Consider the following 72,089-nt stretch of genomic DNA (forward strand, 5'->3'; position numbering starts at 1 on the left):
CTATTCCCTCAAGTCAAGGTTAACCACGACACTTACCTCGCTTTGCAAATTTCAAATCAATTATTCAACCACAGCTTTTCCTTTTAAATTTGCCTCCAAAAGCTTCAAATCTATTCACAAACAATTCAATATATTCAATACTAATCATAGGAATTAATTCCATATGAATTTACAAATTTTCCGAATAAGAATATGAAATTCATTAAAATATTCGGCGTGGGACCCACATCTCAAATCCCGGAAAAACTCATCAAATCCGAATACCTGTTCCGATACGAGTTCAACCATACCAAATTTGTCCAATTCCGCTATCAAATGGACCTTCAAATCTTAAATTTTTATTTTTGGAAAATTTTATAAAAATATGATTTTTCTTTCATAAATTCACGGATTCATGATATAAATGAGTATAAAATCATGAAATATAATAAATATAGGATAAGGAACACTTACCCCAATGTTTTCCCGTAAAAATCGCCCAAAAATCGCCTTACCCGAGCTCAAAAATGGAAAAGAGTTGAAAATGGGTCGAAACCCCATTTCCAGAACTTAAGTTTTGTTTCTGGGATTTTTATCCTTCGTGAACGCGGTCAGTACCTCGCGTTCGCGAAGGACAATTATGTGCTGTCGAATTTTACTCTTCGCGAACGCGAGGGCTACTTCGCAAACTCGATGCATGCCTGGCTTGGCCTTCGCGAACGCGAGATGCCCTTCGCGAACGCGAAGGCTAATTTTCCTGGCCAGTCTCTTTCCCTTCGCGAATGCGAGGCTTCTATCGCGAAGGCGAAGCTTTGAACCTCAAGCCTTCGCGAACTCGGTCACTATGTCGCGAACACGAAGCACAAAATGTGCCAGCCCAATTTGCTCTTCGCGTTCGCGAACGCGAAGAAGAACACACCAGAAGCCTGAAGTTTGCAGAAAACCAGATTTCCTAAGTCCGAAATCATCCCGTAGCCTATCCGAAACTCACCCGAGCCCTCGGGGCTCTAAACCAAACATGCACACAAGTTCTAAAGCATCATACAGACTTGCTCGCGTGATCGAATCGCCAAAATAACACTTAGAACTACGAATCGGACACCAAATCAAAGGAAGTTTTCAAGAAAACTTTAAAACATATATTTTTACAACCGGACGTTCGAATCACGTCAAATCAACTCTGATTCTCACCAAATTCGGCAGACGAGTCATAAATATTATAGTGGACCTATACCGGGCTCTTGAACCAAAATACGGACCCGAGGTCAATAAATCCAACATCAGTAATTTCTTAGAAATCATTAAGCTTTCAAGCTTTTAATTTTTCATCAAAATTCCATAACTCAGGCTAGGGATCTCGGAATTCGATTCCGGGCATACGCCTAAGTCCCAAATTATGATACAGACCTACCGAAATTTTCAAAATACTGATCCGGGTCCATTTACTCAAAATGTTGACCAAAGTCAACTTAGTTGAGTTTTAAAGCTCTATTTCCCATTTTAATCCATTTTTCACATAAAAACTCTCCGGAACATTGTACGGACTGTGTACGCAAGTCGAGGAATGATAAATGGTGCTTTTTGAGGTCTTAGAACATAGAATTACTTATTAAATTTAAAGATGACATTTTGGGTCATCACACCGGGGGCCTCGGGTGAGTTTCGGATGGTTAGCGGATTAATTTTTAAATTTGGAAGACTGTTGGAACTGAAGCCTTCTTGTGTAATCACACCTGCGGAAAAGTAGTTGCAGGTGCGAGCAAGGGTGCGCTGAAGTGAGGTGCGCAGGTGTGGAAAGAACTTCGCAGGTGCGAAATCGCACCTACGCGAGAAGGAGCGCAGATGCGGGCAGAGGGCTGTGAGCCATTGGTCGCAGGTGCGAGGGAATATTCCGCACCTGCGTGAGCGCAGATGCGGGAGGATGCGCGCATAAGCGAAAACTGGACAGGCAAGTGAAGTTCGCAAATGCGACATTTTTCGCACAAGTGGAGACGCAGGTGCGCAAATATTGTCCGCAAATGCGGATTAACTGGACAGAACCCCTTAAGTTCGAGGGTTCGCAATTTTCCACCCATTTTTCGAATTTTGGATCTCGGTTTGGGCAATTTTGGAGAGGAAGTTTTCAAACACAACTTGGGGTAAGTGTTTTTAACTCCCTTGTGATTATATTTCATGAATTAATCTTCATTTTTGGTGTAAGATTATCGAATCTTCAAGAGAAATAGAAGGAAATTTCTATAATGTCACAAAACGAATTTTTCGAGTTTGAATACCGATTCGGAGTCGGAATAGAGTGAAATTAGTATGGTTGAGCTTGTAATTGAATGGGTTATCGTATTTTGTAAGTTTCGTCAGATTTTGATACATGGGACCCACGAGTAATTTTTGGGGCGTAATTTCGAATTTTGTGGAAAAGTATTAGTATTTTTATATGGAATTAATTCCTATAAATTGTGTGGACTGAATTAAATTAATTGTGACTAGATTCGAGCCGTTCGGAAGTTGATACGTGCATAATGGGATTTTTGGAGCATTGTTTAGCTTGCTCGGCATTGGATTTGGCTTGTTCGAGGTAAGTAACTCTTCTTATCTTGGAGCTGAGGGTATTAACCCTGAATATATGTATTATGTGAATTGTTAGGAGGTGATGCACATGCTAGGTGACGGGCGTGTTGGAGTGCACTATAGAAATTGTGACATAATTGGTTCTGTGAAATTTTGTAGTTAAATAATCTTGGTATTTTCCATGCGGTTTTATGTGTTAAAGAAATTGAGCTGAAAAGCATATTAAAAATCATGTTGAGGCTATGTGCCAGTATTATTGGGACCCACAGAGGTCATATTGCTGTGAATTATTTGTTTTAAATTGAAAATTCATACTCAGTCATATTCATTTCATTACATATCATATCCCAGTCTTTGTTGTTATTTATTGATACATCATATCATCATTTTTGGGCTATTTTATATTTTCATGACATTGTGAGGCCATGAGAGAGAGACTGGAGAGATTGATAACTGAGTGAGGCTGAGGGCCTGATTGTGAGATATGATGGATCGGGTTGCGCGCCGCAGTAAATATTGGATCAGGTTGCACGCCGCAACAAGCCTTCGGGCCATGATACTAGATCGGACTACACGCTGTAGTAATAGATGGATCGGGCTGCACGCCGTAACAGTATTAGGTCAGGCTGCACGTTGCAACAATATAAAGCTTGGGTTGTAGGTGCCCCTTCGGAGTCAGTATATACCCCTAGTGAGCGCAGGTACCTACTGAGTGCGAGTGCCGAGTGCTGAGTGACTGGGAGGCATGAGAGATGGTGAGGTATGCCCGAGGGGCTGTTTACGAGTGATTGTGAGGTAAGCCTGAGGGGCTGTATACGAGTGATTGTGAGTTTTGCCGGAGGGCTTGTTTATGATTTTATCACTGAGTTGCATCGCATTGGAATGCACACATGACATACAGGCATAGAGATATATTTTTCCTCATGCTGTACAGCATCACATCATTCATGATTTCTCACATATTTTGACAGATGGGCATAGTGATACATTTGTTTTACACGGGTTATCTGGAAAGAAAACAAAATATCTCATTTATTATTGAAAGGATTTTGGGAAAAATTATTGTTGTCAAACTTATTCATGTTTTTGGAAAAATTCGGTAAATGATTTGAGTTTTCACTGATGTACTTGAAAGGAGGAACTATTTTTAGAAATCATGATTTAGCTGAGCATTTTTTCTCTGAGTTACTTTTTGTATTATTTGCTTTACGTTGTTATGGACTGTTGTGGACTATTGGTTTTAGACCCGGCCTTGGTGGAAGTTCATCACTACTTTGAACCTAAGGCTAGGTTTGTTACTTACTCAGTACATGGGGTCGGTTGTACTGATAATACACTTATGCACATTGCATGCAGATATTGGCTATTATTGTTGTTGTGTTCGATGGTTGCCGGATTTGAAGATGTACCTGCGTTCCTGTTGTAGCTGCCTCTTGTTCATGGTAGCCTTAGATCTATAAAATTTCTGTTTATGTACTATTCAAACAGACTATGTATTTATTTCATTTCCGCTTTGTAAATTCTATTCTTAGAAGCTCATGATTTGTACTACCAGTTCTTGGGAAGTTTATAAGATTAAGACATTTATTTACTTAAATTGCTTTAATAATTATTATTGGAATGAGATATTTGGTAATTGGATTACCTAACGGGTTGGGTTAGGTGCCATCACGACTAGTTGGATTTTGCGTCGTGACAAGGTGGTATCAAAGCCCTAGGTTCATAGGTTCTACAAGTCATGAGTAAGTGTCTAGCAGAGTCTTGCGGATCGGTATGATGACGTCCATACTTATCTTCGAGAGGCTACATGACATTTAGGATATATACTTCCCATCTTTCTTTCCTTATCGTGCGGGATTGATTCAGTTTGAGACATAACTCTTTGAATTCCTTCCACGTATGAGCGCTCGATATCAGCTATGCATCGCCGACTTGTGATTCTATGAACGAGGTTCGAGGTGAGTATTCTGTGTTTTGGTGATGGGCAGTCTGGAGGACTTGAGGTCATGGTTAGACTGCAGCTTAAGCTCGGTAGCTTCAGTTGTAACTTGTACAACTAGACTCATATGTCCGGTGATGACCCTACAATGGAAAATTTGTGGCTCGATGAGCGGTGGAATGGCGGTATGATGGGTATGATGTGATCGCGGGGTGTATTAAGACGATTTGAACATAACAAGAAGTGTTTCCTTGAAATGTAAAGGGAAGGCCATTGGCTGCTTGATTTTTCTTTTTTGATTTGATGTGATGTACAGTCTTGAGTATGAATGTTTTAAAGGATCTTTCACATTGTTAAATTTTGGGGTAAATTAAATTTTCATGTCTGGTTAATGAGTTTGGACTCATATTAACTAAGTGATTGCATAGTAATTGTGACTGTGAAAAGATATAACAAGATGACAATTTGAGGCTAGGGAGGTGGATTATCTCCTAGGGAGTAAACTATGTAGGTGTGTTCCTTATATGTGAGTGGAGAGTTTCTTTTCCGCTAGCAGGGCGTATGTGTGGAGATTTGAATTTGAATTTGGCTGAGAAAGTTGACTTGAGTGTCAAGAGAATGATTGCGAGCTTAGCGGATGATTTAGGGTGTTTTTATGGTTGGCGTTGTATGAGCTTGAGAAAATTTTTTCGTTGAACTGACATAAGTATTAGGGCAGTAGTAGAGTATGGATATTGTGAGTTATTGAGTGTTTAAATTTATGGCTTTGAGCCAAGTGGGGGGAGCCTGCTGCAGACGGCTTAATTTCATGGTTATATATATATATTAAATTTTACTTTTGGTCTGAGGCATTCTCGTGGATTAGTTATGGCTTGAAGAGGTGGAGTTCAAGAATGACTTGAGTAAACGAATTCTTGGATACGGGTTTTATTGTACTTTATGAGTATGTGAAAATTGTGGGATGAGTGAGTTGTTATTTGTAAATGATGTAGTGCGCACGGAGTATGGATTTGATAGGTGGTATTAAAGTAGAGTTACTTCTTTGAGTGTTGTTGTGCTAATGGGGCATGTGTCTTTTGGCCCATTTGGGCGGTGTAATGTGGATTTGAACAAAGGGGGTGACTCTCGAGAAAGTTCTAATGGATTCGAGATTAATATGTAACAATTGAGAATTTTGGGTGGATTTGTTTATGGCTAAAATATGAGATTTAAGTTGGATAGTGTCGAGACTTGTAGCATTTTATTTTTGTATATCATTATGGATTTTATATTTCGGTATCAGGAAAGTGAATGAAATGGCCTTAGACTCAAATAAGGTATTTTCAGAGTGGGTGTTTCAGTTGTGGTATTTATGGAGGTGCTTAAGAATAATACAGTTGCTTAAGGGCCGTAGGGCATTGTGGTTCTATGCTAGGTTGTGGGGTGAGTTGTGGCTAAAGATCGTGGTGTTTTAGCAAGGAGAAGTATCAATTTAAAGGCAAATTCGGAAGGGACTCGAAGAAATAGGACAACTGGGTAGTAGACTGGACCAATATGGTAATGGTAGGATCGGTCCTTTGGGTAATTATGACGTGGTAAGACTTTATAGATGTTTTGGTGGAAATATTCTTGGGTTTGGTGACCTGCGTGGCTTGGTTGGGTTAGAGAGATTCGGTCCTGATGGCTTGGTTGTGCAAATGGATTCCAAAGTATTATTGATGGTTTCTACCGGTGTGGAGAACGTGTTATGTATTGTGATTTCCTCCTGGGAAAAAGCAAGAGAAACGTTTCTAACTAAAAGGGTATGTAAATTATTGGTGACTCAAAGTTGATAATAAGATTCTTGTTCTTTTCACATGATGGCAAGATAGATGTTATGTGTTGTGCGAAAGCTAGATTTTTAGGTACAAGGTAGAAGTACAGTCTTGAAGAGCAGGTAACAAATGTTGGACAACATGGGCGGTTCCAAATAACTAGATGAACACTATTACTACTTGGTGTTGTATGAGAGGGGGGCGGATTTCAGAAGGCGCATTGTATTTTGACTTACAGATGTATAATTAATATTGCGGTACTCACATGGTTGATAGACAACTGATATTCAAATTATTGCTATGTGGCACGGAAGAATTATGGGAGTATTTCTTGTGGAATGATCGTGCATGAAAGATGTATTAGTCATTCGAAGGCTAGAATTGGGATCAGTTATGATGATTCACGTGTCCTATAAATTTAGAATTTGGGAGTTTCAGGAGCAGATTGTTCATGGTTACGGACTGTGAAGTCATGACCGAAGCAAGTCAGATGATAGGATGTATTATGAATCAGTCGCGGTGAATTTTCGGAGGGTTATTCATCTATTGTGGTGACGAGAGTTGATTTGGTGTCCATAGGTAGGCCCAATTAAGATGTATATTCTACACCAAGCCAGAATGGTTGGCTCCATACTGCTATTGTTGAGGGATGTGTCATTCGGTTGATGTTGAACTTATTCGTGTTCGGAAATGATCTGTGAGTTACTCCTTTATGCTACGAGGTGTTGTGATTTATTAGTTATGTGCACAGACGATGCGGTTCTATTTGAGCCTTACAGCGGAATTTGAGCGTGATGAGTATTTGGGTATTGGATGGTCGATTGTGTAATGGTTATGTTCTTTCAGGTTTTGTATGGCATTTTTGTCATTTGCCTCTCTGTGGTTATTGATTTTGAGCAGGGTGACTCGAGGTATATATTATGGACCAACGTTTGGATGGGGTCACGCATTGTAGCGGAGTTATGTTAAGGTATGAACCTTGTGTTAGGATCGGGTGATGGTTCTACGGTGTATGATGAATTTTTAGCATTTCGTTCTGGCGGTACTTGTTAATTTGGAGGGGCAGTTCTCTCATTTGAGTCATTTTCCATGACTGAGTACATTTGAATTGTTGTGCATTAGTGCATGAATGGCACGGGTTGTGGCTCTGAGTTATATTGGTGCGGCATGTCGGTGGAATAGTTGTGTTTAGTAATATAAGGTCATTGGACCTAGAATGGGTACTATCACGTTTGGTTACGATTTGTTCAGAAGGATAATATTGAAAGTCGGCTCAGAAAGCGATTATGGTTCTGGTTGGGGCGAAGAGCTCCGTGACTTGTTGATCTGGTAAGTGGTCATAAAATTTCGCGTGTTTCTTTCATTATCAATAGTGTACGAAGGTTTTTGGGATGAGGTTTGGTTTGATATGGGTTTAATACTAGTATTTGGTTGGTTTTGGAATAGTCACTGTGATCAGGAATGGTGCTACGAGCATGCAAGTTGTGTAATATGTTGAATGATTATGTCCGTGGTTATGGTTATGGTTATGGCCTGATACAACTTGTTCAAACTCATACAGTGTGTAAATGTAAGATTTGTGTCTTGAAAGAAATTCTAAAGATTGGAAATTAAACTCCAAGGTTTATGGGCTAAGGTTAAATTAATGATTTTCAATTGTATTGTGTAGTCAAGCCTCTATGGAATAGGGTGACGTGGGTTCACCCCCGGGTACGTGTGTGGTAAGATGGAACAGTGATTTGATGGCTTGGAAATAACTCTTTGCACGTTCGAGGACGAACGCATGTTTAAGTGGGGGAGAATGTAACGACCCGACCGGTCGTTTTGAGTATTACAACCCCGTTTCCCCATTTACTGCTCAAATTGTACTATACAGTTGTGGTGTGAATTGTCGGGGTAAATGGTTCGGGTCCGGTGAGCTTTTGGAGTGAATTGGAACACTTAGTTCCACAGTTTAAAGCTTAAGTTAAAATAGTGACAGGATGTCGACTTATGTGTAAACGACCCCGGAATGGAGTTTTGATGATTTCAATAGCTCCGTATGGTGACTTTGGACTTAGGAGCGTGTCCGAAAAATTATTTGGAGGTCCGTAGTGGAATTTGTCTTGAAATGCCGAAAAGTGGAATTTTTAGAAGTTTGACTGGGGGTTGACTTTTTGATATCGAGGTCGGAATCCGATTCTGGAAATTTGAATAGGTTTGTAATGTGAAATGTAACTTGTGTGCAAAATTTGAAGTCATTCCGGATTAATTTGATGTGTTTCGGCACAAGATATTGAATTTGAATTGAGATGTAATTCGTCGTTTCGATGTTGTTAGGTGTGATGTGAGGCCTCGAGTAGGTCCGTGTTATGTTATGGGACTTGTTTATATAATTGGTTGAGGTCCCGGGAGCCTCGGGTGAGTTTCGGATGGTAAACAGATTGATTTTTGAAGTTGGAAGACTGTTAGAACTGAAGCCTTCTGGTGTAATCGCACCTGCGAAAAAGTAGTCATAGGTGCGAGCTCGCAAGTGCGAGAAGGGGTGCACTGAAACTAGGTGCGCAGGTGCGAAAGGAACTTCGCAGGTGCGGAATCGCATCTGCACGAGAAGGAGCGCAGATGCGGGCAGAGGGCTGTGAGCCATTGGTCGCAGGTGCGAGGGAATATTCCGCACCTGCGTGAGCGCAAATGCGGGAGGATGCGCGCATAAGCAAAAACTGGGCAGGCGAGTGAAGTCCGCAAATGCAACATTTTTCGCACAAACGGAAGCGCAGGTGTGCAAATATTGTCCGCAAATGCGGATTAACTGGACAGAACCCCTTAAGTTCGAGGGTTCGCAATTTTCCACCCATTTTTCGAATTTTGGATCTCGGTTTGGGCAATTTTGGAGAGGAAGGTTTCAAACACAACTTGGGGTAAGTGTTCTTAACTCCCTTGTGATTATATTTCATGAATTAATCTTCATTTTTGGTGTAAGATTATCGAATCTTCAAGAGAAATATAAGGAAATTTCTATAATGTCACAAAACAAATTTTTCGAGTTTGAATACCGATTCGGAGTCGGAATAGAGTGAAATTAGTATGGTTGAGTTTGTAATTGAATGGGTTATCGTATTTTGTGAGTTTCGTCAGATTTTGATACATGGGCCCCACGAGTAATTTTTGGGGCGTAATTTCGGATTTTGTGGAAAAGTATTAGTATTTTTATATGGAATTAATTCCTATGAATTGTGTGGACTGAATCAAATTAATTGTGACTAGATTCGAGCCGTCCGGAAGTTGATACGCGCATAATGGGATTTTTGGAGCATTGTTTAGCTTGCTCGGCATTGGATTTGGCTTGTTCGAGGTAAGTAACTCTTCTAATCTTGGAGCTGAGGGTATGAACCCTGAATATATGTATTATGTGAATTGTTAGGAGGTGATGCACATGCTAGGTGACGGGCGTGTTGGAGTGCACTATAGAAATTGTGACATAATTGGTTCTGTGAAATTTTGTAGTTAAATAATCTTGGTATTTTCCATGCGGTTTTATGTGTTAAAGAAATTGAGCTGAAAAGCATATTAAAAATCATGTTGAGGCTATGTGCCAGTATTATTGGGACCCACAGAGGTCATATTGCTGTGAATTATTTGTTTTAAATTGAAAATTCATACTCAGTCATATTCATTTCATTACATATCATATCCCAGTCTTTGTTGTTATTTATTGATACATCATATCATCATTTTTGGGCTATTTTATATTTTCATGACATTGTGAGGCCATGAGAGAGAGACTGGAGAGATTGATAACTGAGTGAGGCTGAGGGCCTGATTGTGAGATATGATGGATCGGGTTGCGCGCCGCAGTAAATATTGGATCAGGTTGCACGCCGCAACAAGCCTTCGGGCCATGATACTGGATCGGACTACACGCCGTAGTAATATAGGGATCGGGCTGCACGCCGCAACAATATAGCGCTTGGTTTGTAGGAGCCCCTTTGGAGTCTGTGCACACACCCAGTGAGTGCAGGTACCTACTGAGTGCGAGTGTGAGTGCGAGTGCCGAGTGCCGAGTGCCGAGTGCTGAGTGACTGGGAGGCATGAGAGATGGTGAGGTATGCCCGAGGGGTTGTTTACGAGTGATTGTAAGGTAAGCCTGATGGGTTGTATACGAGTGATTGTGAGTTTTGCCGGAGGGGTTGTTTATGATTTTATCACTGAGTTGCATCGCATTGGCATGCACATATGACATACAGGCATAGAGATGTATTTTTTCTCATGCTGTATAGCATCACATCATTCATGATTTCTCACACATTTTGACAGATGGGCATAGTGATACATTTGTTTTACACGGGTTATCTGGAAAGAAAACGAAATATCTCATTTATTATTGAAAGGATTTTGGGAAAAAGTATTGTTGTCAAACATATTCATGTTTTTGGAAAAATTCGGTAAACGATTTGGGTTTTCACTGATGTACTTGAAATGAGGAACTATTTTTAGAAATCATGATTTAGCTGAGCATTTTATCTCTGAGTTACTTCTTGTATTATTTGCTTTACGTTGTTATGGACTATTGTGGACTATTGGTTTTGGACCCGGCCTTGGTGGAAGCTCGTCACTACTTTCAACCTAAGGCTAGGTTTGTTAGTTACTCAGTACATGGGGTCGGTTATACTGATACTACACTTCTTCACATTGCGTGCAGATATTGGCTGTTATTGTTGCTGTGTTCGATGGTTGCCGGATTTGAAGATGTACATGTGTTCCTGTTGTAGCTGCCTCTTGTTCATGGTAGCCTTAGATCTATAAAAGCTCTGTTTATGTACTATTCAAACAGACTATGTATTTATTTCGTTTTCGCTTTGTAAAATCTATTCTTAGAAGCTCATAATTTGTACTACCAGTTCTTGTGAAGTGTATAAGATTAAGACATTTATTTACTTAAATTACTTTAATAATTATTATTGGAATGTGATAGTTGGTAATTGGCTTACCTAACGGGTTAGGTTAGGTGTCATCACGACTAGTTGGATTTTGGGTCGTGACAGTTACGACTCCAGAACATTACGCAAGCACGATGGTAGGGAAAGGCAGTAAAGGTTCCCGACCAGGATGTTATTGATAAATAAGTGTGAATGAATGCTTGATACATAAGGAGCAGGTAAGAGGGGTAACTTAAGACAAAGGTCATATTCCAAGTGACATTACGCAGAATATAAATATGAGAATGGACCAACGAGTAGTTAGTAATTGATTCAGGAAGAGCCTAGTTATAGCTAAACAAGAGAATACAGACAAATCAGCAGATTTTGCAAGATTAACGTAGTGAACTGCAACATAGTGAATTCAATCTCACAGATATGATGTCATAATCCTTGAGAAATATTTGTATAGGAGTTGGGGTTGTTAAAGGTACAATATATTACAAAAATAAAAGACGATGCCACTAGGAAGACAGTCAAAAATTTTAGTTCCGAAGAAACCCTACGAGCACAAGGGCGCGGAGGTAAGTAACTCAGGATAATTATAGGCAAGTAAGAAGATCAAAAATTCTTTTGGGTATACGATATGATAAGCTCGCAACTTTACAGGAGTCAAAGGGTCTCCCTTAAGTACTACAATGAAAGACTAGCTGAGAATATAAGGAAGAAGGCTTCAACCGAAGCGTAGTGACAATGTATTACATAAAATGTTTCAAGTTATCAATTGCAGATCATGGATCAATATTAAAGTGAATCAAAAATGGATGGATAAAAGTTATAAAGTATGAGATGAGATTAGGCCGTCATTATTAAGATTAACAGTAATGAGGAAGCAGTAAAGGGCTTAGATTTATACATATAGAATAAGCAACGAGAGAATAACCTGGAGTTCGGTAGCAGACCTCGATAATAATAAGTTGAAGTAAGTATTATGGTATAGCATGACCTACCTAGTTGTAGTAAATCCATAATCATAGATAACTGAGGCTAAGAAACAAGATATATCAATAGTTGTAAGTTCGACAAAGTACCGAGCGAAGAACTTCAGTACACTTATAGATACCCAGAGGGACAGCTTATCATAGTACTGCATATGTTCACAAAGTGAGGCTTAGTGATTGGCTAAAAGATGGGGGAAGGAGAGAAGATAGCATAGGCATAGATACAAATAGAATCGTTCAGGATGCATGACAGAAGGTAGCAACAGTTACGAGATATGAAGAATTCCGACAACAGGTCGTGGTGTAAGAAAGAGGACTAAAGGGGGGAATGCCCTGGTCTTTGGATTTATTCAGAGAACAGTTGCCTAAATAACAAGGGCAGTATTAAAGTATTCGCAGGGGCTATGGGTTATGAGAATGATAAATGCATCGTCAACATTCGAGGACGAATGATCCAAAGGGGGGAATGATGTTACACCCCGCAGTATTACATCGATGTTACACCCCACAGTATTACGTTGATGTTATATCCCGTAGTAAAATGAGGTTTTTGTTCTGATGTTAAAATAACATATGCTTGCATGTAAATATGGATAATACACATGATTAGCATAATATAGGTCCTATAATGGGTAAAGAAATATTGAAGTGCTTATGTGTATATATGTATTCTTTGTAAAAGATCTATTGGCAAGTAAAGACAAACATTGCCTCTTCCACCGTCCGAGGCACTTTAGCCATTACAAATTGATATATATCAAGTATAATTTTGGATAGTTACTATTATTACTATTTTCGGATATGCTTTAAATTATACACTTGATATGAGAGAAAGTTTATAAATGGGATTTTCTTTGTTATAAAGATAGAAATTATTTTCTCATAATAATAGTTATTTTTACCCATTTTGAAAATTTATAGTACAAAAATTTGGACTTTTGAGGTTAGATGGGAAATATTAAAATATGACATTTTTTTTTTTTACCATTGTCATAATCTTCACATCCCTATGAAATATTAATGTATGTTTTAACGTTATTAAATGCCATGATTTATTAGTAATTGAAATTTTCCAAAGTTCTATGTTATGATGAAGACAAAATAATTATTTTCTTTAACCTTTCTAGGTGAGTTCACGTGGACTTGCTCCCATAATAGATATATATATATATATATATCATAGTATATTATTAAAACTATATTTGAATAATTGGTGAGGGGATAATATCTCCACGTGTCACTACGAGGGAAAGTAACAAAGTGACTATACATTTAATGGGTAGTAAGTGGCATATTTGAAAGGATAAGAGCTTAGCTTGCTAGGTGGACCCTATATCATATGGAATCATTTGAGAGCTCACTTCTCTCTTATTTTGTAAATATATGCAGCAATTTCTTGAATTAATTAGACAAGAGTTCATATGAAAAGTTGGTTGCAACTATACGTAGAAAGCAATGAAGGATTTTTCTCCTCTTTCTCTTTTAGTAACCCTTGATGTGCAACATCTAAGTACTTAATAGCAACAATAATTCCTTCCATTTATAGCTGCAACATGTTATACAAATATAGCAGTAGTGTTGATTCTCCCTTTTGAGATCTAGTAACAATGTTTTCTTCTAATATGGACTACTTCAGCTAAACAATTGTGTTTCTCCAGAAAGGTAGCAGCAACATTTGTTTTCTTGAAGTGAATCGAAGGGTACTTCATTGCTAAGTAATGTTACGGATGGGTCGAAATAGGTAAACCTAGGTTAAGCATATAATGGATAGGATTGGTTGTTGATGTTGTTTGGTGCGGTTTCGAATTCGAAAAAGTGAGGAAATATATAGGGGAAGTACTGCCTAATTCTCTGTTGAAGTACCACGGGCAGTATATATTAAGTCATTATCAACAAAGGTATATTAAGGCTATCCCTTCTTTTCTTTTGGCATGATCCATATGATACAAACAAAACGAGCAAACGCACAACTTTCACAAATATCACTATTCTTAAAAGTACTAGGGGTTCCTATGTTCTTGATTCCCCGTGTGTCCTATTATTCTATCATCTGTTCATGGGTCTCAGAAAATACTAAGTTGATAAAGTTTATTTCATGATATTAATCGAAGGCATAATGATTTTATGACATTCCGTGAGATCTTATTGACTTACTTCTCATACATTGCATTCATTTATACATGTACATTGACTCATGACTAGATGGCATTATATACGCATAGATTATATGTATATGGGGTACGGGTAAAGGTTATGGCGTTATATACGCATTCCCACCTGATCAGCTGGTATACGTTGATGGTTTCGCCTATAGAGGTCGAGATGATATAATGGGATGCCCTCAGAGGCTTGATGATGTTATGTACTTATATACCTATGCATGGTATGACATTTACACGCATATACACGACATTATAAATTTTTCACGATTTAAAGATATATTCAGACTTACATGTTGAGTTCTTTATATCATGTTTCTTTTATGCCTTACATACTAGGTACTTTAATTGTACTGACGTACCTTTTGCCTGGGTACGCTGTGTTTCATGCCCGCAAGTCTCGATAGACATGTTAATAGTCCTCCTAGTAAGCTATCAGCTCAGCGGAAGGTGTTGGTGCACTCCACTTGCTCCGGAGTTACCTATTTGGTCAGTATGATTTAGATATATATTGGTTGGTATGACGGGGCCCTGTCCTGAACTTTATTACGTTTATGCACTCTTAGAGGCTTGTAGACAGATGACATATATATGGACACTTATATTATTTTATCAGCCTATGTTTTGAGTGTACAAATGGTCAGGTCCTCCTTATCCGTATGTCACATGTATAAGTTTCTATATCATGTTGGGTCGTCCTATGTCTAGTATTCCCTGATGTTTTATTCTAGTTATCTCATGATGGCCCTTCTGGCCCATTTACCTATGATTGTGTGATAAGAAAGATATCTTACATTGGTACTCGGTTGAGTAAGGCACCGAGTGCTTGTCGAGGCCCTCTGATTTGGGTCGTGATACATTCCCACCTTTTCCACTTCTTGTAGTAACGGTCATGACATGCCCCGTAGTGTTCGCACCCTTCGGGTTCACCACCGTATCACTTGGTAGTGCACCCTTAGGACGAGAATTTAAAGCTTGAGAGATTTGACCCATTTGCACTTTTAAGTTACGGATTGATGTGTTGTGTGAAGCAAGTTGGGCATTAGAATCGACATTCTTCTCTATCATTTGCTTGAACATGTGCTCAATACGACCCATTTCATTGTTGGAGGAACTAGGACCATGAGAAGGATAAGGAGGTGGGTTGCTCGGTTGTTGGTACATCGGGGGCCTTTGAAAACCCGACCCCAATTTGCATGATTGTTGTTGTTCCCCCAATAGCCTTGACTATTACCTCCCCAATTCCCTTGGTTGTTGTTGTTGTGCTAATTCCCTTGGTTGTTGGAACCCCAATTGCTTTGGGTATTTTGAGATTTCCATTGATTTTGATTGAAACCTGAAAAATTACCCCTTTGCCCTTGATAGTTGTTCACAAATTGAACCTCATCTTCTTTCTCTTGATAAGAGTCATCTTGGTCATAACCACCATCCTCTTGTGCATGTCATGACCCAAAACCTAACCCGTCATGATGGCACCTATCGTAGTACTAGGCAAGCCGGCCTTTCCAAGACTCTTTCAAAATTTTAACAGAAGTGAATTAAGACATTTAAAATATCCGCAGGTTTTCATAAATACAGGGTAAAACCCAAATTAAAACATAAGAGCGGAAATATAGTCCGACATTGGGGTGTCACTAAGTCATGAGCATCTAGATAACCAAACTAATACAACCAGTGTCTAAGTATCAATACAAGACAGAAAGAAATATATAGAAGGAGAGACAAGGTCCCCGCGGATGCCGGCAGCTACCTCGTAGTCTCTGGTATTCGATCCTCCCGAACTCAACGAACTCCTTGATCAAACACACCTGTATCTGCACATGAAGTGCAGGGTGTAGCATGAGTACAACCAACTCAGCAAGTAACAGAAATAAATAAGGAACTGAGAAGCAGTGACGAGCTATACAGTACAGTTCATTTTAAAAGTTTTCAGTAAAGAATGGACATGCTTTCAAATCTTGTGGTATAAGTCAAATCAGTTTGTGCTCATGTAAAACAGATATGAATCTTCCAGAAATTTCACAACAATAACAGATAACAACTAAGTGCAATAATAAATAAAAGCAAGTACAACCTCTCAAGGAAGCAGTCACTCAACCCATCTCAACAGTTCACACTCTCGGCTCTCAACCCTCAATACACACTCTTAATAGGTACCGACGCTCACTGGGGGTGTTCAGACTCATGAGAGGCTCCTATAGCCCAAGCGCTAATCCGCACGGACAACTCACGTGCTATAATATGATATCTGGATTCGCACGGACAACTCACGTGCCATAGTATAAACATAAGGATCCGCACGGACAACTCACGTGTCATATAACAATACCTCACAACCAGGCTCTAGGCCTTACTCAGTCATGAACCTCTCTAGTCTTACAGCTCTCAATAAAGAAAGGGAAAAACAGCCCAAATCAAAGTGTTACAGTATATCATCCGGGAAAACAAATAACAGAGACTGAGGTAAACATGTACAGAAATCACTATGACTGAGTATAACTACCATGAGAATGAATATAGCCTAAGCATGATTTCTAACATGAAAGCAGTCAAGTTCTAGTAGAGAGGAATGCATATAAACACAATTAAAGGCTATTAGACTTCGCAATCTCCCGGGACGGACCAAGTCTCAATCCCTCATGGCGTACACCCACATGCCCGTCACCTGGCATGGGTGCCACCTCCAAACAGTCATATCATACCAAACTCCGAGTTTTATACCCTCAACAACAGCGTAGAACTCCTATTCCAGAATGCTCTTTCCTTTCGAACCGGTGTCCAAATGACCCGAATCTAGCAACGAGCAATAAAATACGATCAATATGAGCTAAAGAAATGAATCCCACAAGAAAACTACCAATTTAGACCACAAACCCGAAATTGGCCCAAACCCGGCCCCCAGCCCACGTCTCGAAATCCGACAAAAGTTATAAAACTTAAAAGCACATTCACTCACGAGTGCCTCATACGAAATTTATCAAAATACTACATCATTTGGTCCCTCAAATCCTTAAATTAAACTCGCCAAAATCCCAAGCCATAACCCCTCATTTTCACCACTAATTTTCACTAATTAAATGATTAAACAACGGGAAATCACCGTAGATAGGAGTATTAGAGCTCAAGAAACTTACCTCAATGAAAACCCCCTAACTCTCTCTTCAAAATCACTCCAAAAGATCCAAAACCGACTTGAAAATGGTGGAAATGAGCAAAATTCGCGAAGTCTTCTATTTAAAGTTTTTGCCCAGGCTTTTCGCACATGCGGCTCAGAATGCGCTACTGCGGTGCCGCATTTGCGCAAAAACCTCCACACCTGCGAAAAATCACTTAAATCACCAACTCCGCACCTACGCTCCCCATCCGCATATGCGACCTCGCAGGTGCAGAAAGGACCTCGCACCTGCGGCCACTGCCTGACCTCCTCTCTTTTGCTTCTGCGGGCACCTACCCGCTTATGCGGGCTCGAAAATGCGCACACCCACTTGCACCTGTAGTTCTCCCCAGTCCAACACACTCTCACACCTGCGTCAGTCCCACCGCACCTGCGGCCCTACCCTCGCATGTGCGATTACACCAGCAACAACCAACTTAAGAAATTCTCCAAACTTCCAACTTGATCTGTTAACCACCCGAAATCACCCCGAGCCCCTCGGAACCTCAAACAAACATACCAACTAGTACTATAACCCCATACGAACTTAGTCGAACCTTCGAATCACTCAAAACAACATCAAAACACCAAATTATCCTCAGATTCAAGCATAAGAACTTCTAAACTTCCAAATTCCACAAACGATGCCGAGACCTACCAAACCACGTCCGACTGACCTCAAATTTTGCACACAAGTAATATTCAACATTACGGACCTACTCCAACTTTCGAAATTCCATTCCGACCCCGATATCAAATTTTCCACCGTTGACCAGAATCGTCAAATTTCTAACTTTCACCAACTCAAGCCTAATTCTATAACGCACATCCAAATCACATTTCGGACGCACTCCTAAGTCCAAAATCACCTAACGAAGCTAATGGAATCATCAGAATTCAAATCCGAGATAGTTTACACATAAGTCAATATCTAGTTGACTTTTCCAACTTAAGCTTCTACTTTAGAGACTAAGTGTCTCAATCCACTTCAAAACCACTTTGGACCCAAACCAACTAACCCGTATAATATAATATAGCTGAAAAGCACAAAAGGAAGTAGAAATGGGGGAAACAGGGCTATAACTATCGAAACAACCTGCCGGGTCGTTACATCATCCCCCTCAAAAATAATTGTTCGTCCTCGAATGGATATAGAAACGTACCTAGAGTCTCAAATAGGCGTGAATATCTGCTCCGCACCTCCCACTCGGTCTCCCAGGTGGCCTCTTCCACATGCTGACCTCTCCACTGCACTTTCATCGAAGCTATATCCTTTGACCTCAACTTCCGAACCTACCGATCCAAAATGGCCACCGGCTCCATATCATAAGTCATATCACCCTCCAACTGAACCGTGCTAAAGTCCAAAACATGGGATGGATCGCCAAAATACATCCGGAGCATGGAAACATGAAACACTGGATGCACACTCGACAAGCTGGGTGGCAAGGCAAGCTTATAAGCCACCTCTCCTATCCTCTGAAGCACCTCAAAAAGCCCAATGAACCGGGGGCTCAACTTGCCCCTCTTTCCAAACCTCATAACACCCTTCATGGGTGATACCTTCAGCAAAACCTTCCACAACCATAAAAGACACATCACAGACCTTCCTGTCTGCGTAGCTCTTCTGCCTAGATTGTGCCGTACGAAGCCGCTCCTAAATCAATTTCACCGTACTAATGCATCCTGGACCAAGTCTGTACCCATGAGCCTAGCCTCACTCTACTCAAACCATCCTACCGGAGATCTATACCTCTTCCCATATAAAGCCTCGTACAGAGCCATCTGAATACTCGACTGATAACTGTTGTTATATGCAAACTCAACGAGCGGTAAGAACTGGTCCCATGAACCCCCAAAGTCAATGACACAAGCACGCAACATGTCCTCCAATATCTAAATAGTGCGCTCGGACTGCCTGTCCGTCTGAGGGTGAAAAGCTGTGCTCAACTCAACCTGAGTACCCAACTCTCGCTGCATGGCCCTCCAAAACTGTGATGTAAACTGAGTACCTATATCCTAAATGATAGAAACTGGAACACCATACAGGCGAACAACTTCTCGGATATAAATCTCAGCCAACCGCTCTAAAGTGTAAGTAGTACCAACTGGAATGAAGTGAGCGGACTTGGTCAGTCAATCCACAATAACCCAAATAGCATTGAACTTCCTCGAAGTCCGTGGGAGCCCAACTACGAAGTCCATGGTGATCCGCTCCCACTTCCACTCTGGAATCTCTAACCTCTGAAGTAAGCCACCCGGTCTCTGATGTTCATACTTAACCTGCTGACAGTTGAGACACCGAGCCACAAACCCAACTATATCCTTCTTCATCCGCCTCCACCAATAGTGTTGATTCAAATCCTGGTACATCTTCACGGCACCCGAATGGATGGAATACCGCGAGCTGTGGGCCTCTTCAAGAATCAACTCCCTGAGCCCATCTACATTAGGCACACATATCCGGCCCTGTATCCTCAACACGTCGTCATCACCAATAGTCACATCCCTAGCATCACCTCTCCGAACCCTGTCCTGAAGAACGAGTAAGTGGGGGTCATCATACTGACGCTCCCTGATACAGTCATAAAGAAAAGACCTGGAGACCATGCAAGCCAACACCCGACTCGGCTCCAAAATATCCAATATCACAAGCTGGACCGCCAAGGCCTAAACATCCAATGCCAAAGGTCTCTCTTCTGTCGGAAGATATGCTAAACTCCCCAAACTCTCCGCCCGGTGACTCAAAGCATCGGCCACCACATTAGCCTTCCCCGGATGGTACAAAATAGTGATATCATAGTTCTTAAGAAGCTCCAACCATCTCCGCTGACGCAAATTAAGATCCTTCTACTTCAACAGATACTGCAAACTCCGGTGATCTGTATAGATCTCACAATGAACCCCATACAAATAATGATGCCAAATCTTCAAGGCGTGAACAATGGCTGCTAACTTAAGATCATGGATAGGATAGTTCTTCTCATGGGTCTTCAACTAGAGCGAGGCATAGGAAATCACCCTACCCTCCTGTATCATAACACATCCAATACCTACCATCGAGGCATCATAATACACGGTGTAAGAACCTGAAGCTAATGGCAGAACTAACACTGGAGCTGTGGTTAAGGCAGTCTTGAGCTTCTGAAAGCTCTCCTCACACTCATCCGACCACCTGAATGGAGCACCTTTTTGGGTCAATTTGGTCAAGGGCGATGCAATAGATGAAAATCCCTCTACAAAGCGACGATAATAACCTGCCAAAACAAGAAAGCTCTTAATCTCCGTGGCAGAGAATGGTCTAGGCCAACTCTGCACCGCCTCTATCTTCTTCGGATCCACCTGAATACCCTCACTGGACACCACGTGCCCCAAGAATGCTACTGAACCGAGCCAAAACTCACACTTGAAGAACTTTGCATAAAGTTTCTCCTCCCTCAATCTCTGCAATACAACCCTCAAATGTTGGGCATGCTCCTCCTGGCTACGAGAGTACACCAGGATGTCATCAATAAATACAATAACGAATGAGTCCATATAGGGCTCGAATACATTGTTTATCAAATGCATGAACGCTGCTAGGGCATTGGTCAGCCCAAAAGACATCACCAAGAACTCATAATGGCCATATCGGGTCCTAAAAGTTGTCTTAAGAATATCCGAATCCCGAATCTTCAGCTGGTGATAACCGGACCTTAAATCAATCTTGGAGAACACCCTCGCTCCCTGAAGCTGGTCAAATAAATTATCAATACGAGGCAAAGGATACTTGTTCTTGATTGTGACCTTGTTCAACTGCCTGTAATCAATGCACATCCTCATGGAACCATCCTTCTTCTTTACAAATAGAATCAGTGCACCCCAAGGTGACACACAAGGTCGAATAAACCCCTTATCAAGGAGTTCCTGAAGCTGTTCCTTCAACTCTTTCAACTCTGTCGGTGCCATACGATACAGTGGAATAAAAATGGGCTGAGTGCCCGGCACCAAATCAATATTGAAGTCAATATTCCTATCAGGCAGCATACTCGGCAGGTCTGCAAGAAAAACATCCGAAAAATCACGTACCACCGGAACAGAATCAATGGAAGGAGTCTCTGCACCAACATCCCTTACAAACGCCAAATAAGATAGGCAACCCTTCTCAACCATACGTTGAGCCTTCAAATATGAAATCACCCTACTAGGTACATAATCTATAGAACCGCTCTATTCAACCCTTGAAAATCCCGGCATAGCCAACGTCATCATCTTAGCGTGACAATCTAGAACAACATGACATGGAGATAACCAATCCATACCCAATATCACATCAAAGTCAACCATAATGAGCAGCAAAAGGTCTACTTGGGTCTTCAGACCCATAAAGGTCACCACACATGATCGATATACGCGGTCCACAATAATAGTATCACCCATAGGAGTAGATACATGAACAGATGAAACTAAAGACTCACGGGGCATATCCAGAAAATGGGCGAAATACGAGGAAACATATGAATACATGGAACTAGGGTCAAATAATACAGAGGCATCTCTGTGATAAACTGAGACAATACCTGTAATCACAGCATCTGAAGCAACAACATCTGGTCTGGCAGGAAGGGTATAGAAACGGGCCTGACCACCCCCTAATATGCCTCCCCCTCTAGGGCGACCCCTAGCTGGCTGAGCTCCACCCCTAGCTAGCTGGGCGAGTGGTGGAGGAACCGGTGCTGGTGCCATCGGCCGAGTACTCTGCTATGGAGTCCCACCCAATAGCCTAGGGCAATCTCTAATAATGTGACCAAAATCTCCGTACTCGAAACAACCCCTCCTCTAACGAAACTGCTGCTCCTGATGCCCAAAAGAACTACCCGAGGATACTTGAGCGGGCGGGGCATGATGTGAACTCTGTGCTGGTAGCACACTGAATGATGACTGGCCCTTCTGATGACTGTGAGAACCATGGCCAGATGATGCACCACAGTGAAATGGCCGAGCCGACTGAGCCTGTCTAAAATGATGACCTCTACTGTGCTGGAATTGATCCCCAAAAGGAGCACCGCTGAATCCACCCTGACCACGAGGCCTCTTGGCCTCCCTCTCAACCCTCTCCTGACCGCAAACCATCTCAATCTGTCAAGCAATGTCGACAACCTCATCAAAGGTAGCACCATACACCCTCTCTCTGGTCATGAGCAACCGTAGCTGAAAAGTGAGACCATCTATAAACCTAATGATCCTCTCACTGTCTGTGGGAACCAACCAGATAGCATGACGGGCCAACTTCGAGAATCACATCTCATACTGCGTCACAGACATATCGCCCTGGCGAAGCTGCTCAAACTGTCTGCGCAGCTCCTCTCTGCGGGATTAAGGCATAAATTTCTCCAAAAAGACCACGGAGAACTACTGACAAGTAAGGGGTGTTGTGCTAACAAGCCTACGCCTCTCGTAAGTCTCCCACCATCTGAGTGCAGCCCTGAAAAACTGAAAAGTAGTGAATGAGACCCCACAAGTCTCCAGAATACCAGCTGTACAGAGTATCGTATGACACCTGTCCAAGAAGTCCTGGGCATCCTCTCTCTCTGTGCCACTGAAAGGTGGAGGCTGGAGTCTCCCAAACCTCTCCAACCTACGCTGATCATCCTCAAGCATAGCAGGAACTACATAATCCTGAGTAGCTATAACCGGATGGGCTGGTGGTGCCTCCAGTGTCTGGAGTCCTTGAACAACCTGCTCGGGTGTGCGAGCAGCGGGGGTCTGAGTGCCTCCCCCGGCCTGAGAAGTGGTTGCGTCCGTCAATATAGAGACCGCCTGAGAAAGGCCGGTACACGCTGTCAGAATCTGAGCTAGGGCCTCCTAAAGGCCTGGAATCACAATAGGCACAGGTGGTGCCTGAGCTGGTGCATCAACAACTGGAACCTAGTCCTGATCTGGGAAAACTGGTGGATCTGCAGGTACTGCCCCAACTGTTGTACGGGCTGCACCTCTGCCCCTACCACGGCCTCTACCGCTCCTCGGCCTCTCGTGGCCTTGGCTGGTGGTACTGGTGGCTGGCCCTCCTGACCGGTAGCACGAGTCCTCACAATCTGTGAGAGAATGAAACAACAGGTGTTTAATTACTAGAATAAATAGATTCGTACGACAAGAATCCAATAATGTGAAATTTTCCTAAGGGTTCTGCAGCCTCTCGAAGATAAGTACAGACGTCTCTGTACTGATCCGCAAGACTCTACTAACCCGCTCATGACTCGGGAGACCTATGTAACCTAGGGCTCTAATACCAACTTGTCACAACCCAAAACCTAAACCGTCGTGATGGCACCTATCGTGGTACTAGGCAAGCCGACCTTTCCAAGATTCTTTCAAAATGTTAACATAAATGAATTAAGACATTTAAAATATCCGAAGTTTTTCATAAATACGGGATAAAACACAAATAAAAACATAAGTACGGAAAAATATCCCGACATCGGGGTGTCACTAAGTCATGAGCATCTAGATAACCAAACTAATACAACTAGTGTCTAAGTATCAATACAAGATAGAAAGAAATATATAGAAGGAGAGACAAGGTCCGGCAGACGCCGGAAGCTACCTCGTAGTCTCTGATACTCGATCCTCCCGAACTTAACGACCTCCGTGATCAAACACATCTGGATCTGCACATGAAGTGTAGGGTGTAGCATGAGTAAAACCAACTCAGCAAGTAACAGAAATAAATAAGGAACAGAGAAGTAGTGACGAGCTATACAGTACAGTTCATTTTAAAAGTTTTCAGTAAAGAGTGGACATGCTTTCAAATCCTGTGGTATAAGTCAAATCAGTTCACGCTCATGTAAAACAGATATAAATCTTCCAAAAATTTCATAACAACAATAGATAACAACTAAATGCAACAATAAATAAAAGCAAGTACAGCCTCTCAAGGCAGCAGCCACTCAACCCATCTCAACAGCTCACACTCTTGGCTCTCAACCCTCAATACACACTCTCAATAGGTACCTGTGCTCACTGGAGGTGTTCAGAATCATGAGGGGCTCCTAGAGCCCAAGCGCTAATCTGCACGGACAACTCACGTATCGCACGGATAACTTACATGCTATAATATCATACTCACGTGCTGCAGGATAACTCACGTGCCATAGTATAAACATAAGGATCCGCACGGACAACTCACGTGCCATATAACAATACCTCACAACCAGGCCCTCGGCCTTACTCAGTCATGAACCTCTACAGTCTCACAACTCTCAATAAAGAAAGGGAAAAACATCCCAAATCAAAGTGTTACAGTATATCATCCGAGAAAACAAATAACAGAGACTGAGGTAAACATGTACAGAAATCACTATGACTGAGTATAACTACCATGAGAATGAATATAGCCTAAGCATGATTTCTAACATGAAAGCAGTCAAGTTCTAGTAGAGAGGAATGCATATAAACACAATTAAAGGCTATTAGACTTCGCAATCTCCCGGGACGGACCAAGTCTCAATCCCTCATGGCGTACACCCACATGCCCGTCACCTGGCATGGGTGCCACCTCCAAACAGTCATATCATACCAAACTACGGGTTTCATACCCTAAAAACCAGATTTAAAACTGTTACTTACCTCAACAGCGTAGAACTCCTACTCCGGAATGCTCTTTCCTCTTAAACCGGCCTCCAAATGACCCGAATCTAGCAACGAGCAATAAAATACAATCAATATGAGATAAAGGAATGAATCCCACACGAAAACTACCAATTTAGACCACAAACCCAAAATTGGCCCAAACCCGACCCCGGCCCACGTCTCAAAATCCGACAAAAGTTACAAAACTTGAAAGCTCATTCACTCACGAGTCCCTACATACGAAATTTATCAAAATCCGACATCATTTGGTCCCTCAAATCCTTAAATTAAACTCGCCAAAATCCCAAGCCCTAACCCCTCATTTTCATCCCTAATTTCCACTACTTAAATGATTAAACAACGGAAAATCACCATAAATAGGAGTATTAGAGCTCAAGAAACTTACCTCAATGAAAACCCCCTAACTCTCTCTTCAAAATCACTCCAAAAGATCCAAAAACCGACTTGAAAATGGTGGTAATGGGAAAAATTCGCGAAGTCTTCTATTTAAAGTTTCTGCCTAGGCTTTTCGCACTTGTGGCTCAGAATGCGCACATGCGGAAAATCACTTAAATCACCAACTCTGCGCCTGCACTCCCCATCCGCATCTGCGACCTCGCAGGTGCGGAAAAGACCTCGCACTTGCGGCCACTGCCTGACCTCCTCTCTTTCACTTCTGCGGGCACCTACCTGCTTCTGCGGGCTCGCATATGCGCACACCCACTCGCACCTGCGGTTCTCCCCAGTCCAACACACTCTCGCACCTGCGTCAGTCCCACCGCACCTGCGGCGTCGCATCTGCGGCCCTACCCTCGCAGGTGCAATTACGCAAGCAACAGCCAACTTCAGAATCACTCAACCAAGCATACCAACAAGTCCTATAACCCCATAAAAACTTAGTCGAACCTTCGAATCACTCAAAACAACATAAAAACACCAAATTACCCTCGGATTCAAGCCTAAGAACTTCTAAACTTCCAAATTCCACAAACGATGCCGAGACCTACCAAACCACGTCCGATTGACCGCAAATTTTTCACACAAGTCATATTCAACAAACGGACCTACTCCAACTTTCGGAATTCCATTCTGACCCCGATATCAAATTTTCCACTGCCGACCAAAATCGCCAAATTTTTAACTTTTGCCAACTCAAGCCTAATTCTACTACGGACCTCCAAATCATATTCCGGATGCACTCCTAAGTCCAAAATCACCTAACAAAGCCAATGGAACTATCAGAATTCAAATCCGAGATCGTTTACATATAAGTCAATATCCGGTTGACTTTTCTAACTTAAGCTTCTACTTTAGAGACTAAGTGTCTCAATCCACTCTGAAACTACTCCGGACCCGAACCAACTAACCCGGTATAAGATAATATAGCTAAAAAGCAAAAAAGGAAGCAGAAATGGGGGAAACAAGGCTATAACTCTCGAGATGACCGACTGGGTCGTTACAGTGCATAAATCTCCACTTGGGGTTGAAATTGGGGACCTTTAGTATGCTTCTTATTGGCCGAAACACTCACTCCTTCCATGGCATGGACTTGCTTTGGAGCTTGAGTTTGATAAAGTTGAGACTTAGCAAGTTGAGTCATGGTAGTGGTTACTTCCGCAATAGCCTGCCCATGGTCTTGCAATTCTTATGAAGATGAATCATGTTGGGATCACCTTGAAGAATATTGGCTCGGGATTGTCAAGCCGAAGATGTCTCTTCCATCTCATCAAGAATCTCACATGCTTCTGCATAAAGTATTGTCAAATTACCTCTAGCAAATTGATTGATCTTATATTGATTTGTGGTATTAATGCCACGGTAGAATGTTTGTTGGATCATGTTGTAGATCATATCATTGTTTGGATACTCCTTCACCATAATACAATATCACTTCCAAATCCCATGCAAAGGTTCAATGGGTTCTTGCTTGAAGGCCAATATTTCATCCCGTAAAGTTGCCATATGCCCGGGGGAGAAGAATTAGAAATGAAGTTTGACGCTAAAACATCCCATGTATGAATAGAATGACTGGGCAAGCGTTCTATCCAATCTAAGACCTTCACTCTTAGTGAAAGGGAAATAGCTTTAACATCAATGCATCTTCCAAAACATGAGTTTGTTTGCTTCCCAAACACAAGCATTTTGATCAGCGCTCCGGTGAAATAGCCTCGGTACTTGAGAAAAGTGAGAATCAGATTGGTGACTTGGAAGTTGCCTAGCCTAATGGGGGGGGTGGGGGGAGGGCTCACTAGCATACCCTTCATTGGGCAAATTTCGATGTTATGCCACTTGGGGTTGTGGTGGTGGTGGAGGTGGGGGCACATTGCCTTGTTGCCAACAGCCTGGCTATTTGGTTATGGAACATGGGGTACTTCATAAAGTTGTTCATCATCGCCATCCACATCTCCCAATGGTAAATTTCCAAACTCGTTATTTGCCATTGGAAACCTACAATCACTTCAACAAGTTAGAATCACGAAAGTAAAAGAAGATACTCAAGAAACAAACTCAAGTATATAGCTAACACCGTAGACTCTCCGGCAACGGTGCCAAAAAATAATCACGTCCAAGACACACCCCAATAAAGGGATATGAAACGGTTGTTAGCAATATAAATTACCCAGCTAGAGTCGCGGTCGAACCTCAAGGAGCTTATAAGGGTGTTAAGGTAAACACGGCAACTAGATGTAACTTAATTTATCTTTCAAACAAAAAGTGGTGTATCGAATCTATTGATTAAACTAAGATGATTCTAAGAAATAAAATAATAAACACTTAATATGAAATATTGCTAAGAAGTTGCAACAAATGGAGAAAAGCCTAGAGTTGTAGTTCTAACCTAGATGTAAACCTAATGGGTAAAGTCAATTATGCTTGCTTGTTAGATCGGGTTTGTTATGACTCTCAAAATATAATTACTCACTCAATATCTCTCGATTAAAGAGTGATTATGCCCAATTTAGCTTTCACAAGTCTAAATAGGTAGCTATAAGTGCAATTGATTGTGAGTCAAAGTTGGATTATCACTATCTTTAGTCCAAATCCATTAATAAAACTAATCAATAAACCAGCTTAATTCCTTGTTAGCCAAATTTTCCTAGACTTAATTCCTTTTCTCAATTAAGAACAAGGTCAAAAAGGCATGAATCAATATTTGCAACCATTAATTCAAACTTTAAACCAAAAACAAGGCTAAATAACACTTAACTCAATCATACAAGCATAATATTAATGACTCACAAAATTTACACACTAGGGTTGGATTAAAATTCTAGATAAAAACCTAGCTACTCATACTACAAGTCATGGAAAGAGAAAAATAAGATGAAATTAAAGACATAAAATAAAAAATATAAGAAAGAGTGGAAGATCTTCTCCAATTGTAGCTCACATTTTCTCCAAATAGCTAAAAGTAACTAACTCTCAGCTGTTACAGTGAAATAATTCCCTTAGTAAGCTAGAAAGTTAGATTTACAAGTCTCCCGAAATCTCTGACAAAAATACCCTTCGGAGGGTTTGCGGTTGCCAAATGGGTTCTGCAGTCCGTACTTTGCTGGATTGACTTTGCATGCAATTTTAGTGGGTTAAGTTTTGTGGCCTCACCTCAAGCATTGCGGCCGCATATCAGCTTTTGCAGCCACACTATTAGTTCTACGGACCGCATCTGAGGAGGCTTCAGAATCGACCAACTGCTCATTCTTTGATCATTCAAGTTATCAGTGTGAACCATTTTATGGATAAAAGTGTGACCGCACATTTTTTCCTATGGCCCGCACTTTTGCTTAAATTTCTTGAAGCTTCAGTTCTCCTTCTGTAGCCACATTTTTCCTTTTGCGGGCCGCAAATGCTTTGTGGCCGTAGTTGAAATTTTGCGGACCGCACTTTTCTCTGCACTTCACCTCTTCACTGAAATGGCTAGAATTTTCTCCTTTTTGGGTCATTCTTCTTCTAAGGCCTTATATTTTCCATCACACCTGCAATTCAACCATTTTCATTAGAATAAGGGACAAAATAAGCACTTTCAGACTAAAAACTATAGTAAGAAGGCACTAATAAGTAATTAAAATTCACACTTATTAGTACCCAATATTAGGATGATGTATTATATTGCTAGCATAGACACGTCGATTCACACGATATTGTGATGAGACGGCTTAGCCGATCGGGCCAATATCAGACGCCAATAATCTCCCAACCTAAAATGTTAATGCTCGTTTGAAGTTTTTACTACGTTACACTTTCTTATCATGTTTTAACTTGGCATTTTGAATACTCTTGATTTCCTTAATGCTTTCATGTTTCTCTACTTATGTTGGCATTCCATTCCATGTGAGGGCACTTAGCTTACATACAAGTACTATTCCATATGTACTAACGTCCTTTTTACCAGGGACACTGCATCTTTAATGGATGCAGGTGGTACCTCCGCAGGTGGCACATGTTCTCGATAGGTGTGTACCCTCCCTCCAACGGATTTTGGTAAGCCCTACTCTACATCGAGGCCTTATATTGTATTAATCTTGTATATTATTTTTGAGGTATAGTCGGGACCTTGTCACCGACACTTTCATATTTTCTCATGTTGGCCTAGAGATTCCGTAGACACATTGTTGGTCGTGTATGTATGGGAGATTATTGATGTTGCTCTGTCATTTACTTTCGCTCATAACCCATGGTCTTGTATCATTTTGTTATCTATAAATGAAACCCTTTAATGAACGAAAAATTAGTATTTCTCATTCCCATTTTCTTGGTTGATAAATATATGTTATTCCTTCGTAAACCATTCATGGATACAAGTAGATAGTAGACACCAAGTAGGCTTGATTGACTGTTGAGCATCGGTCCCGCTCCCCTAGCACTACTAAAAAAACTGGCTAATTGCGTCCAGGAAAACCGACCGAAATCGGTCAGAAATTGAGAAAAGGCGACCAATTTCTGATCGCTTTTATTTAGTCGGAAAAATGATGGTCGCTAAGGTGTTTCAACCGAAATCGGTCGGAAATTTCAATGCGTTGACTGACAGTCAAACTACATTTACCAACCGAAATCGGTCGGTATTAATTAATTTTTTTATTATTTAATTTTTAAAATACCGACCGAAATCGGTCAGAATTAATTAAATATTTTTTTATATATTTTTCAAAATACTGACCGAAATCGGTCGGTATTAATTATTTTTTTCATTTAATTTTCAAAAAACAGACCGAAATCGGTCGGTATTAATTAAATTTTTTTTTTATTTAATTTTCAAAATACCGACCGAAATCGGTCGGAATTTTAAATATATAATAATTTTAAAAATCTTCCAGATATATATATTTTTGTATCGCATGTATACTTCCCAACCCGAGATATCATAGCACCACAATATTATATCTTATTACAATATTACTAATTAGTACTAGTATATATTATCATTATTATTTTATTAAATTCTAATTCTAAATATAGAATATTAAATCTTATTACTAAACACTAATTACAACCCTTCCTATATTTGCTTATTTTTTGTTAGTCCACAACCGTTGGACTCTATGCATCAAAGCTCAATTTGTAAGATGAAAAAGCTCACATCTTTCAGCAGATGTGGGACAAGAGTATTTCCCAATTTCCGAACGAAATCGATCGGACTTTTTGAAAAATTTTAATAAAAAATTATTTTCCCATTTCAGCCGATGCGGGACAAGAAAATAATTTCAAATTCCGACCGAAATCGGTCAGAATTTTTGAAAAATTTTAATAAAAAAATATTTTCCCATGAAAAAACCCACTACTTCTCTTCCCATGGAATATTTATTTACTAATCTATCTATTTTATTATTTGTTTGTTTCTTTCTTTTTTATGAAAAAAAGAGTGCATTAAATAAGAATTCATAAATTAATAAAAATTTGTTTCAAGTGAATAAAATTATGATTACATTTTAATGTAAAAATAAGCTTAGTTATTTTTTTTTAAATTTCATTTATAAACCTGAAATAACACATTAATTGTTTTATATAAAAAAATATATTAACTAACCAGAATTAAATATATCGTACATTGGTTAAGTAATTGGTATATAAGCTTTATATATATATATATATATATATATATATATATATATATATATATATATATATATATATATATATAAGTTTAATCGAATATAATTGAATTTTCAATTGATCCAATTATATTGAGTTGTATCCAATTATATTAAGTTGTATTAATATAATTTAATTCAATTATAGTAAGTTTTAATCGAACATAATTGAATTTTCAATTGATCCACCGATCAAGCATTCATGTATATATATATATATATATATATATATATATATATATATATATATATATATATATATATATATATATATATATATATATAAAGCTTATTTTTCAAGTGTATAGTATATAAGCTATATTCGATATAACATTAGCTATATTAAGATGTGTGTGTGTGTGTATATATATATATATATATATTATACTATATGTACATCTTATATAAGTTATATACTATACACTTAGTGTATATATATACTATACTATATGTACATCTTATATAACTTATAACTTATATACTATACACTTAGTGTGTGTGTGTGTGTGTGTGTGTGTGTGTGTGTGTGTGTATATATATATATATATATATATTGTTGGAAATTTGGAAAAATTTTAATAAAAAATTATTTTTGTACATTATATACAAGTATGACTAGGTGTTGATAAAATATTGTCTAATTTCCGACCGAAATCGGTCGAAATTTTTATTGTTTTGCTGTAGGATCACTATTTCCGTTGTCAGAAGTATTTTTGTTGACTTTTGCGACCAATTTAGCAATTTTCGATCAATTTCGATCGAGTTTTTTTCTGATCGATTTCGGTCGGTATGCCTTGAACGAAATAAGTCAGTTTACTAGTGTGTAGGTCGGGGCGTGACATGGGTGCACCGAAAACTGTATCACAACATTTTGTTCGTAACATGGAAATGCTCGCAGCTCCTATCCCGACAAGATTCTGAATAATGATGCCTCGAATTGATCGAGAATCATCCGTGGGTTCGGTAAAGAGGATTAGAAAAAAGAGCAACCGAAGATTATTAAGACGCGTCAATTCTACAAGCTCAAGTTGGCTGAGGAACAAACGACATCGGCTGATAAAAAATTGAAATTAGCTGAAAGAAGAATGTTCTAGCAAACAAAGATTATCTATCAGGTGACGATATTGAATGAAATTTCTATGATTTTGTAGTGTATGATATTTTATTTGAATATGAAAAATAATAACATTATCAAAATTGTTGGATACCATAAATTTTCATAATATGCCATACTTCTTTATAAAACATTTGAACAACAAAATATAAAATAAAACACAAAACACAAAAATCTGCTGAAATGATAACTAATAATGTGCCGATGCCAACATAGTGCATACAAACGACACAGACATTCCAAATAACAAACGACAATAATAAACCACATACCAACTTCTCCCTCTGCTTTCCATCTTCATTCAGTTGTTTTTTCAGATGATCTTTCTCATGTTCAATTTCGGCCGACCTATCATTTTGGACGTGTTTTCTTATTTGTTTCGATTCTTTCAATAATGTTCTAAGAAAATCCATGTTGTTTTCGGCTTTTTTGTGCTTCAACTGTTGTTCAAACATCATATTATTTGTGAAGTCGCAGTATCAATGTTAACCGAGGGACTTCTCAATGGCGGGTTTTGGTTCATACATGGCTCATTATGTCACCTAAAAACTTTATTCTACAACATACAACAAGTAATTATCAATGGCCGAGTAAAATCACATATCCTATATAAATATCAATCGACAAAAATTACTCACTTGAAAGTTTGCGACCCCAAAATCTTCGGTCGGGTTTTTTATCAGTCGTTGAAGTCCTCAATTTAAAGTAATATCCATAGTGGCAAATATAGTGTTCTATGGAATGCAACGAACTTTGTGACGCATTTGACAAAACTAATCTAAGATGAAGCTAATTAAGAGAGAAAATGGGAGAAAGGTTGAGGAACATAAGCGAATAAACTCACTGTCTGGGGTATTATAAGGACGGACAAGCATAGCGCATGGTGGGCATGCGCTATACCCTGTCAAACTTAACTAGACGTCCGTTAGCCTGGGACGTTTGGTGAGGAAGGTATAGCGCATGCCTGGCATATGCTATACGTATAATTTTTCCTCCTTTTTCTTCCACGTAATTTTTATTCGTCGAGTTGAATTTTGTACTAGCTACTTTAATTCCAGAGTTGTTGATTATTTGCAGGGATCAAAAAGGCCCAATGTGAATACTATTTTGGGTCTTTCTTCTTGGTTGGATTCATTGCAGTCCCTTCCACTTCTCTTTAATCTTTAGCCATAGTGACCATTGAATTGGATTTACTAATACTAATAAAAGCTGCCTATTTTCTTCATGAATAGGGTCAGCAGTTCAAAAGTGTCCACCTTTTGAATTAGGAAGAAAGCCAGCACTGAATCCATCACCATCTGTTTCCTTTCTGGTACCTACTGATATTTATTAGAGCTGGCTTATCAGTGTACTTGTCTATTTTTTGGAATCCTTTTGTTTCTATTCTCAGTGACCTATATATATGTCCAGATTTCTGAGGCAGTACCTCAGATCTAGTTGCTCTAGCTATCCTGCAAAATTCTAACGTCCATGTTGATGAATTTTCAAGCTTTCCGTGGGACTGCTGAGCAATTGTTTGATTCATTTTCTGTCTCATTTAAGTGTGTAAAAGCTTTGAAAGTGAATTGAATAAGGCATAAATGACAGTATCTAAATCAGGTAGCTCAATATGGAATAGAGAGCAAGATATAGTATTTAAGAATGCCTTGGCAACTTAATTATCCTGAGGATTTTGCAGATAGGCGGGGGAAAATTGCAGCTGATGTTCCAGGGAAAACCTTATAAGAGGTTACGAATCATTATTATGGCCTTTTACTCGATGATTTTAGCTGAATCGAGTCTGGTTGTGTGCCTTTTGCCTTGCTACAACTCTTTTTCTGACAGTTATTCGAGCCATGGTGGTGAATGGTGATGAAAGAACAAGCAAGAAGGCTGATTTCAGGGAGGTTAAATGGTGAGCCAAATGATGGGGATAAATCTACAAGATTGGAACAGGAGCGTTGCAAAGGGATTGCTTGGCCGGAGGATGAGCACAAGTCAATAAATGGAAACACTTGTTAGTTATGGAATGTTAACGACGTTTATTTATCTGTGGTGTGAACTCATAGTGTGTGAAATATTTGCGGATAAGACGTGAGAATGTTGCTATTTCAGTGGCAGTGTGTTGTTGGTCTCCTTTTGGAGCAATTACAACTCATTAAGTCCAGCATCTAAATCAGATGATGGTTGACTTAGATTCACCTTTTCATCCTAAAATAAGTGTTTTAAAAATTCCTGAAACTGCATCTTGTTTTGTAGCAATTCACTTTGTTGGCTGTAAGAACCAAGGTTGCAGTGATAAGTATGGAGAAAATAACTGATGATGCATATTCTTACCGACATCTTCTGCATTCCAGACACAGTTTAACATCTTTCAATTTAGTATTGACAGACTTTTTCTTCATTTGCTTTATCTTTGTTGGTATGCAGATTGTTCCTTCTTGGTTTGGAAAAATATGGAAAAGGTGATTGGCGAAGTATTTCTAGAAACTTTGTTGTGACAAGAACTCCTACACAAGTGGCCAGTCATGCCCAAAATATTTTGTACATTTGAACTCTACGAACAAGGATAGAAGACGATCAAGTATACATGACATTACTAGAGTTCACAATGGAGATATTTCAGTACCCGAATCTCCAATTACTGGCCAAACAACTGGTGGCTTTGCAGTTGGCTTATATGGAGCGACAACCATTGAACAACCTGTAACAGGACCACTTGTTTCTGTCGCTGGTACACCAGTGAATCTTTCTGCACCAACGTACATGCCATACAATGTCATGCAACGCACCTCTGCGCATAGGTGACATGTTGTTTCGAAATGTAAGAGTACAAAGACAAACTGTAGAGGATTGTGTTTATTCATGCTTAGTTGCAAACTTGCAATCTTCTCCACTTGTGCATGAATAATAATTTTGTAATGTCACATAAGTACTATTTTGTGGCTTTCATTTCTGTTGATTTATAAAGTCAGAATAGGACGATAACTGATGATGTTTGCGCAGTTTTTGATGAGGCCAGGACGGCGGGTTTCACTGATTAGCTGAAACTTTTTTGATTTCTTTTGAAGGTACAAAAACTATATTTAATTTCATAGCTTCTCAAAAACAGCTACATCGTTGATATTTTTCTTAATCAAAGAGTTTCTAAGTTTAAAAGAAAATCTGATGCGAGGGATTCAAAGAGCATAATATTTTAATTTTCTTTCAGCTATTTTTCTTTCAGCTATTTTTCTTTCATGCATAAAAAAAAAACACGTCCTTCAACAACAACAACAAGAAGCTCTAACGTCTCTATGATATCATTCACCGGACCTCCGGCGACCACCGAACCAGGTAAGACCCCCACCCCAGCCCACCACCACCCACCCCACCCCTGTCTTCCTTTCCTCTCTCCTGCTTTCTTCTTCTTCCCCGTTACTCCCCTACCCCCTTTTTTTTTTTTGCTTTTCAGATCTGCCCCATTTTTTATATTTTCCTTTCCCTTTTCTTCTTCTCCTTTCTTTCTCTCCCATATACCTCGTCTCTTCCACCCCCGTCCCCCTATTTTTTGGCGCACTGATCTAGCCTAGCGGCGGTGGCGGTGGCGGCTAAGATAATTTTCCGGCGAGCCTCGGGCAAAGCGGGCGAGAACTTCCAAAACATAGTTGTTGTGGACAACACCTTTCACGGCACTCGGGGTGACTTCAGTTTCTATTTTTCTTGCTTTGAATGTACTATTCTGCTCGCGGGAGTTGGTACCTCCCGTTTTCCAATTTTTCTTTGTTGTGTGAGTTAAATTGCTGGCATCTTACCTCATACTAGTTTATTTACCGTATTAGTGTGCCTGTTGTTGCAACTTATATTCTTCTGGTTTGGTCTGTTGACTTGTGTGATAGTGATTCCCCTTACTCTGTCGTAGGTATAGTGGCTGTAGTCTGGGATGGTCGAGTGAGGTCATGTCCTCGGGGGGAACGGGGGTGGGGCGGGGAGGTAGGGCAGGGTTTAGGGGGTGGGGCGGGAGGCAAGGGAGGTAAAGGGAACAAGGGTGTCTATAGATTGAGAATTGGGTCATGGAACGTAGGTACATTGACGGATAAATCTATAGAGCTGATGAAGATCCTCCAGAAGAGGAGGGTCAATATAGCGTGTGTCCAGGAGACAAGGTGGGTAGGGTCGAGGGCGAGGGACGTGGACGGGTATAAACTTTGGTACTCAAGAGTCCAGAAAGGTAAGAATGGAGTGGGCATCTTGGTGGATAGGGAACTTATGGAGTCTGTAGTTGAGGTTAGACGAGTGAATGATAGATTGATGATTATTAAGTTGGTAGTTGGAGAGTGCACCCTAAACATTGTTAGCGCCTATGCGCCGCATGTGGGCCTAGATGAGGAGGTTAAACGGCGCTTCTGGTAAGGGTTAGATGAGATTGTGCGCCAGGTTCCGCCTGCTGAGAAGCTATTCATATGAGGGAATTTCAATGGGCATATTGGGTCGACCGTAGGTGGTTATGGCGAGGTGCATAGAGACTTCAGTTTTGGGGAGAGGAACGGAGGAGGTACATCGTTGTTGGACTTCGCTAAGGCTTTTGGGTTAGTGATTGCGAACTCTAGCTTTCGAAAGAGGGAGGGGCATTTGGTTACTTTTCAAAAAGCGGTGGCAAAGACCCAGATTGACTATCTCCTCCTCAGGAGGTGTGACAGAGGGTTGTGCAAGGATTGTAAGGTGATTCCGGGTGAGATACTCGCGACGCAGCATAGGCTCTTGGTGATGGACGTTGGTATTATGTTAAAGAGGAGGAAAAGGTCTACTCGAAAAAGACCGAGAATCAGGTGGGGAGCCTTAACTAAGGAAAAAGCCCAAGTGTTTGAGGGGCGGTTGTCGGCTATGGGAGCTTAGAGGAGCAGTGGTGACACGAGCACTATGTGGTCAGCGACAGCAGACTGTATTAGGGAGGCTGCGAGAGAGGTGTTAGGGTCTCGACGGGCGTCTCTGGTGGGCACAAAGGAGACTGGTTGTGGAATGAAGTGGTCCAAGGTACAGTGGAAGCAAAGAAGGCGGCGTACCTAAAGTTAGTGGGGAGCATAGGTAAGGAGGAGAGGCGAGTGTGCATGGAGAGGTATAAGGCAGCTAGGAAGGAGGCTAAGGTGGTGGTCACAGAGGCTAAGACTGTGGCTTATGGTCGTATGTACGAGGAATTGGGGAAAAAGGTGGGGAGAAGTTATTCTGGCTGGCCAAGTTGAGAGAGAAGAAGGCTCGGGATTTGGACCAAGTGAGATGCATCAAGGACGAAGATGGTAGAGTATTGATGGAAGATGCCCAGATTAATAGGAAATGGCAAACTTACTTTCATAAACTTCTAAATGAAGAAGGGGATCGGGATATTGTGCTAGGCGAATTGGAGCATTCCGAGAGTCACCGTGACTTTGGGTACTGCAGGCGTATCGAGGTTGAGGAGGTCGTGGGAGCTATGCGTAAGATGAGTAGGGGCATAGCAACCGGGCCAGACGAGATTGCGGTGGAATTATGGAAGTGTGTGGGGAAAGCAGGTTTGGAGTGGTTGACTAGGTTGTTTAATATTATTTTTAAGGGGAAGAGGATACCGGATGAGTAGAGGTGGAGTACGGTGGTTCCATTGTATAAGAACAAAGGTGATATCCAGAGTTGTAACAATTATAGGGGTATCAAATTACTGAGTCATACCATGAAAGTATGGGAGATGGTGGTTGAAGCGAGGGTGAGGATGACAGTGTCTGTATCCGACAACCAGTTTGGGTTCATGTCGGGTCGTTCGACTACAGAAGCTATACACCTTGTTAGAAGGTTGGTGAAACTATACAGAGAGAGGAAGAAGGATCTGCACATGGTGTTTATTGACCTAGAGAAAGCGTATGACAAGGTTCCTAGAGAAATTCTCTGGAGATGCCTGGAGGCAAAAAGTGTGTCGGTTCCCTACATTATGGCGATTAAGGACATGTATGATGGGGCTAAGACTCGGGTTAGGACAGTAGGAGGCGACTTTGAGCATTTTCTGGTTGTAATGGGGTTACACCAAGGTTCTTCGCAGTCCGTTATTATTCGCCTTGGTGATGGACGCGTTAACACACCATATTCAAGGGGATGTGCCATGGTGCATGGTAGTCGCCGATGACATAATTCTGATTGATGAGTCGCGAGCCGGTGTTAACGAGAGGTTGGAGGTTTGGAGACAGGCTCTTGAGTCTAAGGGTTTCAAGCTGAGCTGGACGAAGACAGAATACCTGGAGTGTAAGTTCAGCGCTGAGCCAGAGAAAGTGGGCGTGGATGTGAGGCTTGTTTCGCAGGTCACCCCGAGTAGAGGCAGCTTCAAGTACCTTGGTTCGGTTATCGAGGGGGGAGGGGAGATCGACGAGGATGTCACACACCGTATTGGGGTAAGATGGAGGAAGTGGAGGTTAGCATCTGGAGTCCTGTGTGACAAGAGAGTGCCACCGATACTCAAAGGTAAGTTTTATAAAGCGGTGGTTAGACCTGTCATTATGTATGGGGCTGAGTGTTGACCCGTTAAGAACTCACATATCCAGAAGATGAAAGTAGCATAAATGAGGATGTTGCGGTGGATGTGCGGGCACACTAGGATATATAAGATTAGGAATGATGATATTCGGGAGAAGGTGCATGTAGCTCCCATTGATGACAAGTTGCGGGGAGCGAGACTTAGATGGTTTGAACATGCTCATAAGAGAAGCCCAGATGCTCTGATACGGAGGTGTGAGCAGCTGGTTGCGGAGGGCACGAGAAGAGGTAGAGGACGACCTAAGAAGTATTGGGGAGAGGTGATCAGGCAGGATATGGCGAGACTCCAGATTTTCGAGGACATGACACTTGATATGAAGATGTGGAGGTCGAGAATTAGCGTTGTAGGTTAGGAGGTAGTTGAGTCGTGCCTTACTTCGTACCATTGTGGGACTAGCCATGTAGGATTTTTGTCTAAGATAGCTAGTGGCAATGTTGTGGCTTACTATTTTCGCTTTTCAGTGCATGTCCTATTTACTAGCTATCGCTTTTGCTTTGCATCTTTCTTCTAGATTTCATGGTGTTCCTATTTTTCTTATGATTGTTGTGGTGATACTAATATTTACTAATATTGTCTCCCTTTGCTTTGCATCTTTCTTCTTGATTTCATGGTGTTCCTATTTAATATATGATTGTTGTTGTGATACTAATATTGTCTCCTTTTTGTCCTTTTGTCTTTTTATTTTTTTGAGTCGAGGGTCTTTCGGAAACAACCTCTCTACTCCTTCGGGGTAGGGGTAAGGTCTGCGTACACACTACCCTCCCCAGACCCCATTAGTGAGATTTTACTGGGTTATTATTGTTGTTGTTGTATAAAGTCAGAATAGATCATTGGGAGAGACTTGTCAGTACAAGAAAGTAGTTTGTAATGCGCGAAGCCAGAAAATTCTTGAAGAGTGTTTAGGCTTGTAAGAAGTAAAAATATTTTCTCACAAATGATGTTCAATATATGATATATACATTTAAAATCTAATCTTTTACTTATACACACAATTAATTTTTCGTAATATTTTGACGAAGGATGATCAATTAGCAAAAGGTGGCTTCGCCCCAGAATGTAGCTGCACTACAGCAATTAGCTAGTTTAGGATCACCTTCTTATTCCTTCTACACTTCTAGCCATTTTCTCATAAGATTACAAGTTTAACAGGCATTGAAACTATATAAGAGCTCCTGTATAATATAAAGTTGCAAAGACGTGGTCGGTTTGTTGGACCAAATTTATACTTAAGGAAATACTTTTGTTTTTGGCCAGTTGCTGGCAAATTTAGTTTAACTAAGACTAACATATCTTAATGTTCAGTTACAAATCAAAGATCAGATTTGGTGACTATAAATTTCGGTGAAAGACCGAAGTCTGATTTTGTCCCAAAAGCGAAAAACAAAGCAGTCCTACAATTTTTGTCAGTTCAAGGTACAACAATACAAGCACATGGTACAACATGTTGGAAAAGTTATACTTTTCTGACAAAGAAAGTCAATTTGACAAGAAACATTTTTCTCTACTGCCTCATTTCCATTGCTCCAATGAGTTCACTGACCATTTTACTTCATCCTTCTCCATTTTTATTTACCAATCCATCAAACTCAAAGACCACCATTTTCACTTTACCCAACAGACCAAGAATTTTGATTCCTCAAAGTGCTACATTTTCTGCTTCACCAAATCCCCCTCTTTGGACGATTTCAGAGACAGTCAAGGCTGTTAATGGCAGAATCATTAGGTGGGGTCCACCTGGAACAATCTGTACGGACACCAGAACACTTGAACCGGGACAATGGTTCCTCCCACTTGTTGGCCAAAACTTTGATGCCCACAATTTCATTACCCCTGAATTAGCCACTAAAGGCTGTGTTGGAGTAATTGGGAACTGGGTTTGTGAGGGTTGGAACAATGGGTTTGTAAAAGTGGAGGGTGATACTCTAAGTTCTTTAAAAAGTTTGGGTTTTTATGCAAGAAACAGGTTTAGTGGCTGTTTAATTGGGTTAACAGGAAGTGTGGGAAAGACCACTACAAAGACTATGATAGCATTGGCTTTGGAGAGTGTTGGAACTGTTTACTATAGTCCAGGGAACTGGAACAATGAGATTGGGGTCGCGTTATCGGTTATAGGGATGCCAAGGGATGTGGGGTTTGGCGTTTTGGAGATGGGGATGAGCAGGGAAGGTGAGATCTTGGAACTGTCTAGGATGTGTAGGCCAAATGTAAGGGTGATTCTGAATGTGAATGCTGCACATTTGGAGAATTTCGCCAACTTGGAGGAGGTTTCCATGGCGAAAGGGGAGATTTTAAGAGAAGCAATGCCGGGGGATGTGTGTGTATTGAATGGTGATGATCCTCTTGTCATGAGCCTCCCAGTTTCGGTTGGAGTTAAGAAGGTGAGTGTAGTTCTTTTTATCTTTTTATTTTATATCTTGTTCTTTATATTGATTCTTCCTTAATGTGATACTTTAAATATGATATTTATTTTGATTGTTACTTAAATTTTACTGTTAAATATATCGTTGTGTAACGCGGAAAAATGTCACTTTATGTAACGATTGATCTGGTATGGTCGTGTCATAACTTTATTTTTTTCTCTCATCTAGTCCTTACTATTAATAATCTTTTTTATTCTTTATCATACCTTTTTATATAATAATTCTACCTCGTACTCTACTTTTTCTTTGTAATATTGTAAGTTTTGTTTACCCGAAAAATCGGATAACATTAAATTTATGTATGGTTCTAAGGATACGTAATATCCTTTGATACAAAGATAACAATACAGGTATTTTGACTATGAGGATAGGAATGATGAACATGGAAATTGAATAAGATGAAATAAAACAAGCACAAAGAGATGTCTTTGTATATGAGAAAAAGATCTGTTTATTCCAGTCTATATTGTGTGTCTATAGCTTACAAGGATCCCCTTTTTTATAATAGAGGGTCATTGCTTTATCTATAACAAAATAATAAAATAATGCATATAGTGGATGATCCATGATGATTTGTCTCTTCCTCGGTTCTCGTTAAGATTATCTCCCTTGGTGCGGTTGTAACGGCTCTTGTCTCCGAGCTCGATATTGGCTCGAGCTCGGTATTGGATCGAGCCCCCGGTCTTGGTTCGAGCTTGATTCTACCTTGGGGTATCGATATTCGGGGTGAGTGTTTGTCGGTCTAGGCATCTTCGATAATCTACGCCTTGCCTCGTAGTTCGATTTGGATATGAGCTCGATAATGATACCGAGCTTGTCAATGATCGGTCTTATAGCTCGAAGCTCGACGCCCTTACTTCGGACCTCGACCGAGCTTGTCATGCAGATACCCTTTGATCGAAACATCATCGTCTCGACCAGTCCGTACGACTGAGTCAATCGGTTTTGACCGTACACAGATAATCCCCTTGTTTCTCGGAAAAGGATGTGGCGAGAAATGATATGATTTCCCAACAGCTCGATCAGATATATGCTGACGTTTACCTCGATCCCGACCATGACGTATGTGATAGTTGTCTCATCGGCTCGGTTTTACCGAGGCATTTAATGTGTGTCAGACGGTGGTCGACCACCGCTGATATTGAACCGTTCATTGCTTCAATCTATAAATAGCCTTTCCTTCCACCATTCATCACTTTTACGTCTTCAATCCTCCAAATTTTCTAAATTCCTTTTCGTCTTTTCTGAGTTTTCTTGCCTGCAAACCTGCGAGTTTTACTGCAAATTCTTTCTTAAAACACCAAATACTCCCGTTCTTTGTTCACGGAATTTTAAATGGCAAAAACGTTTAAAATTGTTCCGCAAAAAGAGACCGCTTCTTCATCTCGACCTGCTGGTGGCGAGGATGTGGAAGACCCCCGCCCTGAGGAGTTCGTTCCGGTAGGGTGTTCGACTGTATGTGATTTTAAAATTGAAAAGCCTTCTCCGATACCGGGTCGGTGTGAGCCGATGTCGAGGTACCAATGTTCAATTACCGAAAAAGTTCTCGCTAAAGTCATACAAGAATGCAACTGGGATAATAAACTCGTAGTAATCCCATCGCCTGATGAATCAATTACTACCCATGTCGAAGGGTTCTTAAGTATTTACACTTATCCTTTCACGTTGGGACCTCTAGACCCTGTCATCGTTGCCTTTTGTAAGAGGTACGATGTGACCCTCGGCCAAATCCATCCTTCATTTTGGAGTATAGTGATTCTTCTTCGATATTTCTCGATCAAGGTCAACGGGCGTATCTTCACCCTCGATCATCTTATGCGCCTTTACAGTCCCCGACTTTATCGAGGAGGGTTGATCAAGCTTGCTCGCCGAGCAACCAAAGCGCCATTCTCGAGCATAGACGAGACTCGGGATCGGGGTTGGATGGGCCGTTTTGTTTGAATCAAAACCTCGGACCTGATCCCTACTGATGACTTGCCATTTCCCGAGAAATGGAATATGAGCCGTGAGTAAATGTTTCTCTTTGCCCGTTTTGATCTTGTGATTGCCTTTTATTTTGTTGATCCATTTTCTTTTCTTATCACAGCTGTAGCTCGAATGCCGGAACCGATCCTGGATCTTAAACAATGGGTCGAAAGTCTGGTGTTGCAGAGACCGTACGTCGAGCGTGCTTGGGTCGAATTATCAAAGGGTCGATGGGAGGCCCGCAGTCATGGTAAATCTTTTTGTCGATTTATCTCTTCATCGGTTTGTATGATAAATCTCCCTTTTCCCTTTTGTAAAACTCGGGAAAGATGTAGTCATGAGGCCCCCATCTGGTGGCGAAGAAGTTCCTGTCCTGAAGCAGGTAAAAGAAAGGAAGAGAAAAGACGTATCGGGCTCCCCGAGCTCGGAAAAGAAGAAATCGGCTAAGAGATCTCGAAAGCCAAAAGGGGATTTTGGTTTTATGTCTTCAGAAGTGGCCCGCCATTTAAGGGACGAGCCCGAAGAAGGAGAAGAGAATTTAGTCTGCGTACGGGCTAATGTTGTGATTCAATAATCTTCCAATTTGGTGGAAGCAAATCAGGGAACCTTGACCATAATCCCGGAACAAGAAGAAGCCGAGATTATCCCTCCTCGAGCTAAGATGACTGAAAGGGATACTGAGGGTGGATCTTCTCGGGCAGTAGAAGATATTTCAAGGGATGAGTTCGGGATAGTTGATATTGGCGGATCCTCTCAGATTTCGGATGCCATGATTCGAGAGGTCGTCATGTTGGAGGATCGGTCCTATGAGGGTATTCAGGGGTCAGCCGATATCCACGGTTTTCTGGAGGGGCTCGAGTCAGGTGCCTCGGAGGAGGTTACCGGTTTTGGTGAAATGCTGGTACCCAAAAAAGCGTCGTGGTCGGGTTCTACCAAACCTTCATCGATTCATAAACTGGTGGACCGATTTCCGGCCCCGAGTATCGATCCCGATTGAAGGCGGAAGATAGTGCTCTCCGTACCTGCGGACACCCGAATTTTTTCTTCCCCTGTGGGGATTGCCAGTTACCTTTGGTCCTTGGTGACCGAAGAAGATCAATCAGTGATGAATGCGGTGGGGCCCGCCTATCTCTTCAACGAGGCCCAACATGCTTTGAATCGGGTGACTCTGATGGTGTTTTTGCCGCTTCTTTTATACATAGATTTGTAGGTAATTCTAATGTTTCTCCTTTCGTTTGTAGGCTTCGGTGTTGCATCACGAGGCCTTTCTTTGAATCCGGGAGGAGCATGATGCCGAGGTTCGGAGCCTCACTGAGAAGAGCGACTCGTACAAGCTCCTTAGTGAAAAACTTCGAGCATATTTGACAGCGGCTCGGGAAGAGCATGAGGAGATGGCTGAACAGGTCTTCCGAATGTTCCATGATAGTGAAGATGAAAAAGAGATAACCACTAACGATTCGATTCTTCAGGTTCGGCAGAGGATCGAGCAGATTGGACGGCTTAACTCACAGGTAGATACGCTAATGGCTAAGGCTGAGGAATTTAAAAAGTGTATGGATATCCTTGCCTCGAAAAAGGAAGCCGTTCAAGCTAGTTGGAGTTGTCTGATGCCCAACTTTGATCTGCGAAAGAAAATGCTTCGGGGCAGATCGAGAAGATGAAAGAGCTTCAGCATCGGTTGGATTTGGCCACTTCAGATAAAGCAGATTTGGTTAAAGAACTTGAAGTGGCCAGATCTGAGGTGATCGAAGCCAATAAAAGAGCTGATGCCAAAGTGCTCAGTTCAGGATCGATGTCGAGGTTAACCAAGCCAAAGCTGAGAGCATGGTCGAACATGCAAAATGGCAAGCTCGGAGAGAAGCTCTCGAGGAGGTCAGAGTTCAGGGCTTCGATATTGGGACTGAGATTGAAGTTGCCGGGGCGGAGGAGAACAAAGCTCGAAGGTTGGCCTTTCCTGAGGAGGACTCAGATGACTCGGGGGAATCTGAAGATGAGGACGATGCCGAGAATACGGCCTCCGATGAAGATTGAGTCATTTAGGGCCTTAGGTCGTTTGCTGCGTTCTTTGGATACCGCTTTCGGTTTTTGTATAAAGAACTTCCTTTTGGCAGAGTAGCTACTCTGTACAAAAAATTTGTAAATATAAATCTTTCTTCCTTTTGAAGCAAAATGACCTTTCAAGCTAAATAGATAGTTTGAATTTTAATCTCTGTTGCCTCCGGGCCTTGTGGGTGGTCCCTTTTGCTTTATCGGGCTCGAACATCCTTCAGCCTTAAATAGTCAAGTGTTCATTTGAATTCGAAGAAATGAGTAATTTTACTCGAAGTAAAGTAGCCCGTAGGCATAATGATCGAGTGAGTGCTTGCTCGAACTCGAAATAAAAGTAGCCCGTGGGCTTAGTAGTCGAGTGAATGATTCGAACTCGATGTAAAAGTAGCCCGTAGGCTTAGCAGTCGAGTGAATGATTCGAACTCGATGCAATGTAGCCCGTAGGAGTTAATGGTCGAGTGAGTGCTTGCTCGAACTCGAAATAAAAGTAGCCCGTAGGCTTAGCAGTCGAGTGAATGATTCGTACTCAATGCGATGTCGCCCGTAGGCGTAATGATCGAGTGAGTGCTTGCTCGAACTCGAAATAAAAGTAGCTTGTGGGCTTAGTAGTCGAGTGAGTGATTCGAACTCGATGTAAAAGTAGCCCGTAGGCTTAGCAGTCAAAGTAGCCCCTAGGCCTAATGGTCGAGCGAGTGCTTGCTCGAACTCGAAATAAAAGTAGCCCGTAGGCTTAGCAGTCAAGTGAATGATTCGAACTCGATGCAATGTCGCCCGTAGGCGTAATGGTCGAAGTAGCCCCTCGAGTGAGTGCTTGCTCGAACTCGAAATAAAAGTAGCGCGTAGGGTTAGCAGTCAAGCGAATGATTCGAACTCGATGCAATGTAGCATGTAGGCTTAATGGTCGAGTGAGTGCTTGCTCGAACTCGAAATAAAAGTAGCCCATAGGCTTAGCAGTCGAGTGAATGATTCGAACTCGATGCAATGTCGCCCGTAGGCGTAATGGTCGAGTGAGTTCTTGCTCGAACTCGAAATAAAAGTAGCCCGTGGGCTTAGTAGTCAAAATAGCCCGTAGGCCTAATGGTCGAGTGAGTGCTTGCTCGAACTCGAAATAAAAGTAGCCCGTAGGCTTAGCAATCGAGTGAATGATTCGAACTCGATGCAATGTCTCCCGTAGGCGTAATGGTCGAAGTAGCCCCTCGAGTGAGTGCTTGCTCGAACTCAAAATAAAAGTAGCCCGTAGGCTTAGCAGTCGAGTGAATGATTCGTACTCGATGCGATGTCACCCGTAGGCGTAATGATCGAGTGAGTGCTTGCTCGAACTCAAAATAAAAGTAGCTTGTGGGCTTAGTAGTCGAGTGAATGATTCGAACTCGATGTAAAAGTAGCTCGTAGGCTTAGCAGTCGAGTGAGTGCTTGCTCGAACTCGATCCTGTTTGCATAATAAATCTTGAACATAGAATATCGGTAAAGAAGATTGTCTTTGCAAGTCATTATACATGTGTTCCTGTTTTGTGTCAGGGCTCGGGCCAACTATATAAGCATGGTTCATTTTGATCATTTGGCCCTTACAACGTTTCAGGTTGAGACATTGTTTGTCATAAAATAACGAAGTGACTTCCTTTACACCGAACTTGATAATCATCGCAGATGCGTTCAATGATAAAGCCCCCTAGTATACGAGGTTGATTTTAAAGAGGCCTCGGATACTCATCAGTGGTATCGTTTCCGCTATATGGCTGGTATCGATCTCTGGTCGATTTCTGCTTGGTAGTTCTTTTCGTAACGGACCTAAAAATCAACTGGTCATCTTCGACTCTTATTTTGGATTGATATCGATTGTGCACATCGGTCCAAGTAATAGCTGGGTATTCGGTCAGATTTTGCTTCAGCCGCCGTGAAGCCATCGAGCTCCGCTTGTTTAGACCTTGAGTGAAAGCTTGTATAGCCCAATCGTCTGTGATTGTTGGCAGATCCATTCGTTCCATTTGAAAACGAGATACGAACTCCCTTAGCATCTCGTTATCTTTTTGTATTACCTTGAACAGGTCCAACTTTCTGGTTTCGACCTTAATGGCTCCGGCATGTGCTTCTCCGGCATGTGCTTAGCATAGCAAAAGAATCAATAGAGTTAGATGGTAAATTATGATACCATACCATTGCCCCCTTTGACAGGGTTTCACCGAATTTTTTCAATAATACAGATTCGATCTCGTCATCTTCCAAATCATTGCCCTTGATGGCACACGTGTAAGAAGTGACGTGCTCGTTGGGGTCGGTCGTTCCGTTATATTTGGGTATTTCGGGCATATGGAATTTTTTGGGGATTGGTTTTGGGGCTGCACTCGAGGGAAAAGGCTTTTGAATGAATTTTTTCGAATCTAGCCCTTTTATCATTGGTGAAGCTCCCGGGATCTGATCGACCCTGGAATTATATGTTTCTACTTTTTTATCGTTGGCTTCGACTCGTTTTGTGAGTTCCTCGAGCATTTTAATAATTTCGGGAGTAGTCCCCGATTCTTGCTCATTTGACTTCACTATGGCTGGTTCCGTTCTGTGGGTGATTTCTCGAAGCGGATTGGGCTCTGGTCTGCTTTGTGCTTGAGTTTGGCTCTGCAACTGAGCTATCGTTACTTGTTGTGCTTGTAACATCTCGAAGATCATCCGTAAGCCGACTCCGATCTCCTCCACATTATGGATATCTCGAGCTACGGATCGAGTACCGCCCTGAATGCTTTTTTCCAGTTCAGAACGTTGGTTCGCCTCAAGAGCCACTTGTGAATTGACATCTAGCGGTACTTCGACTCGAGCTTCGGTGACATCGTTAATTCGCCTTCCGGCCCCGGGTGTCAAGTTGTTGGTTTCATCTTGAAGGCCGGCTTCGTGGTCGATAGGTAAAGCCATTGCTGATTTGAAGTTGTAAGCTGGAGTGTACTGTAGATTTATATCAAACAATCACTGTTATCCTTAGCCCCACGGTGGGCGCCAAACTGTTTACCCGAAAAATCGGATAACGTTAAATTTATATATGGTTCTAAGGATACGTAATATCCTTTGATACAAAGATAACAATACAGGTATTTTGACTATGAGGATAGGAATGATGAACAGGGAAATTGAACAAGATGAAATAAAACAAGCACAAAGAGATGTCTTTGTATATGAGAAAAAGATCCGTTTATTCCAGTCTATATTGTGTGTCTATAGCTTACAAGGATCCCCTCTTTTATAATAGAGGGTCATTGCTTTATCTATAACAAAATAATAAAATAATGCATATAGTGGAGGATCCATGATGATTTGTCTCTTCCTCGGTTCTCGTCAAGATTCTCTCCCTTGGTGCGGTTGTAACGGCTCTTGTCTCCGAGCTCGATATTGGCTCGAGCTCGGTATTGGATCGAGCCCCCGGTCTTGGTTCGAGCTTGATTCTGCCTTGGGATATCGATATTCGGGGTGAGTGTTGGTCGGTCTAGGCATCTTCGATAATCTACGCCTTGCCTCGTAGTTCGATTTGGATATGAGCTCAATAATGATACCGAGCTTGTCATGCAAATACCCTTTGATCGAAACATCATCGTCTCGACCAGTCCGTACGACTGAGTCAATCGGTTTTGACCATACACAAGTTTATTCTTCATATTGCTGGTGCGTAATATCATAAAAAAAATGGCAAACAATATAATCTATTCAAATGTTGAAATAATACAGTACGATACATAATGAAACGATATGTAACAAATATCCAAACAAGTTGTAAGGTGCTATTTGTCGTATTGCCCATCTGGAAATGAAGACCTGTTGTAGTTCTTCAACTTAGCATCCCACAGGACCCTAAATAAGTGTTTTTTATTCAAAATGCATATTAACAGCTCTTATTGGAATAGTAATAAAGCACTTGAATTCGAATAACATGTTCTTACACAATTACATTAGGACATTTGACTTGGTAGTTGTCAAATGTAAACATGAAATGCCACCATTTTCTACCTGCCTTACAAGTGACACCTTAAGGAGACCATTCTAATAATGTGATAAAGGGCAAATGGACCCTATTGTATCTCTCCAACTCTTCCTTCATCTCAAGCACACATATCCACCTCACTCATCAAATACCTGTTATTTGCTAGATACAGTTCTACATTAGGAGATAAGAGCTGAAGAAACAACTGTTGCTTCTAATCTTTACGTATTATGAAACTATTGTGGCTTGGCTGGGAAGTCTATTTTTGGTTATATTTCTTAATTGCTTTTTCTCTTTTCTTGCTGAAGGTGATATTTGGTCGAAAGTTAGGTTGTGATGTTCGTTTAGTTTCTTCACAAATCAAAGATGGAGGTCGCAGTATACAAGTTGTTTTAGAGACGTTCAACGAGATGTAAGTTCATCAGCACTTTTCTCTGAGCATTCTGTAGAGCATGCTATTTGGCGTTGGCATGAAATTGGAATTATTACACATCTAGGTTTGACAGAATACTAAACTTTTAAGCATTTTCCCCTTATATTTTTCTCTTTTCTAAATTGTGGTAAAATATGGTTTTCTGCTATTGATGTTGATCGAATACATTTGGTGTTCCTTATCCAGAAGGGCTTCTTTGGTGTAACTTAGATGCTATTAGTTACTTGGAAAGCATGACAGATATCATTATCCCCTCCATTCATAGCTAATAGAGAAGATACTTTTGTATTTTTCACATCTGTTGTTAATGCTGCACTCTTGACTCTATTCTTGAACAAAATCAACTTTACTTTCTTTAAAAAAATGTTTTCTGTAATTTAATGTGCAAGTTCAGTACTACCATAATTTAAAGAACATAGGTTGATGAAAATATTGAAATATGATGAGAAATTGTCTTATCAAGGAAATGCCTTTCTTCTTTTAGGTTATCTTAATCTGAAACATAATATAACTTGACTTTTTCATTGAAACAATTGATCCACCTGAAGGCTCTCTCTTCTCTCTCTCTCATTTCTTACAAGATAGCCTCTCTTTTCTCCTTTTGGTTTTAGTTTTTCTAGGATTTCATTTCTTTGGTGTGTGTGTGGGGGGGGGGGGGGGGGGGGGTATAGTGTTTTTAAGTGTATGTTACATTTTGGTAATTCAAAGAGAAGATAGTAATTTATTCAGGAAAAAGCTATGAACTTTAAGTTGATATTCTGTGAATAAATGATGAGAAACCCTTCAAAAGACAAGGCCATCATTGAAGTACAAAACTATGTATATTTCTAAAATTTCTCTGCATTATTTTTGGTTATATGAAGTTTCATTCGTATGTTCCTTCTACTGCAACTAACTACCTTTATATTCTTGTAAAAGTATCATTGTTATTTAGTATTTACAGTTCTATTTATTTGACACGGCGGTAAATATTCAGGGTTAAATTCGTTATCTCCAGTCCTGGCCTGCATCTGGCCATAAATGCATGTGCAGCTGCTGCTGTGGCTAGTGCTCTTGGTGTTCCTCTTGCTCTAGCTTCAAAATCCTTGTCCAGATTTAGACCTGTTCACAGGAGATCAGAGCTCGAAGTAGCTGAAAATGGGATTACAATAATAAATGATGTTTACAATGCAAGTCCAGCTAGTACTCAAGCTGCCATTGACTTGTTAAGAAACATCGATTGCAAAGGTAAACGAGTTGCTATACTTGGAGACATGCTTGAGCTTGGTCCAACGGAAATCAACTTCCATGAGTTGATGCTACAGAGTTGCTGCGATGCGCACTTTGATGTAATTGCACTTGTTGGAACAAGGTTTATACGTGCAGCTGAGAGTATTGACTGTGCTCGGGAGATAAAAGTGGTATGCACCACTGATGCTCGCCAGATGGCTTCTAACATTACCAATTATTTAAATAGTGGTGATTTCATCCTTGTCAAAGGAAGTCGTCAAATAGGAATGGAGGTGATTGTCGACGCAATCAAGTCTATCCACTTTGATAGCCCACTTTGCCATTCAGTAATGAGCAAATATGATTGACAGAAATTTTGCAATGTGATGGCGCTACAACAAAATGTGTATGCTGGTTCAACCTTGTTCAAGTTCTTTTCAAGGCCGCTCCATATGGTAGCTCAGGGCCAGAAGCCGGCAATTATGCTGGCGTAAGGATAGATCATCAGCCTTTTTATGCTTTAAGCGTAGCCATACGAGTTGACCTTCAGGTGACAGGCTCTTTGTACAGGTAAACTGCTTTAGCTGCTTGGTAGAAGCCCTTGCAAAAGATGCTTTCTTCAGCTTAGTATCGTGAAGAATGAATATAAAGATCTCAAAGCTTACAGTTGTTCCTGTTGCATTTTTTCTTTAAAGGGTGTGAATGGGAAATGGAAGAGGCACCTTTTGGATTGCACCTCTCCATATCACCTTTCCTTTGTCTATAAATTTAGAGGTTTGGCCTCATTTTTAAGAGATGGAAAATCTGAAATCGTCTCCCCTCTTTTCTACATTATTGCATTATTTTTTAAATAAACATAAGTGTCAAGTGTGGTTTGCTCCGTTTGTTGAGTTCACTGAAGTTCTGTGATTTGAAGTGCCGCTATCACAGAATAGTTATTCCGTTCTATCCTGGGTGGAATTAATCCGTATACCTTGGGCAACAATGCGAGGATTAAATTCCTTAAGGACACACTGTGAATTCAGTGGGCTCGAATTTAATTTTGTTCTTATGCATTCCTATTTCTCTTTTACTTTACATGATTTTCTGATTTTGAATACAGATTACCAACAATCTTAAGGAATTTAACTATCGTACGTCATATGGTCTACCGAGGGAAAGGCAGTAAAGTGGGTATTTTACAGATCGGCATAAAAAGTTACTCTTGATGATTACATTTGTCAAGTCTTTATATTGCACAGAATGGTGCCGTTTGCTGTTTGAGAGTTCCAAAGGATATTTTGAAATCCTCTCCGACAAGAAGAAATATAGGGAAGAATAATTACTACGAAGTAGAAGCCGAATCAGTGCTTCAAGTTGGAGTTATTTATACTGCCAATTATGAAAAGTTGCTAATGAATATTATTGCTCGAGTTTTCTCCGATTTATTGGATGATCACATAATTAAAAAGGACAAACTCTTGAAAGCAAAAGACAAAAACCAAAGTCTAAGATCTCTGAGAAAACTTACGGAGATACACCCACTTGCTGTCATATTTGTTTTAAGGAAGTGAAGACAATGTGCATATGACAAGACATTGGGATCTTTTTAAAGCACGATAGAGAGAATATTGGATGAACTTTTGATTCTAAAATATTCTTACAGTGCACCGGTAAGGTTCTAACAATCAACGGAGGCATCGCAATTTGGAAAAGTTTTTGCTATCATGCATTGATGGGAGAGATTGGAACTTTTTTTGCGATAATAAAACGGGTTCTATTTTTTCTTACTCAAATTATAATGTTTGATTATTAATTTTCTATCCTTTGTGATTTATGAATTTAGTTTCTATAAATATAAGGATAGATGTTATTATGTGATGATCTCATATTACAAATCTAGATTATTTGCATGATTAGGAATAACATGTGTTTATAATTAATTTTGTTATTCCTTTGACCAAATACTATTAGCAGTTGATATACAATTTGGTAGCATGCATGGTATTTTTAAGGAAGTAAGACATGAATTAGACTTACATTTATACTTGAAAATTGCTTTGAGATCATAAAGAGGATATTTTATATATGTATATCGTGGAACATTCAGTTATGTCCCAAACAATTTGGTACCATTTCATGGAAAGAATTTGAATTAGAATTGGTTTGAAACTCTTTAAAGGTCCAACTCTAATGCCGCCTAGCTTCACTATGAGTCTCTAATCCATATTTGATTAACTTGTATCTCATGTGTTGAGATTATTCGTGTCAATATTCGAAAGGCAGAGATTATTTGGCATGCCACCAAGTGCATGAATAATTTTATATATACTTATGAGATATGATCTGCATTAAAACTAGTTGATCATGTTTCTTCTTTAACGGAGAAGTTCTAAAGTATTGAGTAACTTTAGAGTCGTATCATATACCGTTTTCTTTGCAAGCTTTATTCTCACCTTGGTTTACATATGTGAGTATATATTAGCGGCAGCCTAAATTTTTCTGCGAAAAATTATATCAACTGCTTTTAATTTAGTAGTTGTTTATGTGATATACATATGTTAGTTTGATAAGATAAATATATCAAACTCTTAAAATGTGCAGGGATTACAATGGTTTAGTTAGAAAGCCATTCGAAAAGAAAAGTAAATTCATGTAATTTTATACCCTGGTTTTGGAAATTAAAATCTGCGTGATTTTCTACTCAATCTTTGAGATTAAAATCATCGTGACGTTCTATTTATTTTTTGGAGATTAAAGTCTTCGTGACTTTCTATTCTGGTTGGAAATTAAAGTCTAAGTGATTTTAGACTCATTTTGGAGATTTAAATCTTAGTGATTTTCTACTCCAATTTATTATTCGATTTGAAGATTAAAAACTTCATCGTTTATTAAATTTGGTTGTATCACAAATTACTCGGTTTGAAGATTAAAAACTTCACCGTTTATTATTTCTGAATGTGTCAGATTGGTTTGAAGATTAAAAACTTCACCATTTATTAATTCTGGCTCTGTCATGACAAAAACAACAGTTTTTGTGGTTGGCTCTACAAAGTAATAGGGGTAGTGAATGTGAATCTCCTTTTTGAAGAAATATGTTTGGAATATGGTATTACTCATCAAACGACAACCCCTTAGTCACCGCAATCTAATGGAATTGCAGAAAGAAAATAGAACGTTAAAGTAGATGATGAATGCCTTGTTGATAAGTTTTGATTTACCCAGAACTTGTGGGGGGAAGCTATTCTTACAGCTAACCGAATACTCAATCGAGTTCCCCATAGCAAAACGCATTCCATTCCATATGAAAAATAGAAAGGAAGGAAACCCAACTTAAAATATTTTAAGTGTGGGGGTGTTTGGCTAAAGTACAAGTTCCTAAACCCAAAAGGGTAAAGATTGGACCAAAAACTGTTGATTGTGTTTTCATAGGATAAACAACAAATAGTAAGGCATATCGCTTTCTGGTTCAAAAATTAGAAAATTCTAACATTCGTATTAATACGGTAAATCAGATAATGCTGAATTCTTTGAGTATTTATCCGTATAAAATGGAATGTGAGTCGTCTAGTAAAAAATCTAAGCGAACTCGGGAAGAAGCAAAGGAAAATACCCCTAAGGAGGTGAATCCAAGACGTAGTAAACGTCAAAGGACATATACTTCCTTTGGACGAGATTTTCTGGAATTCTTGTTGGAAAATGAGCATCAAACATTTAAATAAGCAATGTCTTGCTCGAAAGCACAATGTTAGAAAAAGGTAGTCAATAGTGAGATATAACCCATATTAAGTAATCATACTTGGGAATTAGTTTATCTTCCTCCGGAAAATAAACGTTTTGGTTCTAAGTGGATTTTCAGAAGAAAAATGAAAGCTGATGGTATTATTGACAAATATAAGGCAAAACTGATTGCCAAAAGATTAAGACAACGAGAAGGTCTTGATTACTTTGACACATACTCACCGGAACGAGAATTACATCTAATCGGATGGTAATAGCGTTAGCACCGTGTATGGCCTTGAAATCCATTAGATGGATGTAAAGACAACCTTCTTAAATGAAGATTTGGGGGAAGAAATTTATATGAAACAACCTGAAGGGTTCGTAGTTCCTGGAAAAGAAAGAAGGTGTGTCGACTAGTTAAGTTACTTTACGGACTAAAATAAACATCCAACCAATGGCATGCGAAATTTGACTAGAGAATATTGTCAAATGGTTTCAAACTAGTGTATTTACATTAAGAATACTCTAAATTATGTAGTCATTATTTATTTATATATGGATTATATGTTGATAGAAAAGGCACATGAAACATGTGAAATGTGGGGGCATCTAGCTTATGCATAACAAAAGCTAATGTTAGACGTGATGTATATATTATCTAGAAGAACTAGATGATATGATTCTTCGAACCCCACGAATCCTTAGGGATATTGATATGGTAGTCGGTGAATTCATTAGTTGTTAAGTCTTAGTAAAGACTAGTTGATGAAACTACTAATTCGGAAGTTGGTCACGTACCTTTCTCGAAAGATTATTTTCTTGCTTGAAAATTTATATTGTTTAGTTCTTTTATGAAATGATGTCACTTCGAAGGTTGTGACTTTTCATAGAAAGATACATCTGTACGTTTTTGTATGGACATGACCGTTCATGAACGAATATATTAATATGTTTGTCTATAATGAGGTGAACCAACCATGAACATGACCAAAATCCATTGCAAGTTGAATTTGTTTAAGATTGTTGGTAATCTGTGTTCAAAATCATAAATTCATGTAAAGTAAAAGAGAAACATAAATGCATAGGAAGAACAAAATTAAATCTGAGTCCACTGAATTCACAGTGTGTCCTTAAGGAATTTAATCCCCTCACTATTGCCCAAGGTATACAGATTAATTCCTCCCAGGATAGAACGGAATAACTATTCTGTGATAGCGACACTTCAAATCACAGAACTTCAGCGAACTCAACAAACTGAGCAAACCACACTTGACACTTATGTTTATTTAGAAAATAATATAACAATGTAGAAAAGAGGGGAGAAGATTTCAGATTTTCCATATCTTAAAAATGAGGCCAAGCCTCTAAATTTATAGACAAAGGAAGGTTGATATGGAGAGGTGCAATCCAAAAGGTGCCTCTTCCATTCCCATTCACACCTTTTAAAGAAAAAACGCATCAATCCCCCACATGAATGGGGAATGGACATATGTGAAAAAACATGCATGAAAATACTGTGTGATTCGCAAGTAAGAATTAATCACATCTGGATAAGTAGGTTTCCCTTTGAACTTTCCGCAATGAACTTATGTCGGATATACTCGGTCAATCGGTAGATTTGATATCTTTGAACCGTTGAATTTTGGTGTATACCTAGACAATAATAAGTCATACAATCAACCCTTAACCGTCTTTGGTTCTCATTGTTGTGTTCGTTTCAGCCATGAACACCGCCTAGTTTCATAAGTGCATAGAGAATTGGCCTTACAGAACTCTCCTTGAAGCGTCTAACACTTCACACTTATATAGGTGATTCCTAAACGTGTTATCCCGTAGATACACTATTTGATATACCCCGTATAAAAATTAGAAACCATTAAAAACCCTTAATGCTTTATCCTTGGTACTAAATATTGTCTCATCACGAGAATGGACCAAAAAAAAATTTTATTTTCCAATGTTGAACCGTCATTAATGACTTTGCTTGAGCTCCTTGAATCTAGATCTTGGGATCTCCAGTCTTTTAGGTAGAGTTACCGCCGCAATGACTAGTCATTGGCCATAGTCTCATTCCCCACGATGATCTTTCAACTACCTCTCTAGTTAGGCCTTTTGTAAGTGGATCCGACAAATTATCGCTTGACTTCACGTAGTCAATTATGATAATTCCTCTAGAGAATAGTTGCCTAACAGTTTTATGCATTCATCGTACATGACGAGATTTCGCGTTATGCATAATGCTCCTAGCCTTTCGTATTGCTGCTTGACTATCGCAATATATGCATATAAGTGCCAACGATTTGGTCCAAAATAAAATATCTTTAATAAATTTTTAGGATCCATTCAACTTCTTCACCAGCCTTGTCTAAGGCTATAAACTCAGTCTCCACTGTAGAGAGGTCAATGCATGTTTGTTTGGACGATTTCCAAGACATCGCTCCTCCATCGACTGTTTAGAATCGGTTGAACCGGTGATCTAATTTGTATCACTATACCCCTCTATTATCACGGGATACTTATTGTAGTGCAAAGTATAATTTTGAGTATATTTCAAGACTCATTTCATTGTCATGAATGTTCAATGCTAACTTCCTTATGTCGTAGTTTTATACGTCTCGACTTTTAATTGCATATCAGAGTATTGACTACACTTAATATTGCAATAGTGTATTATAACAACAGCTGGAATGATTTGCATCAGTTATGGCCACAACCTTTTAATATAAAACACATTTCGCAATCACTCTGCCGTTTTCAAGAAATTATATGATATTTATCCATACGTCTATATGATATGCATATTATAGCACCTTAACAAATCCAACTTGCAATGGATTTTGGTCATGTTCACCGGTTGGTTCACCTCATTATAGACCAACATATTAATACATTCGTTCATGAACGGTCATGTCCATATAAAAACGTGCAGACGTAGCTTTCTATGAAAAGTCACAACCTTCGAAGTGACATTATTTCATAAAAGAACTAAACAATCTATATTTTCAATCAAGAAAATAATCTTTCGAGAAAGGCTGGTGACCAATTTCCGAATTAGTAGTTTCATCAACTAGTCTTTTCTAAGACTTAACAACTGATGAATTCACTGACTACCATATCAATATCCCTAAGAATTCGTGGGGTTCGAAGAATCATATCATCTAGTTCTTCTAGATAATATATACATCACGTCTAATATTAGCTTTTGTTATGCATAAGCTAGATGACCCCACATTTCATATGGTTCATATGCCTTTTCTATCAACATATAATCCATATATACAAAAATAATGACTACATAATTTAGAGTATTCTTAATGTAAATACACTAGTTTGAAACCATTTGACAATATTTTCTAGTCAAATTTCGCATGCCATTGTTTGGATGTTTGTTTTAGTTCGTAAGTGACTTAACTAGTCGAACCACTTTCTTTCTTTTTCAGGAACCACGAACCCTTCAGGTTGTTTCATATAAATTTCTTCCTCTAAATCTTCATTTAAGAAGGTTGCCTTTACGTCCATCTAATGGATTTCAAGGCCATACACGGTGCTAACACTATTACTATCCGATTAGATGTAATTCTCGTTCCGATGAGTATGTGTCAAAGTAATCAAGACCTTCTCGTTGTCTTAATCCTTTGGCAATCAGTTTTGCCTTATATTTTTCAATAGTACCATCAACTTTTATTTTTCTTCTAAAATTTCACTTAGAACCCAAAGGTTTATTTCCTGAAGGAAGATAAACCAATTCCCAAGTTTGATTATTTAATATGGGTTCTATCTCACTATTGACTACCTCTTTCTAACATTGTGCTTTCGAGAAAGACATTGCTTATTTAAATGTTTGATGCTCATTTTCCAACAAGAATGCCAGAAAATCTGGTCCAAAGGAAGTATATGTCCTTTGACGTTTACTACGTCTTGGATTCACTGCATTAGGTGTATTTTTCTTTGTTTCTTCCCGAGGTCACTTAGATTTTTTACTAATCGACTCACATTCTATTTTATACGGATAAATACTCAAAGAATTCAACATTATCTGATTCACTTACCGTATTAATATGAATGTCAGAATTTTCTGATTTATGAACCATAAAATGATATGCCTTACTATTTGTTGCATATCCTATGAAAACACAATCAACGGTTTTTGGTCCAATATTTATCCTTTTGGGTTTAGGAACTTGCACTTTAGCCAAACACCCCCACACTTTAAAATATTTTAAGTTGGAGTTCCTTCCTTTCTATTTTTCTTATGGAATGGATTGCTTTTTGCTATGGGGAACTCGATTGAGTATTCGGTTAGCTGTAAGAATAGCTTCCCCCACAAGTTCTGGGTAAATCAGAATTTATCAACAAAGCATTCATCATCTACTTTAACGTTCTATTTTCTTTCCGCAATTTCATTAGATTGCAGTGACTAAGGGGTTGTCGTTTGATGAATAATACCATATTCCAAACATATTTTTTCAAAAAATAGATTCACATTCACTGGCCCTATTACTTTGTAGAGCCAACCACAAGAACTGTTATTTTTGTCACGACAGAGCTAGAATTAATAAATGGTGAAGTTTTTAATCATCAAACCAATCTGACACATTCAGAATTAATAAATGGTGAAATTTTTAATCTTCAAACCGAGTAATTTGTTATACAAACAAATTTAATAAACATGGAAAAATTCTGAAATGTATTTTTTTATTTATAGAAAATGTATAAAATTATATATATATTATATTAAAAGCACGAAGGTACTTAGCGAAATGTCGTTCGCTTTTTTTACCCTTTAAAATATAGAGTTCACATTGGACAATATAGTAATTTAAATATTTCATTAATATTTAAAAATATTCATTTACTTAATTTTGTTTTCCCCAGTTATTAACAATCTTGAAATGTTCACGAGATTATTTGGTATATTTTGCCAGAATTATTTGTTATTAACAAATTTAATACAGGTTTTTGAACAATTGCAATTCATCACAAAAAAATTGGTTAGACATTTTAGTATTTGTTTTTCTTTGTATAATTAATAATACTTATTGCTATGCCACCTCAAGTTGCTTGTTTTAAAAAAAAAATTAAAAATTAGACTATCTCCTTTAATTCTGTATAATATTAATACTACATGATGTACAATTGTGTTATTTGCAATTGGCATTTGCCATGCTTGAATCACTCAGATTTCACCAATTACATCTGTTCAGGTAAACAATCTTCCTTATATCATAAAAAAAAATCAATTATTGAATTAGTCACTTTGATAACTTATAAAACTCTTACGCATGCTTTATTTTAGGTACACTTGCAATGGCCAGTGAAAAGGAATTGTCAGACCAATGTGTCCCAATTAATAGTCTAAGAGTATTTGATTCATGTTGGGTAATACGAGTCTTAGTATTTGGGAGTGGAATAGTAAAAGAGTTCAACAATAAAATAAATCAAGACACCCGAAAAATTGTGATATTAGTTGATGAAGAGGTAACTATTATTTTATATCAATATTTATTTCATGTCTTTTCATATTAGTTTTAACTATCAGATTAACTTAAAGTGAAACTTTTTACGGGGAACAAAAATTCACGCTATACTTTTCAATGGTTATATTGAGAAGAGAAAGAACATTCACAACAAAACAAGATTTGTTACATCATAAACGGACGAATCAATAGTGCTAATCCTAATTTTCAATCATTGCACAAGGAGCTTGAGATTGGATTTAAGGAGAATACATTTGTTGAAGAAAGCAACAGTCACTTTTCGACCATTAGTTTTTCAAATAATTTTATTTCATTCGATGAGGCATCAAAGTGCACCAATGGAACAATTTTTGGTAAGTTCTTTAGATTTCATCCAGTAATCTTTCACTAAATATGTAAATAATATTTTACTTCTATTCGCCTTATTAAATTTTTAGTAATATACATATATTTGTTTTAATATTCTTTCTAGATATAGTTGAAATTTTAGAGGATGTTAAACCCTCCATGGGAGAAGGTGCAAAGAAACGAAGGGAGATAGTGCTTATCAACGAGATGTAAGTTGGAAGTTTTAGTTCAATATGTTAAATGTTTCTTAGTAATTAATATGTTAATGATGTAATATGTGTAATTATAAATTTCAGGGTTGATAGAAAGACTGTAACTTTATGGAATAATTTTTCAAACATAGACGGTCAATTGTTACAAAAATTGATTGATGAAAAACCTGTTGTTGCGGCATGTGATGTTAGGAAAACAACATATAGAGGTAATATATCAAGAACCTTGGTATTTTTGTAAATTGTTGAATTTTTTATTATATTTAACCTTTTTTTAATCTGTGAAGGGAGTTTTTCAATATCTACTACATATGTTAGTAGTATATAGATAAATCCAAAAATTTGAAAAGGCAATAGCTCTCCGAAAATGGTAATATCTGCTTGGGTTTTATTATGTTTAAACAATCTTAGTAAAATATAGTTATTATTATTTAATAATTACACAATATGCAGGCATGACTACAAGAAGGCAAAAAACATAGATGTAAGTCTATTTCCGAGTATACAACTTAAAAACGCTCGAGAAGTGAAGATTGAGGACATCAAAGATGATTCGTTTGACAATAAAGTAAATTCTTCCAACTACTTCAGAAATATTTATACTTTTTTAAATGTGTCCTATCTAACCTATTTTTTATATATATTTTTGTAGGATACATATTTAAATTTTAATGCAAGAATAAAAGATATAATGAATAAAGACTGTATTCTTCTTGTAAGATATGTTACAAGAAAGTGGACGTTATAAATAATATTGCAAAATGTCATCGTTGTGGCATCGAGAATGTTGATTACCAGGAAAGGTAAAACACATAAAAAAATTCAATTGTTTCTCTACATTTTCACATATCAATAAATGAGTTAATTGTTTATTTATGTATGATTTTGTAGATATATTCTAAAACTTGAGGTGTTTGATAAGAAAGAACGTTGTTATGTTACATTGTTTGAATCTACAAGAAACTTGCTTGGTTGTGATGTTACAACGTATGTACAATCAATATCTCAAAAGGTCACATTATCTCTTCATTTCACCATTACAAAATATCCAAATTAATGACATTTATGTGGTTTGAATACCTTATTCAATCTTAACTAATTTACTCTTTTTTGTACATAAAGAAGAATCCGAATTTTATCGCAAACTGGTGTTGAGTCAGGAAAAAGAATTCACCTTTCTTGTCAAAATTGATTCCAAAAATAGAGGCGATCGAGATGGAAGACGATTTATTGCGGAGGAGATCCAGGAAGTTGAAAAAAATGCTGCAATTCAAATAGTAGATGAAGAGATAAAAACGGAAACAGGAATCAAGAAGATCAAAAAAGTTGAAGAAGACATCAACAACCCAATAACTTACAAAAAAGTCAAAATTGAAAAGGATTAGTGCTGTTGCATTCTCTAAGAAATATAAGCTCACTTTTTTTTTGTATTCCAGATAGTTATTGATTGCTGAAGTTTCTATTTTCTTTTAAACAAGGAACAACTTTTTCTGGCATAGCATATATAATATTTGTATTCCGTAGGATATTACTTATTAACCACATATGGCAAAACAAGGTACATATAAACATAATTAACAGATTATGTTCTTTTTTAATATCGTTAATCGTGACATTAATTTTAAAAAATTATTTCTTTCTACATATTTATAGATCAAGGCAAAGTTTCTTATGCCATTCAGAAATTTAGCAAATATAATGCTTTAAATGCTTCAATGTCAAATGATGGAAACAACCGTACTATTGTCACGACCCAAAATCCTAACATATCGTGATTGCACCTATCTCAATACTAGGCAAGCCGACAACCTCAATAAACTAAAATTTTCATAAAGTTTGAAAACATAATATTGAATTTCATAGAAAATCTCACAATTTCTGACATAAAAATACATTCCCAAAACCCGGTGTCACTGAGTACATGAGCATCTAATATGAATACAAAGTCTAACTGATAAAACATTGTCTGAAAGTATAGAACAGTACAATAACTGAAGAAAAGAGAGACAATGTCAGCGGACACCGCGCAGCTACCTTGATAGTCTCCAACAGTTAAATCCTCAAATCTGGCAACTGCCGTATCCGAAAGTACCTGGATCTAAACACGAGGTGCAAAGTGTAGTATGAGTACAACCAACTCAATAAGTAACAAAACTAACCTCTAGGCTGAAAGTAGTGACGAACTCCGCAGGTACAGTCCAATATAAATACATAAATGTAGGCATGCGTTCAAGTTCAACAGTTGCTTTCAATACAAATAAAACATATCAATTCTGACAATACGAGGAATATGACATCTCTGTATCTACATGCCTATGTACATACTATATGTGATGCACATTAATGAAAACTCGGTGTACTCACAATCGAAAATACTCAATCACTCAGTACTATATATGGCCAATCCAACCCAGGGAAGATCCATCCCAAACTATATATGTATATCCATCAACTGACAATCAGTCACTCAGTACTGTATAAGGCCAATCCAGCCCAGGGGAAGATCCATCCCCAAATATCAATGATTCAGACAAGATCCATGTCTAGGAAAAATCCATCCCTCAATGTAAATACTTCGGGCAAGATCCATGCCTAGGGAAAATCCATCACTCAATGTAAATACTCCGTGAAAGATCCATGCCTAGGAAAAATCCATCCCTCAATATAAATGCTTCGGGCAAGATCCATGCCCATGGAAGATCCATTCCTCAATATATATATATATATATATATATATATATATATATATATATATATATATATATCAACTACGCTCACTGCGGGGGTGCAGACTCTGGAGGGGCTCCTTCAGCCCAAGCGCTATAATAAGCCAGATCCAGGCATAAGTAAATAAAACTTGTTGCGGCGTACAAACCGATCCCAAAATAATAACCTCACAATCAGGCCCTCGGCCTCACGCAGTCATCACTCTCTCCAGTCTCTCGGGCTCACAATATCATAAAACTAGCCAAAAATGATGATATGATGTATCAATGAATAATAAAAGAGACTGAGATATGATATGCAAGTGGTAGATGTGACTGAGTACAAAATTATAAATTTAAACAATAATTCAACAACAATACGACTCATGTGGGTCCCAAAATATATCGGTGTGTAGCCTAAACATGATCTTTAATATGAGTCTCAGCTCAATTTATCTAACACGTGGAGGATATGCGGAAAATGTCATTTATTTAATTATGCAACTCCACGGAATCAATTTATGTAACAACCCGACTTGTCGTTTTGAGTAATTACTCTCCTTTCTACTATTTTAAGTCTTGAATAGCTTCATATGATGTATTATAACCTGTGTGAATCGTCGGTTTTGATTTTCAGGTGTTTCAGGATTAGCTCGGAAGAATGAATTTCATTTTGGAAGCTTAAATAAAAAAGGTTGACTGGAGTTTGGGTTTTGTGCAAACAACTCCGGAATGGAGTTTTGATGGTTCCAATAGCTCCTTATGGTGATTTTGAATTTAGGAGTATGTCCGAAAAATTACTTGGAAGTCAGTAGTTAAATTAGGCTTGAAATGGCTAAAATAAATATTTAAGGTTGTAAGTTTGACCGAGGAGTTGACCTTTTGATATCACGGTCGGAATCTGATTCTAGAAATTTGGAATAGGTTCTTTATGTCATTTATGACTTGTGTGCAAAATTTGAGGTCAATCGGACTTAATTTGCTATGTTTCGACATCGAACCTAGAATGTTTCGACATCGCTTTTTTAAGAATACGTGGTATCACAGTAAGAAAATGAGTTCCAAATTCAGTTTTGATTGAGGCATTAGATCCATATTGAAATTACGGAGCCATAACAAAATGAATCGTCGAATTCGGACATCGTATGAGAGAGTTATGCCCATTTCCGTGTCGGGAATGACTTTTTGTCGCCGTGAGCGCCCAGGGTAGCGCGGGAGCTATCCCTGGCGCTAGGATTGCTGGAAGTACTGGAAAGGGCACCACAGGCAGTGCCCCACGCCACTTGTGTCACCACAGACGTAAACCCCCATAAAACAGGGGTTTTCAGCCATTTTTGACAAAACAAAGCTGGGGAGCTCGGTGAATTCCAGATTCAGTTACATCATGAATCCGTGAAATTATGGAAGAAAAAACAGATTTTTATAAAATCTTCCAAAAATGTAAAATGAAGATTTGAAGGTCAATCCGATGTCGGAATTTGATAGTTTTTGTATGGTCGGACTCGTATCAGAACGAGTGTTCGGATTTTGTGAGTTATGTAGGATTCTGAGATGTGGGCCCCACTGTCGATTTTTCGTGCGGAGTTGAATTTTTTTGTAAATTGTTAAATTGTAAGCATAAGAGTAAATTGTGATTAATTTGCACGTTGTTTGAATAGATACGAGTCGTTTGTCTTGAATTGAGGAGATAGGAAGGCGTATGGAGGTTGATACACACAGAATGGAATTTCCGAAGTATTGTACAGCTTACTCGGTATTGGATTTGGCTTGCTCGAGGTAAGTAACTCTTCTAATCTTGGAGCTGAGGGTATAAACCCTGAATTATACATGTTATATGTTTGATTTTGAGGTGACGCACATGCTAGGTGACGGGCGTGTGGGCATGCACCGTGTGAACTGTGATTCCATTATTCATATGGTACTATGTAGTTACATGAACTTATCTGAAATCATGAAAATCTCTACGTACTAGAGCTATTGAACTGAGAATCATGTTAAAATCATGTTCAGGCTATATGCCAATATTATTGAGACCCACATAGGTCATATTGTTGTTAAATTTGTTTAAATTGAAATTTTAAAACTCAGTCATGTTCATTCATTTTATATCATCTCTCAGTCTCTGTTTCTATTTATTGATTCATCATATCATCATTTTGGACTGATTTTCATGACATTGTGAGCCCGAGAGACTGGAGAGATTGATGACTAAGTGAGGCCAAGGGCCTGATTGAGAGGATAATTATGGGATCGGGTTGTACGCCGCAGCATACCATATTGGCTTTATATACTTTATTATTATATGGATCGGGGTTGTCCGCCTGCAGCAAGCCTTATAGGCTTTATTATAGCACGTGAGTTATCCGTGCAGCACGTGAGTTGTCCGTGCAGATTATAGCGCTTGGGCTAAAGGAGCCCCTCTGTAGTCTGTACACACCCCAAGTGAGTGCAAGTACCTACTTAGTGTGAGTGACGAGTGCCGAGTGTCAAGTGCGAGTGCCGAGTGTCGAGTGCGAGTGCCGAGCGATTGGAAGGATTGAGTGACTGTGAGGACCGGGTGACTGGGAGGACTGAGTGAAATGATACTCTAAGAGTATGCATATGGTTTTATTACTGAGTTGCATCGTATTGACATTCACATATTGGCATATGGGCATAGTGATGTATTTTTCACTGGTTATGTGGAAAGAAAATAAAACATCTTATTTATTGTTGAAAGGAATTTTGGAAAAATTACTGTTTTCAAACTTACTCATATTTTTGGCAACTTTGGTAAAAGACTTGAGTTTTCACTGATACACTTGAAAAGCAGAGCTATTTTCAGAAATCATGATTAAGTTGAGCATGTTATTGTTAAATTATTACTTATGCTGATTTAAATTATATTGTTATGAAATGTTGTTGGCTATTGGTGTTGGACCCCGACTTGTGTTCCAGCTCGTCACTACTTTCAACCTAAGGTTAGGTTTGTTACTTATTGAGTACATGGGATCGGTTGTACTCATACTACACTTCTCCACCTTGCGTGCAGATATTGGATGTTCATGTCGCTGTGTTCGTTGGGAGCTGGATCTGAAGATGTACCTTCGTTCCGGTTGTAGCTGCCTCTTGTTCATGGTAGCCTTAGATTTATAACAATCTGTTCATGTACATTTTGACCAGATGATGTATTATTTCATACCAACTTTGTAAACTCTGCTCTTAGAAGCTTATGATTTGTGCTACCATTCCTTGGGAAATGTTTGTATAAAAGCGGTGTATTATCATTTCTTATCTTAATAAATTTCATTAAGTTGGACAATGTTTAACTGGCTTACGTGACGGGTTGGGTTAGGTGCTATCACGACTTGGGTCGTGACAAGTTGGTATCAGAACTCTAGGTTCATAGGTTCTACAAGTTATGAGCAAATGTCTAGTAGAGTCTTGCGGATCGGTATGATGACGTCCATACTTATCTTCGAGAGGCTACATGGAATTTAGGATAATTTCCCATCTTTTTTTTTATCGTGCGGAATTGATTCAGCTTGAAACATAACTCTTTGAATTCCTTCATGCATTCGTGTGTGCATGTGAGCGCTCGGTATCAGCTGTGTATAACCGGCTTGTGATTTCAGGGATGATGTGCGAGATGTGTATTCTGTGTTTTAGGTGATGGGCCAGTCTGGAGGACTTGAGGCCAGGTTTAGACTGCATCTTAAGCTCAGTAGCTTTAGTTGTTCCTATGAGTGGAATTTGTGGCTAGGTGAGCGGTGGAATGACCATATGATGAGTATGATGTGACTGCGGATGTGTCTAGATGGTTTGAATATGACGGGATGAGTTTTTTTGGGATGTGAAAAAGATTATTGGGTGCTTGATTTCTGTCTTGATGTGACGTATAGTCTCGGTTTATGAGTGTATTGAAAGATTTTTCATGTTGTATAAATGTGGAATGAAGTAGATTTTACATGTCTTGTGGTAAGTTTAGACCCAGGAAGATTAAGTGATGGCATAGTAGTTGTGGCTATGAAAGGATATGGACAGATGTCAGTTTGAAGCTAAGCAAGCGGGTTATCACCTGTGAGGTAAACTACAGATGTGCGGTCATTATGATGTTGTGTGGAGGCTTTCTTTTCTACCAGTGGGGTGTACGTGTTGAGATTTGAATTTGAATCTGGTTGAGAAAGTTGACTTGACTGTCAAGAGAAATAAATGCGAGCTTAGCGGATGATTGAGGAATTTTATAGTTGGTGTGGCATGAGCTTGAGAAAAACTTTCGTTGAACTGACTATAGTATTATGGCAGTAATAGAGTATGGATATTGTGAGTTATAAAATGTTTTGTTTTATGGCTTTGAGCCAAGTGGGGGAGTCTGTTATCTACGATTTGATTGCACGATTATGTGTTGTATTGGCTTTGGTCCGAGGCATACTTGTGGATTAATTATGACTTGCAGAGGTTGAGATCGAGGATGACTCGAGTAAGGAAATTCCTGGATATGGGTTATATTCCACTTTATGAGCATATGAAAATTACGGAATGAGTTGAGTTGTTATTCATGACGAATGTAGTGTGCACGGTGTATGAATTTGCTCAGTTGTGTTAAGGCATGGTTACTTTTTTGAGGTGTTGTTGTACTAATTGAGCATAGGCAGTTCGGCCTGTTTGGGCGGTGCAATTGAGATTTGAGTAGAGTGGATGACTCTCGAGAAATTTCTAATAGATTCAAGATTAATATGTAGCAACTAAGAATTTTTGGCGGATTTGTATATGGATAGAATCTGAGATTTAAGTTGGATGGTATCGAGACTTGTGGCATTTTTTTTATATCATTATGAATTTTATATTTCGGTATCAGGAAGGTGAAGAAAACGGATTTAGACTAAAATAAGGTATTTTCAGAATGGGTGTTTCGGTTGTGGTATTTATGGGGGTAATTATGATGTGGTGAGACTTTACAGATATTTTGGTGGCAATATTCTTGGGTTGGTGACCTGCATGACTTGGTAGAGTTAGGGAGATTCAGCTCTTATAACTTGGTTATGTGCAAATGGATTTCAAAGTGTTCTTGATGGTTTCTACCATGGTTATAACCGAATATTTTCTATCGATGTGGAGAACGTGTTGTGTATTGTGATTTCTTCCTGGAAGAAAGAAAGAGAAAGGGTTCTAACTAACTGGATATGTAATTTGCTAGTGACTTAGAGTTCATAATGAGATTCTTGTGCATGTCACATGATGGCATGATAGATGTGGTGTGTTGTACGAGGTTAAGATTTACATGTACATGTTGGCAGTTCAGTCTTGAAGGGAAAGTCAAGAATTTTGGACAGCATGGTCAGTTTCAGATATTTAGGTAAATGTTATAACTGCTCGGTAATCCCCGAGAAGGGTGCGCATTTCAGAATAGTGCATAGTGTTTTGACTTACAAATGTTCATCGGTATTGCGGTACTCACCTGGTTGATAGACTGTTGATATTGTAGTTATTGCTATATGGCATGGAAAAGTTTTGGAAGAATTCCTTGTGGGATGATTGTACATGAGAGATGTGTTAGTCATTCAAATGCTAGAGTTGGGATCAGTTATGATGATTTATGTGTCCTATGAATTTGGAGACTGGGAGTTCTCAGAAGTATATTGTTTCAAGGTTGTGACCTATTTGAAGTGAGTATTTTATTTAAATCAAGTGGAGGCACTAGTTGCGTTAATTATTTGGGATAGCTACGCGCTACGAGTGCATATATAAGTGAGATTTGAGCCCATGTGCGAGAATCGGGGCAAGTATTCATACTCGGAAGAATGCTTAGGCTATGATATTCCTAGAGTTGACTGTTAAGCATAAAGTTATAATGTTTCTCATGTTCTTACCTTTGTTGAGAACTATCTGGGCTACACTTGAGGTTACAAAGAGGCTAATTCCCTAAATAAACGAGGTAGCTACTATATTTGAAGTGTGATAGCAGACTTTGCACATGCTTACACTATGGCATGTTATTTATACCAGTCGAAGAGAATGAGAATCTTATTTTATTATCATATACAAGTGTACTTGTTTAATTGCTCCTGTATGATATGCTGGGACTGGAGGCTTGTGACCATGCCAGGCGATTCATATTATTGGCACGTGAGTTGTTCGTGCCGTGTGTGAGAATTTTATTTCTTTGATAATTTATCGGATTTCATTGCTTTCCTTCCTCTACGATAAAAATTACATGAGCAGCGTATTTGAGGAATTGTGTACATCTACCTACGGTTATCCTCTTCATGAAGTTTGAGGAGTTAGTTGTAAATATTAGATTGTGGTGGTGTTATCTGAACTTGCGAAACAGTTCTCTTCTTTGAGATATTTTTCATTTTTGGGTGCACAGATTGCACAGTTTTTGGCTTGAGATATATTGGTGTGGAGTGTATATGGAATAGTTGTGTTTAATAATATAAGGTCATTGGACCTAGAATGGGTACTATCAGGTTTGATTACAGTATATTCGGGAGGATAATATTAAAAATTGGTTTAGAAAGTGATTATGGTTCTGGTTGGAGCGAGAGAGCTCCATGACTTGTTGTTCTGATAAAGGGTTATGAGATTCCACGTGTTTCTTTTATTATCGGCTATGTACAAAGGTTTTGGAATGAGTTGTTGTTTGATATGTGGTTAATTACCGGTATCGGGTTTGTTTTAAGCAGCTACAGTAATTATAACTTATTGCGAATATGCGAGTTGTGTGGTATATCATGTGATTACATCTAAAGCTATGGCTAAGGCCTAATACAGCTTATTAAGACTCATACAGTGTGTAGATATGAGATTCGGGCCTTGAAACGAAATGTTTGGATGTTGGAAATTGGATTCCAAGGTTAATGGGCTAAGGCTAAATTAGCTATTTTCAGTTATGTGGTGTTTTCGGGTCTATATGGTATAGGGTGACATGGGATCACCCCCGGGTATGTGCGTGGTAAGGTGGAATAGTGATTTGATGGCTTGGAAACAACTCTTGGCACGTTCGAGGACGAACGTATGTTTAAGTGGGGGAGAATGTAACGACCCGACTTGTCGTTTTGATTAATTACTCTCCTTTCTACTATTTGAAGTCTTGAATAGCTTCATATGATGTATTATGACGTGTGTGAATCGTCGATTTTGATTTTTAGGTGTTTCGGGATTAGCTCGGAAGAATGAATTTCATGTTGGAAGTTTAAATGAAAAGGGTTGACCGGAGTTTGACTTTTGTGCAACCAACTCCAGAATGGAGTTTTGATGGTTCCAATAGTTCCGTATGGTGATTTTGGACTTAGGAGTATGTCTGGAAAATTACTTGGAAGTCAGTAGTTAAATTAGGCTTCAAATGGCTAAAATGAAAATTTAAGGTCGGAAGTTTGATCGGAAAGTTGACCTTTTGATATCAGGGTCGGAATCTGATTCTAGAAATTTGGAATAGGTCTGTTATGTCAATTATGACTTGTGTGCAAAATTTGAGGTCAATCGGACTTTATTTGCTATATTTCGGCATCGAACATAGAATGTTTCGACATTGATTTTTTAAGAATATGTGGTATCACATTAAGAAGATGAGCTCCAAATTCAGTTTTGATTGAGGCATTAGATCCGTATTGAAATTACGGAACCATAGCAAAAAGAATCATCGAATTCAGACATCGTATAAGAGAGTTATTCCCATTTCCGCGGCGAGAACGATTTTTTGTCTTCGTCAGCGCCCAGGGTAGAGCGGGGCGCTATCCCTGGCGCTGGGACTTTTGGAAGTACTGGAAAGGGCGCCACAGGCAGCGCCCCACACCACCTGTGGCGCCACCGACGTAATAACCCCATAAAACAGTGGTTTTCAGCCATTTTTGACAAAACAAAGTTGGGGAGCTCGGTGAAGGCAATTTTTGGGCGATATTTAAGGGAAAACGTTGGGGTAAGTGTTCCTTATCCTATATTGATTATATTTCATGATTCCATATTCAGTTACATCATGAATCCGTGAAATTATTGAAGAAAAAATAGATTTTTATAAAATCTTCCAAAAATGTAAAATGAAGATTTGAAGGTCAATCCGATGTCGGAATTTGATAGTTTTTGTATGGTCGGACTCGTATCAGAACGAGTGTTTGGATTTTGTGAGTTATGTAGGATTCCGAGATGTGGGCCCCACTGTCGATTTTTCGTGCGGAGTTGAAATTTTTTGTAAATTGTTAAATTGTAAGCGTAAGAGTAAATTGTGATTAATTTGCACGTTGTTTGAATAGATACGAGTCGTTTGTCTTGAATTGAGGAGATATGAAGGCGTATGGAGGTTGATACGCGCAGAATGGAATTTTCGGAGTATTGTACAGCTTACTCGGTATTGGATTTGGCTTGCTCGAGGTACGTAACTCTTCTAATCTTGGAGCTGAGGGTATAAACCCTGAATTATACATGTTATGTGTTTGATGTTGAGGTGACGCACATGCTAGGTGACGGGCGTGTAGGCGTGCACCGTGTGAACTGTGATTCCGTTATTTCCTATGGAACTATGTAGTTACCTGAACTTATCTGAAATCATGGAAATCTCTACGTACTAGAGCTATTGAGCTGAGAATCATGTTAAAATCATGTTGAGGCTATATGCTAGTATTATTGAGACCCACAGAGGTCATATTGTTGTTGAATTTGATTAAATTGAAATTTTAAAACTCAGTCATGTTTATTCATTGCATATCATCTCTCAGTCTCTGTTGCTATTTATTGATTCATAATATCATCATTTTGGACTGATTTTCATGACATTGTGAGCCTGAGAGACTTGAGAGATTGATGACTGAGTGAGGCCAAAGGCCTGATTGTGA

General features: G+C 39.2%; 1 protein-coding gene across 1 annotated transcript; it reads left to right on the forward strand.

Moving 5' to 3' along the window:
• The first annotated feature begins 40,140 nt into the window (after nt 1-40,140).
• LOC107790897 (uncharacterized) lies at nt 40,141-51,641 on the forward strand. The gene is made up of 3 exons (XM_075226916.1): nt 40,141-41,182; nt 49,505-49,608; nt 50,606-51,641. Exons 1-3 carry the CDS (start codon nt 40,331-40,333, stop codon nt 51,204-51,206), a joined length of 1,557 nt encoding a protein of 518 aa, XP_075083017.1. The 5' UTR covers nt 40,141-40,330; the 3' UTR covers nt 51,207-51,641.
• The last annotated feature ends 20,448 nt before the right edge of the window (nt 51,642-72,089 follow it).

The sequence above is a fragment of the Nicotiana tabacum genome, chromosome 12, assembly GCF_000715075.1.
Source record: "Nicotiana tabacum cultivar K326 chromosome 12, ASM71507v2, whole genome shotgun sequence".
Taxonomy (NCBI): domain Eukaryota; kingdom Viridiplantae; phylum Streptophyta; class Magnoliopsida; order Solanales; family Solanaceae; genus Nicotiana; species Nicotiana tabacum.

What these genes read in the sequence shown, in the direction of transcription:
- LOC107790897 (XM_075226916.1), top strand. Translation starts at nt 40,331, where the DNA reads ATGAGTTCACTGACCATTTTACTTCATCCTTCTCCATTTTTATTTACC. An exon ending in TTTCGGTTGGAGTTAAGAAG is followed by an intron (nt 41,183 to 49,504) that starts GTGAGTGTAGTT and finishes TTCTTGCTGAAG; the next exon opens with GTGATATTTGGTCGAAAGTT. An exon ending in TTAGAGACGTTCAACGAGAT is followed by an intron (nt 49,609 to 50,605) that starts GTAAGTTCATCA and finishes GTAAATATTCAG; the next exon opens with GGTTAAATTCGTTATCTCCA.